Below are 72,089 nucleotides of genomic sequence, written 5' to 3' on the forward strand. Positions count from 1 at the left end.
ATTTGTGTTTCCAACTAGCATATAAGTTACAAGACAATGCCACTTTCACAAGGCATCCAAAACCATAAATTTTTTAAGCCTATCGGGGAGTTGAGGTCAGTAGACTATCAGAAATAGTAATTTCCAAATGTTTACAGCTTATCTTAGGGGAGGGAGGGCATACAAATGGTTTCACCTTTGGTAGAACAGTGAAGGAAGAGGAGGACCCAATAAAAGTAATTAAAAAAAGAAAAACTTAAAATTTTAGCAAATTTCTAAAGTAAATGTATAGGCTGCATGGGAAGTTAGAATTCCTGGAAGGCCCAGGCATAAGTGAAATCCACATTCATTAACTAGGCTTATAATATGCTAAAAATAAAAATAAATTAAAAACCACACACAATATCAGTGACTGGATTCCGAATAGAAGCAATAAATGATTTAAAGCTAACTTAGAAACTATTCTAAATGAAATACAGAGAGAATAAAGAATATGAAGAAAATCAGAACTCCCATGAGGTGGGGGATAATATCAAATGAGCTAACATACATGTAATTGAGGTAACAGAAAGAAACAAAGGGAGAGAATTGGACAAAATTTTAAAAGATAATGGCCAATTTCCCCCCTAAAATTAATGAAAGAAAACAACCAAGAAACTCAGTGATCCTCAGAAAAAATATTAAAAAGCCTACAACTAAGCCCATCCTAGAAAATCGGTTATAGCTGACTTCCTACAGACACTATGCAATTCAAAAGAAAATAATAGAACACTAACTTTAAAAACTGAAAGAAGAAAAGCTGTTATCTCAAAATTCTATCATGAGAAAAAATAATCAAAAATAAAGGTAAATTGAACACTGTTTAGATAAAACATTGAAAAGAAAGTTAAAGGAAGTTTTTATGCAAAAAGTAAATAGTACTACACGGAAACGTATATCTAAGCACACACACAAAGAACACGATCAGTGATGGTAAGTGTAGGTAACTATACATTTAAAAATTATATTAAAAATAACTGTAAATCAAAACTAGAAAAAAATTTATGGGGTTTATAACAGGTAAAATTTAAATACCTGACAATAATAATCTAAATATAAAAAACTGAGTGGAATAAAATAAAAATAAATTGTTGAGACATTGTTACATTATATGTGAAGTGGGAAAATATGATTTAAAAGAAGATTAGCAATATAACAATGCATATTGTAAACCTGTAGCAAGACCTTAAAAATCCTATCTAATAAAAGGATAATATGCAAATTAACCATCACAAAGATGGTGGTGCCCAGTCCTCTCAGCCCCGCTGGAGTCCCCCAGTCCCGGGGGTGGGGAGCGGGCAGCTGCTGAGAGCGGGCAGCGTGAGCGGCCTGGCAGAATGCTTGCTTCGTTGCCACAGTGACAAGCCAAGCGTTCCGTGCCCTGGCTGCACATGGACCTCTGGGCTGCGGAGAGCCTCTGGGCAGCAGGTGTGGAGTTTCCAGGCCCCGCAGAGAGCTACTGGTGCATGGATTCATGCACAGGGCTACTAGTAAATAATAACCCAAACTAAGGCAGAATGAGAGGAAATAGAACAGAGAACACATGGAACAAAAAGAAACTTTTTAAGAGGGTAGTTTCAAATATATCAATAATTGCATGAAATACAAATGGTCAAAATACACCAATTTAAATTTAAGGTTAACAGATTAGGGGGAAGAAGCAAAAACCAATACTATGATCTCTATAGGAGTACATCCTATATAATAAAAGGCAAATATGCAAATCAACTGAACTGCAGAACGATCAGTCGCTATGACACACACTGACCACTAGGGGGCAGACGCTCAATGCAAGAGCTGCCCCACAGGGGGAGCACCACTCAGCCAGAAGCTGGGCTCAAGGCAGGCCAGCGCATTGGCAGTGGCAGGAGCCTATCTCGCCTCTGTGGCAGTGCTAAGGACCCCTTGGGGGATGTCCACCTGCTGGTTTAGGCCCACTCCCATGGGCCTAAGCCAGCAGGTGGACATCCCCCAAGGGGTCCCAGACTGCGAAAGGGTGCAGGCCAGACTGAGGGACGCCCACCCCCAATGCACAAATGTCATGCACCGGGCCCTCTAGTTTTAAATATAATGGCATATATTAATTATAACTAAAACAATGTGTGCGGGGGTGTGGAATATACCGTGCCAATAACAATAATCAAAAGGAAGCTATAATAAACATATTAATATCAGAAAAGGTGAACTTCAAAACAAGGAATTGTATTAGGGATAAAAAGATAAATTGTATAATGATGAAGGGCTATATAAGAGCTTAAACATTAATAAAGCAAATGCTAATAGAATTGAAAGCAGAAATAAAGTAATTAACAGTTGTTCTTAAAGACATCTGCAGTTATCCCTCAGTAATTGGGAGAACAAGTAGACAAAAACCATTAAAATATAGATTTGAGCATTATCAGCCAATTTAACTTCATTAAGATGTATAGAACACTCTACTTAATAAAAAATAGAATGCATCCCTAACCAGTTTGGCTCAGTAGATAGAGCATCGGCCTACAGACTGAAGAGTCCCAGGTTTGATTCTGGTCAAGGGCATGTACCTTGGTTGCAGGCATATCCCCAGTAGGGGGTGTGTGCAGGAGGCAGCTGATGGATGTTTCTCTCTCATTGATGTTTCTAACTCTCTATCCCTCTCCCTTCCTTTCTGTAAAAAATCAATAAAATACATTTTAAAAAATAGAATGCACATTATTTTTAAAGTCCAAATGAACAAAGTAGGCAACTATTTTGTTGATTATAAAATAAATCTTGACAGATTTAAAATAGCTGAAAAAATACAAAATATGTTTCCTAACTATAAATCAATTAAATTAGAAATCAATAAAAGCAAAATACATAGAAAATTACCCAAAATTTGAAAATTCAATGACATTTCCAAATAATCTTTAGTCAAAAGTTTTTAAGAAAATTATAAAATATTCTAAAGAATATACACTGAGTGGCCAGATTATTATGATCGCTGAACGCATAATAATCTGGCCACTCAGTGTATATCCTATATAATAAAAGCTAATATGCAAATTGTGCCCTCAACCAGGAGTTCAACCAGCAGGCAGGTCGGCCAACCGCCCATGTTCCCTCCCCCTGGCCTGGCTGGCCGGACCACCCATGCACAAATTCATGCACCGGGCCTCATATATATATATATATATATATATATATATATATATATATATATACATACATACATACACACACACACACACACACTGACTGAGTGGCCAGATTATTATGCGTTCAGAGATTATAATAATCTGGCCACTCAGTGTAAAACATAAAAACAGAGCATATAAAAATGCATAATATATAGCTAGAGCAGTACTTAGAGGAAAATATATAGCATTAAATGCCTATATTAGAAGAAAATAAATGTCTATAATTAATAATCTAAACATATATGTTAAAATAACATTGCAAAAGCTTAGCAAATTAATTCCAAATCAGAAAAAATAAGGAAACAATAGAAAGAAGAAATCAGTAAAATAAAATGATGAAAACAGTAGAGAAAAATCAATGAAACCAAATGCTAATTATTTGAATAGATAATTAAAACTGATAAAAATCCTGGAATGACTGATCAAAGAAAAAAGTTTAAAGAAAATTATACCAAAATTGGTAATGAAATAGGTAATGTCACTAAGGATCATACAAATATTAAAAGGAAAAGAGAGTAGTATAACTTTAATTCAACCCTATCTAATAATAGACAAATATGCAAATTGACCATACCTCCAACACACCCACAAACCATGCCCACAAGCCATGCCCACCACCCAATCAGAGCGAGTATGCAAATTAACCCAAACCAAGATGGCTATAGCCACAGAGAGCAAGGTTTCCCAGGTAACAGAGGAAGCCAAGCTTTCCACCTGCCCTTGCCAGGCCTAAGCCTCCACTCAAGCTACAAAGTTTCAATTATAGAAAGTAAATAAATTCAAACAAATGGCGGCAGAATGGAGCTTGAGAGAGCAGGCCAGGGTTGCCGCTGGCAACAGGAGAAGCAAAGCTTTCCGCACACCCTGGCCGGGCCCACCCGCTTAAGGCAACAAAGTTTCAATTATAACCCCAACACAAATGGCTGCCGGCCTCAGAAGGAGCCCCAGGCTTGGCTCCGCTCCAGGCTACAAAGTTTCAATTGTAGAAAGAAAATAAATTCCAGATACCAGGGCCTCTGCTTGTGTTGCCAGGGGGCGTGGCCGGCCTGCAAACCACCATAGGCCCCTCGCTCAGGCCGCCCCACGCCTCAGGGAACCCCCACCTGATCCGGGACACCCTTCAGGGCAAACCAGCTGGCCCCCACCCCTGTACCAGGCCTCTATCCTATCTAATAAAAGAGTACTATGCAGATTGATCATCACTGCAACACACAATATAGCTGCCCCCATGTGGTCAAAGATGGCTGCCCCCATGTGGACACAAGATGGCCACTACAAGATGGCCAGCAGGAGAGGGCAGTTGGGAGGCACCCGGCCTGCAAGGGAGGGCAGTTGGAGGTGATCAACCCTGCAGGAGAGGGCAGTTAGGGGTGACCAGGCCGGCAGAGGAGGGAAGTTGGGGGCAAACAGGCTGGCAGCAGAGTGGTTAGGGGGTGATCAGGCTGGCAGGCAGAAATGATTAGGGGCAATCAGGAAGGCAGGCAGGCAAGCAGTTGGGAGCCAGCAGTCCTGGATTGTGAGAGGGATGTCCGACAAGGGGTCCCATATTGGAGAGGGTACAGGCTGGGCTGAGGGACAACCCCCCTTCGTGCACGAATTTCGTGCACTGGGCCTCTAGTAGTTTAATAAAATTGAACTATTATTTGAAAGATGCAAGCTATGAGAATTCACTTGAAAAAATAGCTAAAATGATTAACCTTATATCTATAAAAGAATTTGAAGTTTTAGTTAAAAAATCTTCCCATTAAGGCAATTCATTGCATAGGTGTCTTCATTAGTAAATTCTACCAACTATTCCAGGAGAAAATAATATAAATTCCACACAAATTCTTTGAAAAAAAAAAAAAAGATAGGATGTTTGTGCTCCCCCAAATTAATATGTTGAAATCCGACACCCCAGTGTGATAGTGCTAGGAGGTGGGGGTCTTGAGAGTTGATTAAGTCACAAAGGTGGAGTTCTCGTGAATTGGATTCCTGCCCTTATGCAATAGGCCCCAAAGAGCTCTCTCACTTTCCCTGTCTGTGAGAACACAATGAGAAAACCACCATCTCTGAACGAGTAAGTTGACCCCATCAGTCACCAAATCTGTAGGCACCTTGATCTTGGACTGCCCAGCCTCCAGAATATGAGAACTACTATACTATGTTTGTTGTTTAAGCCACTTAGTCTATGGTATTTTTGTTATAGCAGCCTAAATGGACTAAGACAAGGGTCTAATTCTTCCCCATCATTATATGAGACCAGAATAACCCTGATACCAAAATATGAAAAATATATTTTAAACAAAGAAAAAGGCCTATATTCCACTTAAATGAAGATCCTTAAAAGTATTAGTTCTTCATAACAATATATAAAAGGAAATATATCATGATCAAGTAGATTTTGTCTTAGAAGAGAAAATTATAATTTACCATGTCAATAGACTAAAAATAAAATCATCTCACTAAATGCAGAAATAATATTTTTCAAATTTACAAATTTAGTGTTTATTTATGATTTTTTAAAAGTATTAATGAACTTCCTCTACCTGATAAAAGACATCTATAAAAACCTACATTGTTGGGCCAATGTTGCTTAGTGGTTGAGCGTCAACCCATGAACCAGGAAATCACAGGTTTGATTCCCTGGCAGGGGCCATGCAGTAGGCAGCTAATTGATGTTGCTCTCTCATCAATGTTTCTATCTCTCTATCCCTCTTATACTCTCTCTCTCTAAAATCAATAAAAAAAAATATAAAAAACAAAAAACATAAAAAACCAAAAAACTACATTATTGTATTTAATGGTGATAAAATGAATGCCCTCCCCACACCAAGATCAAGAACAAGGCAAGGATACTCACTTTCCGCTTGTATTCAGTATTGTAGTAGAGAACCTGTTGATGGAACTAAGCAATTACAAACAAATAAGAGCTATGCAAATTGAAACAAAATATACAAAACAGTTTTGATTCCAAATAAGAGGATTTTATATATGTAGAAAATACTGTGTAATCTACAAAAACTGACTAGAACTAATGAATGAGTTTACCAAGATCACAGAATACAAGATCAATATACAATGATAAATTTATTTTTATCGACTCAGAATGTTTGTTCAGAAATTTAAATTTTAAAACAACCATCTATAACAGTATAAAAATAATTAAAGATAATTTTAACAAAATATGTGCAAGATTTGTATGCTTTTGAAAATAAAAATACTGTTAATAGAAATCAAAGATCTACTAGTAAATAAGAGAAATAAATATTTTATATTTTCAGATCAGAAGACTCAGTACTGTCAAGATGTCAATGTTTCCTGACTAGGTCTATAGAAATTTCAATAAAATCTCAGCAAGCTCTTTTGTGTACAGTGATAAGATGATCCTAAAATGTATATGGAAATGTAAAGGACCTAAAATAGCCCAAAGAATTTTTAAAAACTTCTAGAAAGAAAACATAGGGGAACATTTTACAAACTTTGTGAGGAAACTATTTTTTTACTTTTTACTTATGACACAAAAAGCATAATCTATTTTTTATTAAATGGCTAATTGTACTTCATCAAAATTAAAAATGCTTATTCTGTGAAATAAACTATTATGAAAATGAAAAGACACCACAGAGTGGAAAAAATTTGTAAAACACAAGTCTCAAAAATCTTCTATCTAGACTATATAAAGAACTCTCAGAACTGAATATTAGCAAAATATCTGAGCAAACACTTCACCAAAAGATATAGGAAATGGGAAATAAGTACACAAAAAGTTTCTCAACATCATTAATCATTAAGAAAATATAAATTAAAACACAGTGAAATGCCGGTATACATCTATTAGTATGGCTAAATTTTTGAAAATGACAATGAATGTCAAATGCTAGCAAGGATGTTGAACTCCCACACATTTCAGGTGGGAATGCAAAATGGGAGAGCGATTTTGGAAATCAATTTTTTCTATTTCCTATTAAGTCAACATAAGCTTAGCACATGATCAAGAGATCCCAAATCTATGTATTTTTCCCAGATGTAATGAAAACATATATCAAATCAAAGACCTCTACATTGTTGTTTATGTCAGCTTTAATCATAATGACCAAAAAACTGGAAAAAAAAAATGTTCACCAACTGGTGAATGAGTAAGCAAGTTGTTGCACATCCATCCAATAGAACACTCTCATTAAAAAGAAACAAAGTGTTGATATATTTAGCCGCATGCATTGACCTCAGATACATTATTCTAAGTAAAAGAATCCAGATACTAAAGACTGCATACCATATGATCTCCAGCCTTCTAGAAAAGGCAAAATTATAGGGACAGAAATCAGATCAGTGGTTACCAGGACCTGGGGGTAGGGCAGGGGTTTGATTGTAAATGGGCATGAAGGAAATTTGGGTGGAGAGGGTTATTATAGACATGTTCTATATCTTGATTGTAGTGGAGGCTACATACTTTCTACATTTGTCAAAACTTATCAAACTGTACACCTTAAGAGGGTAAATTTTGTAGACAATAATTACATTGCAACAAACACGACTTGAAAAAAAAATGGTAGGAAGTATGAGAGAATAATGCAGGTAATGGCACTTGCAGTCATATTGGTCTTAGCACAGTTTTGAGGTTAAACAATGTGCTGGGTCTTTTACCTCCCCCTCTCAATCCCTTTGTCAGTTGGGTTTTACCAAAGGTAACTCCACGGGAGATTGTATCCAGGAAGCAGAGTGAAATCTCGGTTGTTTACTTCAAAGGTTTCTTCCCCTATAGATGGCTCTTGATGAAAAGATCAGGCTTCTTGCCAGCCAACTTTCTCCATACAGACTCCTCTGTCTCTGGGTCCCTGTAATCACCTTTAACCCTTTCTGGTTCCCCTACATGCTGTCCACATTAAATTCTCCCTGAATTACTGAATTTGAATGCACCATTTCTTTCCTACCAGAATCCTGACTGATAGAAAGAGCAACAACTCCTGGTCCTATCGTTTTAAAGCTGTGAGCACTTAGGCTAGTCATTTCACATATTTGAGCTTTTATTTTCTCATCTGTTGCATATGAATAATGATACCTTCTTGGCAAGGCTGTTAGGGGAATGAAATAATGCTATACTAACTGAAAAACTTTTCATTAATATTTTTCCCCTTTCTCATTTCAGTCTCTCCCATCCATCTCTGTTGTTTCTATTTTTTTCACATGGTTCCATTTCTACCCTCTTTTTTAAGATAACAGAATTTTTCTATTATGTACAAATGCATAAGTAATTTACATAGGGGTGTATAATGTGCCGAACTCTGTATAAATGGCTTAAATGTACCATGGTTTTGTTCCTGGAATAAACTGTTACTATTTCTGCTGCTGCAGAACAGTTAAGTCAAACTTTTGAATTAGGTCAACAAAATCCACAAATAGGGTGGAATCTTTGGACTGTCTAAGCAGGGACAGCTCTGGAATAAATCAGCCACAGATATCACTTGTCAGCATGCTGAGGGAGGCGTTTCAAATAAGGGTGGAAGGTACGTCAAGAATATTGGCTTCTGGTAGCATTATGATGCATCCGTTAAATCTATATTGAGAGTTTTCCATCATGTGGATTCAAGCTAACATAATCATTTTATGGCAGTAATGTCTAAACAAGAGTCCACAATTAGGCTATATTTTTATCTTGACTTGTGAACTACCGCTGCCAACTACTCAGATTTCAAGCTTGTTGAGACATATGTTATCCCTGGAAACCCTTCATAAAAATGAAGCATTTTACTGTCCCACCAATTCAAGTGTGCTCCGGTCAGTTCCCCATCGAGATCCAAATTAACCATGTAATAGTTCCTATACTGGTGAGTAGAATTTTAAATGGCTTTTTAAGCAAAACCAAAAAGAACAAATTTATTTCTATTTGTGCAAAGACATAATATGGTTTGGATTCTCTCTTCTAGCTTTTTAAATAGTGAGACAGAATGAAGTTGTGGGAAAAGAACTGGATACGGAATTAAGATCTGTATTTGAAATCTGGCTCTGCTACTACTTCTAGCTGTGTGATCTCATAAAGTCACTTAGTTTATCGAGCCTCAGTTTCTTTATCTGTCAAATGGGGACCTGCTGGTGAGACAAATGAGCTATAATGATCTAACACATTAGTATACTACCTTTAGGACTTAGTCACACTGTTTTGCAATGTGTGTATGTGAAGTTGCATAAAGGGTTAGTAGGAAACGGGAATGAAGAAAAGTTTCAGACAGAGGCAGGGAATGTTTTGGTTAAAAGGAAATTAAAATACTAGACAACAAGAGCAAGATAAGAATGATCACAGCGTCTGCATTTATAGCCCACATGTCGCAGTTCAGTATTTTTAGGTTTGTTAGTGACAGCTTCCCAGTATAGCCATGTTAATTACGAAGTAGCTGTCAGTCCCACTGACACAGCGCTGTTCACCTGACGGAGCTGAAACTGCTCACCATTTCCATAGATGATCCTTTAATTTAAGGGTCCAAAACATACAACAATAAATCAGTTTGGGTTTCTGATTATAATCTCCCAAAATCTTAGTTTGAAATACCCTAGCGATTTTTTAAAAACAAATCTTAGTGCAAGGTATTTCCAAAATATGATTTGTAATTATCTGAGCTGGATGAAAACTTCAGGAAGAGGTGATGGGTCTAAGGCTGAATACACAATATTAAATTTTCCAGAGCCCCAACTCCCTTTTTTTTTTTTACTAAAATACCATGATCAAAGCAATAGATATAATAAATATGAAGAGAAAGAATAGGAGGAGGAAAGAGAGAGAGAGAGAGATTGAAAAGAGGCTTGGGGAAATGTTCAGTGGAAAATCTGTAGAAATGATGTAAGAGAAAGCAAAGGCAGGGATTGGAGTAAGGGGTGTATAACTGAGACTATAAAAACTCAGAGAGAAAACTCACCATCAGGGCTGAGTTTGGGAGAAACTGCACAGGCAGGACTCTAAAGTTAGAATCTCCTGACTTTTCACAAGGTAAGTTAGTCATAAAAGCTGATAAAATTTTAAGGTTTTTCTCCTTTTAGCTACTTTAAAATTTTACATCCTTTTAAATGTTTTGGTTATATTTTGATTTTGTTAAAATTAAAAATGTTTTGGGGGGGGTAATATTTTCATCTCTAAAATGAGTAGAAAATCGAAGATAATTTTGTAATGCAAACTTTGGGTGGAGTTAATTGTTTGCTCAGACATTTCACATTTATTACATGACTTTTTGGCGTTTATATTCCATTTCAAGACAAAGAGAAAGGAAACTCAAAATGTTGTTTCTATACGTATGTTAATAGTACTAGTTTGCTTCCATAAAATATGTCCAGTGTTAGGAAATGTTTTAATGTATAAAAGAGAACTGTTCTTATCTTTATTTCTATCAAAATTGGAGTCAAAGAAACATCTCTAAATTAATTAAATTCTACATTCTTTAAACCTAAATTATACTATGTTTTTCTTCTTATGAAACACAAATACACAAGTATGGTATTAATAACAGTTTAGAGTAGACAGATCATGTTTATTCTTCAGTATTTGCTGAAGTGCTTTGGCTATTAAATGATTGAATTGAAAGTTAATCTGAAACATATATTTGAGTTCTGCTTAAGAACAAAGTTAAAATTTTGTTTCAGGGTTTGTTCTGTGGAAACATTGTACATTCTATAAATGCAGTTTAGCAATGCAAACTACTGTTCACTCAAATTACATTAATAGATTCTATAGATTTATAAATGTGATTATTTGTTTCTGAGTTATTTTTCTAGAAATTTCAACAATGATTTATAATGATTTTAATGTCCCTATAGGCTGTAGATTTGATAGGATTATACTTAATTGTCTCCACAAAAACATCAGGCATTTTTTGTGTCTCCTCTTAACTTTGGCACTTACCCTGCAGCAATCATAGAACTTTTGTTAAGGTGAGATTCCAGTAGTTATGAATTCAAGTCTCCTTTTTGTAAATTAATTGCACCATGGTTTCATTCAGTAAATTATTTAGGGTATTTAAGGTTGACATTTGTGTTCTCTTCCTCATTTTTCAGGGTTTTGAACTGATTCTTCTGTAACAAATCACAGAAATAAGAGAAGTAGATATGTTTAGTGGAGTTTGTTTGGGACATCAGGGGCTATAATTTCAACTTCTTGTTCAAATTCTTTCCATGCTTTTAACATTTGTATAATAAAATTAGATTAATTGAGCTTGTCTTAAAGGAATAGAACTCGAAGTAAGCAGTCCCAAAATATTACCCCAGCGCTGTCACTGTGCGGTTTTGCAACTTCAGGCAAGCCTTAAGCATAGAGTGAGGCTGAATAATGTTCTGGGGAAGCTCCCATATCAGCAATTTTCCCTACATTAGAGAATGAGCACCCAGGAGAGCAGGATCTTGGGGCTAATCTTTAGACATCATCTAATTTAACCTCCTTGCCAATAGTTCATCTTCTTTGATCCCTACCCACCAGACAACTATTGTTTAGATTCAATGGTGCCATGGTAGGAGCACAAGCTTTGGTTAGGAAACGTTACTTCTAATCTCAGTTCTGACTTCCCCAGCTTTCGCCCAACCTCCTAGGGATCCCTTTTCCCTCAGTAAAAGTTCTCTCCTAGCCCTGGACACACCTCTACCCAGGCCAGCTCCCAGGTGCTTGAAGATCTCTCTGAATAAAGGCATTTTATTTTTTGGCTGAGCCCTTCTCTCTTTTCTCCAAATAATTCCCAGGGTACCTCTGCAGCAGTGGTTAGCATCACCTGCCAATAATTGCCAGTTTCTTGGTTGGCTTGAACTAGCTGTTGCCCAGCCTTACACTTTCTTCCTATGGATGTCCCATCAGCTCCGTCCTCAGCACCAAGCACCTGCTCCCTCCTATTCTTCACCCTCATATCTCTTTTATATCTCCCCTCATATCCTCTCCCTTGGGCAAGTTCATTGTCTTTGAACCTCACTCTTTCCATCTATTGAGGGTTTAAACTTGACAATTTCTAATGAGTGCGCCCGTCCTTTCTAAATTTCTGTATTTCTATGACATGTAAGTCTCTGAACATGTGAAAAAAAACGCACTTTTAAAATATCATCCAGCCCACCACCGGCACCCTGGCTGCTGACCCACGAGTCATAGCTGTGGCTTCCTGTGGACCTCTCCCGGGGCTTCTTGGGGCCCCGTATTGGTGGTCGCATTTCCCTGCAAGCTCTGACCTTCCATCCATGCCAGGTCTCTAAGAAGATTGGAAAGTGACGTGCTCTCTTCCTTGACTTCCTTCACAGCCCATCCCTTCCTAGCTGCTCCCTTTCTTTGTAAAGTGTAGTTTCTGTTGCAAGGTCCTTATTTCCCATAAGACTCAGGGCGGCTCTGCTTTCCTGGCGTAATCCTGACTATGCTATATGCTCAGGATTACAGAAACTATGTAAAAATCATGAATCTCACAACATAATGAGTGACTTTTAAAAAGTGAGATCAATAAAGACATATTGTGCATTATCGAATAAAAATAAATTTCATATAAATGATATTAAAATTCAACTAAATATTCACTTTTGTTAATTAGAGCTTGAAGCATAATTATGTTTTGGGTGTAACTGAGATTTCTTCCCTTTTTTTCTTCCCATTATGATATTCTCTATAGTTGTATGCTAATATTTTAATAGAACAATTATGGCTGCAATTAATGACAATGTGTAATATACTGCAATGTGAAATAGAATAATCGCCACTTGTAAGTCTCTTTAGTGAAATTTCCTTCCCCTACTCAATATTATTTTCTATATTAAATCTAATTTTCTATCACTTTACTATAATTCTAGATTCCAAAGACTAACTTTGTTCCTTAAAATGAACATGGATAACAAAGGTTTTCTTTTTTTTTCCATAAAAATATGTATTTTTTGAAAAGTTGTTATATTCACAAAGCAGTATCAGGATGGCAGCTATTATTTATTGAAAAACTACTTTGTGCCCATCACTTTGCCTATATTATTTCTAATCCTTACAATAAACCTACAAAGTAAGTCTTTGCCCCATTTTCCCAATAAAGATATTAAACCAGAGAAGCTAAGAAACGCAGTCAGGAATCAGACCCAGGTCTTTGTACCTTAAGGACCACCCAACGTCTTTCTACCTATTCACTGTATTGTACTGGAAAGTATCCACATATTACCTGAAATTAGAAAGCTAGAGTTTTAAAGTAACCCAAGTTGTGTCAGTTCATTTATTAAAACAATGTAATTAGAATATTTTCCATACAGATCGAACATGACTATTATGAGGACAAAAGGAGAGAGATGAATACTTGCAAATGCTTTTTTTTAAGTTACATACAAAAATTGTGCTTGAAGGAAATGGAACATTCCAGGAAGAGTGTGCTGTTGGAGGAGGAAATCCCTGCAGGGCAATGACCGGGGGCTTCTATCCCCACCAGGCTGTGAGCAACAGGAGAGTGTCTTACTCACTTTTACGCCCCTGGTATCTGATATACAGTGTATACCTAATAAATGCATCCTGTTATTATTATAAAATTTATATTTTGTCCCTTCATTTACATTTTAAAGAGTATTTTTCATTGATTATATTGGTTAGTTTAGTGTAATTAAAATATCCGTCAATATTTAATTAAATATTATATCTAAGTACAAAGTGGGCAGAAGGGTGAAGGAGGTGGTGACATTCCACATTATCCTGAGGCTTACGATGCCTTATTTATCTGCATTCATCCAACTTGTCCCTTTGAAAGTCTTTTACTACCACATAAAAATTGCCTGCATATCAAATGGCCAAGCAGCATGTCATGTGCAGCTCTACCAGCTTTTTCTGTCCATAGTTTTAAAGATTCATGTTTTTTCCCCCTTTATTTAATATTAGAATTAAACAACAAATGCCCTTACCAGGGTTGTATATAATCATACAAATTCCTTTCTGTTTCTAGGTGACAATAATAATTCAGGGATCTCAACATAAATGGATGTTTGATAAGGAGAAATCATAAACTGTACTGGGATAATTATTGTGGAATATTGATGCAAGTCCCTTTCATTAGAATGAGAATCTGCCATGTGAAACATTGATTGACATACTGGGATTTTGTCATGAACTTTCTCACATATTGCTGTAGGTATAAAACTTGGGCAAATCTCCTCTAAGCTTTAGTTTCCATATCAATAAAACAGGAATGTTAATATCTGCCCTGCATTCCTGTTTGCCACCATATAGGGCTGCTCTATGCATTTATTCAAAATAAGGTTGACTCTATACCAGGCATGCTATTGGGTGCTAAGACACACTGGTGAACATGACATCATTCTTACCCTGAAAGAGTTGACATTGACAGCTAAACACTTTGCTAAACATGCATACCTGGGCTTTTAAATAATGAGATCTTCCTTTAAAGTGTCATTGTAGGTTTCTGCCTTCTTAAATTATTGAAAATTCCAAATGGGAAAAAAACCTCAAAATTTTACAATTTTGGAAGGCAATAGTGTCTATAAAAGAATGAAAATTGTGCCAAAGAGAATAAAAGTAGTTAACACATGTATCATAATAAATTATCATTTTCCTGATTTGTATCATTCAGGGAAAGTCATTTTAAAACACAGGTGTCTTCCACATTAGGAACACCTCCTCCATAGACATCTTACTCTATAAGCAATTTGTTTTGGGGATGGAAAAATGCTTTATACTTCGGTGTTTGAAAACGTAAATTGTTATTCTGGCTCTTCTCCTAAATGACTTTGTGGCTTTGGAAAATTTCCTACTGACAATTGAAGAGCAATGAGAAATGGGAAAGAACTCATTCCTGACATTTTAATTAAAAAATAAAAGTGGGAAATGTTAAATTTGTCAGTGTCAATCAGCACCTTCCTTTCAGGATCATCCTCATCACATAAAGCAAGATGACCATCACACAATGTACAGAAAATAACAAATTTCACAAAGAGACTTTTAAATAAAGGGCTAAGCCCGTGAGTATTTCTCAGATGTATTTTTGTGAGGCTGATACAGGTGATGCATATGACCGTGACAGAGGCTACAAGTTGTAATTCAATTGCTCTTGGATGAAATCCTCAGTGATTTTGAACTTCTTATTTGAGTTCATAAGGATCTAAAACTCATCCCCCACTTCTAAAGTTCTAAGTGCCATAGCCACACTCAGTTCCCTTGTTGGTGGAGCCAGTTTCACTAAAGCTATGGAATAGCAGCGCCAATAAAGAAGAGTCCGCAAAATCCTTGTCTCTGCTTTCCAGCTAGTGTCTCAAGCACCTGGTTGCTTCACTCATCAAAGGGAACTAGAAACAACTCTCTTTCACACCCTGTTTAAACATCATTCATTGAAATACCAAGATTGTCTGGATAATGTCCAATTGTACTGAATCCTCTTGGTTGTTTAACATACATTTTGCAGATTGTCTCAATAAACGGCCCCCAATTCCCTGGATGGTTGTTGAGTATACATTTTATGTTCCCTGGAAGGAATTGGCTTCAAAGACCTGCCTTCAGCTCAGTAATAAGGACTTTTATACCATGTCATTAATCTTTCCACATTACCTTAAAGTTTACAGAATGTTTTCATGCGCAATTCAGAGTTCCCACTGAAAAGTTTTTACCTGTGATACAATACGAAGAAAAATGATGAAGTGCTTTTATACAGATGATGTATATCTTTATATATTGTAGTAAATATATTAAATATAAATTATATATTTGTATTGCTCTTATTTGGAAAACCTAAGGCAAAACCATAATTTAAACTATTTGTAAATTGATTATGTAATTTTAAATGAACTATAATTAATTTAAATTTTGGGAATTCATAAAGTGAGTTTTATTAGACAATTTTGACAGTTTATGCATCTTGTTCAAGGTTACCAGGCCAATAAATAACACAACAAGGACACATCTCTATCCTTCAACTCAATTCAGAGATTTTTCCTAACCATCACAGAAGTAATTTTCTTATGTTGAATACCTAGTCATTGACTGACTTTCATTTGTAAGTACTTATTAGTGCATCTAAAAAAGAATTCTGGAGTAACATTGTGTAAAATATGGGTGTATATACAATTTTGTTGGTGGTTTTAGATAGCTGAAAATTCCTTTTATCAAAAACTCCTATTTTGTATCAACTAATTTTTATATCCATTAATACTATTATTTGTGATCACTGTGAAAAAATTTAAATGATCATTTTACCTTAATAGACTGTTAACTCTAAATGCAGTAGAATAAGAATTCAATAAAATATTTAAAATTTTTAATATCAATTATGTGATTTTAAAACTTTTATCTGATAATACATTAAATGTTATACTATCCTTTCTTTCTCTGAGGAATATAACAGCACACTATGAAGTCTGGTACCTCAGCTCTAACAAATTTTGTTTTGAAAGTGTGGGGGAATTGACTTAAGCATGATGACAAAAAATGTGAAAAAAAAGAGAAACATTTGAAAATAAGTAGATATACCCTATTTCATTCATTCTGGTGTATGTTTAACATTTCTGAAATTAGGATGCCTTATACTTGATAGCATGTCATAATTTAATTGGTAGCATTTCTTCTTTCTTAAAATGCATTTATAAAATGGGATCGCTTACCATAAATGATATCTTACAATGAAAATTTGGAGGTCCTCTTGTTGGGTAGAATATTCAAGAGGAACATATTTATGTCAAGACCTACATGCAATATTATACACAGACATGGCTGACTTGAGGGACAATACAAAGGTTATTCTAGCTAAACATTCACCTACTCTTATCATTACCTACAGTGTCCACACTTAGAACAGAAAGGAGCCAGATTACCAACAGACTTTAAAAAAGCTAGAAGCAACTTTATAGGTCAGTTATTTTACTTAGTCTACGGAAGAAATTTAAACTTAAAATCATACAGTGATAAAGCCCCCAAGCCAAGGCAGTACCTGAGTCTCAGAAATCTTAAGTCAGGTCTCTTTCTATTACCACAAGCCATACAGACTTTGTGTTAAGCATAGTCCCTTTTAAGCCCTCTTTTAAAATAAAAAAATTAGAGTCTGTTATCTACTATTCCTACTGCTTTTCTCTATATCAAAAAGGCCTGGGTGACAGGGTAAAGGATGTACTGAAGAGCATACTCTGTTTTACAGATTTACTTAGGGTCCAAGCCGATTTGCCCCTTATCTAGAAGAGCATTTTTTTAAAATGTTTTTATTGATTTCAGAGAGGAAGGGAGAGGGAGAGGGAGAGGGAGAGAGAGATAGAAACATCAATGATGAGAATCATCGTTCAGCTGCCTCCTGCATGCACTCTACTGACGTAATTTTCTTACATTGAATACCTATTCATTGAATGAAAGCCTTCATTTCTGAAGTATTTAAAAGGGGGATTGAGCCCAAAACTGGGGCATGCGCCCTGACCTGGAATCAAACCAGTGACCTCTTGGTGTATGGGTCAATGCTCAACCACTTAGCCACACCAGCTGGGCAAGACCACCATCATTTTCAGAGTAAGAAGATTGTGGGCAATGCTGTGGACAGGCCTAGATGGTCATTGCCTAGTGTCTGAACTTGGGACCATTTATAGCATGTCCTGTTATATCTCACTTAAATGCCTATGCTCTGTCAAAGTGGGAAGAGAAGTTAAAAAGTAATTTAAATTACCTTTAAGTACTTTATCATTAAGCCCTTTATTTTTAGGTTTGTTGAAAATAGGGGCAAATAGAGTATGTTTTGAATATTTCCAATAAAAATATAGGGAAAATAATTCCAAAAGTTATCAAGATTAACTCCAAAACTTAGTCTTCTTGTGAGTGTCTGTGTTAAATCTGCTATCTATAAGTCAGATACTATTGAAGATAAATTTCCTTAATCACCTGAGTAATTTTGTTTTCTTCAACATTAGCCTTCAAAGGTAGATAGTTTAAAAGGTTTTAGTTAAGCCCTGGCCAGTGTGGCTCAGTTGGTTGAAGTATCATCCCGTACACTGAAAGTTCGCTGGTTCGATTCCCAGTCAGGGCACATACCCAGATTGAGGGCATAGGAGGCAGCTTATTGATGTTTCCACTCTGACATCGATGTTTCTCTCTCTCTCTCTTCCTCTCTAAAATCAATAAAAAGCATGTCTTCAGGTGAGGATTTAAAAAAAGTTTTTAGTTAAAAAGTTCATTAGATCAGATTTGTCTAATGTTGCTTCTCTTTTTTAGCTCAATCCTCTCTTACTCTAATACCTCCTTTCATCCCAGTTCTTTTGTTTTTAGATCAGTGATTCTCAATCTTTTCTTTAGCTACTACAACTCACTGAATAGATTTTTTTACAGTAACAATGACTCACTGCAGAACTGATTCTCAATAATAAAAATCTTCCTTCATTTTAACAGAATTCTCATGTAATGCTGTTTTAAATACAATGAAATCAATTCCTTTACTGCTAAACTTTCAAAGACTTTATATGTCCATGCACTATCAATGTTCTAAAGGAATATTCAGTATATGCTGTTTCCCAAACTTAAATGATCAAATTTCACACCTCACCCCCTTGCTCCCTCCAATACCACTCCAGTTACACATTAGACAACCCCTTCAGAATATAATAAGTTGTTAAATGTGCAGAGTCTTTGACACAAAGGTTAAGTTGTTACACAGTGTGAGATGTTTGTTTATTCAGCAGTATTATCTAAAAAGTGAAAATGCATGCACATTAGAGACCAATTAGCTAAAAATTAATGAAGTACACAACAAATCTTAAGGCAGATCTCATGCCCACTATTTCTTAAAGCTCCTCATACCCAAAGAAATATTCAAATATTACTCAAAAATTATTGGTATACTGAAAAAATTGCAAACACGTCCACTTAGCTGTAGTCACACAATGAACATCCTATGAGTGTTTTTTCTGTGATCTGGAGTATACATGGGGCAGAGCACATTTTTAAATCATGGGCTATATTTATCCACTATCAACAAAATAGGGAAATGGAGCTGAACCTAGTCTTTTCCTTCCCTCCCTATAATTTCCTCTGTTTCTAATTTTGTAGCAATCAAGTTTCAACTAGTTAATCAAATGTCTTTTGTGTGGCAGGTGCCAGGGTGTTTGTTTTCATTAGTGTACCAAATGCCATATTTAGGAACTTGGCCTTTTGGGTAACTGGCTACAAGCATGGCTTTAAACCATTAAATGTGTGTATTTAAACTCTGCATTTATTTTTACATCTCCCTATCCAAATAATCAGGATGTGGTTATCTGTAAGATGATACATTGGGACTTTTTTCCTATATATACCCAAGCACAAAAATATATGCCTCAGACATAATCATCAATATGGTAAACACCAGTCATCCTGTGCCATTTATAAGATCGCAGAAATGGAGAAACCAGGTTAGGAAAATGTGCATAAAAATAGTTAAAGGAAATCCACATGGAAAGGCTTATAAAATTGGGCAATTTTATACTTTGTAACCTGTTTTTAACATGATAAAAAATGAGGAAGGAAAACATCACAATTGTGGTTTATCTTTGATTGAATGAGAGAACTATTTTAAAGAGAGAAAAAGAGATGCCAGAAATATGAACTAATTTTTAAAATAGTCATGTTTTTAATATATCTTCCTTTTTATTTAGGAAAATCAAAGAGATAACAAAATCAGAAGGGGAAAAAATGATTCAGTGCTTAATTTTTTTTAAAGGAATAGATAATGCATTTTTTGGTTGGTATTTTTACCAGATCTGTTGCATTCTTTCTTGTTATTTTTCTAGTGTTTAAATATAGGGACATAATCATGATTTATTATCTTTATACTTACCATAAAACTCAGTTCAAATATCAACTTTTTAGGAAGAGAACACAGAATTTACTGTCCGTTCCCATAATGGGCAGAATACAGAGAAGCAGTTGTGACTAACATTGTGTGACAAGATTCAAAAATAGATCAATTGGAGATATAATGAAAAACTAGTTTAGACTGCATTACATGAAAATTAAGATTATCTTTGACAAGTGTTAAGGACAAAGCTAAAGTATTTTATCTTCGCTTTAAGTTTATATATATACACATGCATGGTTAATACAGATGCTACTCTGTCTGTATAAAACACTTACTTGCCTATTTTCTCCAACATAGCATTTATTACTAAAATCTACAGAGGTTTCATAGTAACAATATTTTAAGGAAGTGTCATAAAGAAAATCTTGGGTCATACCAAAGAGAATGTAGTTAGTAAAGACATATTTAGTAATATCTCATACATGTTCTTTCATTTACAAACTATAAATACTATATGAAGTAAAGAGGTTATACATGAATGAATCCAACTCTCTCAAAGCTCTTTTGAAGTGAGAATTACCCCTCACTTCACAAGTATGTAAAATAAAGCTCAAGTAGGTTAAATGGTACACACTCAAGGTCACACTAACACTGAAGCAAAAATGAGACACAAATCCAATTGTTCAGATCCATCCTAGAACACCTTTCTTTTTGCTCTAAATGATTTTTTAAGGGAAATAGGAGTTCACTGAGATCCATTCATAAAGGTGGACTAGGAGACTTCGCAGTGCCATGCTAGGTGGCAAGGCAAACCTATTCTGTTGTAACTCGCAGCCCGTGATCTTCCCTCTCCCATTGCCAGTGGCCAAACTGACAGCCAGTGGGTCGGATATAGACCATAGATACGCTTTAATTGGATGTTGTAGTGGTTTTCTGATGTAAAAAAGTCATAAATGTATAAATGACTCATCTTGGTGCTTACCATGCAGAATTAACAAATGTAATATTTTCACACATACACACATATGTATGCTAAGTTCCTTATGTTTCCTCCATAAGCTTATTTGCTCCTCACTCTCCCCAGAGGCAATCATAGTCATGAATCAAATTCCGTTGGTTTATACTTTAACTAGTAGCCCTGTGCATGAATCCATGCACCAGTAGCTCTCTGCGGGGCCTGGAAACTCCACACCTGCTGCCCAGAGGCTCTCCGCAGCCCAGAGGTCCATGTGCAGCCAGGGCACGGAACGCTTGGCTTGTCACTGTGGCGATGAAGCAAGCATTCTGCCAGGCCGCTCACGCTGCCCGCTCTCAGCAGCTGCCCACTCCCCACTCCTGGGACTGGGGGATTCCTGCGGGGCTGAGCAGACTGGGCACCACCATATTTGTGATGGAGTGAGGGTTAATTTGCATATTACCCTTTTATTAGATAGGATTATATATATAGATGTCTAAACATGTGGAATTACTTTGTGTATGTCCAGTTTAGGTAAATGGTAGTATGCTATATGTAATGTTCTATAAAATCTAATTTTCCCCAAAACTGTATTTTCAAAATCCATGTAATATTTAGGTCATTTAACAGCAGATACATACATGTTTAAGTCATTTGCTTTAAGTCCATCCTAGGAATATACCTCAATTGATGAATCCATTTCCTCTTCAGTAAGTTAGTGTGGTCGATTCTAATTTTTTTAAATATGTTTTTATTGATTTTTAGAGAGAGAAGAAAGGAGAGGAAGAGAAAGATAGAAACATCTATGAGAGAGAAATATCAACATCAATTGGCTGCCTCCTGCACGCCCCCTACTGGGGATCAAGCCCTCAACCTGGGCATGTGCCCTGACCAGGAATAGAACACTGACCTTCTGGTTCATAGGTCAACACTCAACCACTAAGCCACATAGTTCTTGCTAGTTTGATTCTAATTTATTACTATTCTAAACAATGAGGCTATGAACTTTCAGATACATGTCTCTGTATAAACTTGGGCCCATTGTTACATAATTTTGTGTCTAGTTGTAGAATTTAATGAGTCAGAGTTATTTAAATTTTCCAAGAACTGATTTTTATATGCTTTGAAAATATATTCCACTTCTAATTTGTTTTTATTTTGTTTATTGTATCTTATCATACAGATTTTTCAATTTTGATATAAATGTTGCTTAAGAAATCCTTATATATATCAAGGACATAAAGATATTTTCATATTGGGTCTGTGACATTTTTAATTTAAATGATTTTACACAAAGCATATCCTCTTTGGTTCACCACAAACCTCACCAGATCATTCTCTCAGACCTGACCAATTTTCCACATTTCCCCTTAGGTACATGAGGTTGTAATCCCAGGATTAGACAGTCAAGAATAAAATTATACAAATTAGATTTCTCAGACTGGGTTTACTTTGAATTAAATTAATATTATAGCTGTACAACTCCAATCTACATTTCCATGGAAATGAAGTCATGATAGAATTCATTCTGAGAGATTGACAGCTTCTATTAACTGTTATTTAAGTTTTGCAAAGTAGAAGCTGAATAATTTAATTTATCACATGTATGTAATATGCTTTATAGGAGTTTTGTTTCCTATCTTTACATGCCAAACTAGTAATGTTAACCCTGATTCATGTGACCCTTAGATGCTGGACTGGAGGTTGGCAAGTGCACATTTTATCCTGGCTGTGACATTGATGCTGTGGAGCTCAGGAAAAGTGCTCTCAGTGGATGTAGCAACAGAGGTAATGGGAACTAGCTTAAGGGACCAAATATATTTTCTATTAATATAAGCCATTTCTATTAATGTCATACTTTTATGACTTGGATGAACTACAAAAGGGCAATATATGCAATAGACAAATAAACAAACAGGAAATTTTACATGGGGCAACAAAGTCATTGGGAAAACTCTGAGTCATTGTAAACACTCATTAATATCCTACCTAATAAAATGGTAATATGTAAATTACCATCACTCCGCTACGCCCACGATTGGGCCAGCAGGAGGCACAGGGGGCAGGACTCGGGGTGGCCGGGGTAGCCGATTGGGCCAGCGGGATGCTGAGCTCGCGTCGCCAGCAGCAGCATGAGCTCAGTGTCTGTGCCATGGCTGTGCCATGGAACAGAAGGGGCCTCTGGGGCATCGAGCTCACGTCCCGCCGCAGACCATCAAAAGCGGGGGAGCTGGGTGCCTGTCTGCTCCGGCACCAGGCCTTTCAAAAGCCTCCGCCACGCCAGAGGCTTCTGAAAGGCCTGGTGCACCAGCGGACAGGCACCCAGCTCCCCCGCGATCGAAAGCGAAAGCGTGTAGGGGACCCTACACGTGCATGATTCAATCATGCACTGGGCCTCTAGTTTGTTAATAAAGCACATGGATGGAAGTGTAGGTCCCCTGAGTGCAGAGACTACTAGATTTTGTTCATTTTTGTATCCCTTAGGTCTAATGCAGTACATAGTGAATGCTTAGGGCTTGAATCAATAAGAGGTGACTGAGTGGTGGGGAAAAAACCATGAAGTTTAGAGTTTTACAAATTAATTCCATAAAAATTTATCAGTACTAACTATGAGCAAAATTTATTGAGTACTAACTATGAGAAAAATAGTGGGGTAGGCATTGAATAGAGCCAATAAAAGACTAATTAGACATAGTCTTTACCCTCAAATATGCATTACAAATATATTGTAATAAATCCAATACAAAGGAAAATGTAATGACTGTAAGAATCAAAGTATAGCTAAAATGCTATGGGAATGATAATAAAGGATACAGTTGTTACAGGGAAAGAATCCAAAAGAATTATCTGATAATATACTAAATTTGAGAGGCGGGCATGGTACTTTGTTTAGGGGTGTGTGTGTGTGTGTGTGTGTGTGTGTGTGTGTGTGTGTGTGTGTTGTTTTTCTTTAATTTCTGTTGGGTATACCTCACCTCTATATGTTTATGCCCTCAAAAGTCTCTCTGGATCATAACTCCATGAGAAATCAAGTTTCATGACAGGCATGTCAGGTAAATATAGCAAAAGTCAAATGCATATGATTACACATATTTGAGGTGAATAGAATCACCTTTCTTGCTTGATAGGCTTTTGATGTTGGAATCAGAGATGTGCAGTCACCATCCACAGCCAGGGAAGAGAAATCAGCAGCTGATCTGGCAGGAAAACTCATGCTTCTTGATGAACTTGTGTCTCTGGAAAATGATGTGATTGAAACAAAGAAGAAAAGGAGCTTCTCTGGTTTTGGGTCTCCCCTGGACAGACTCTCAGCTGGCTCTGTGGATCACAAAGGCAAACAGAGGTAAGTGAACACTTGCACCTACTAAATATTTTGAAAGTCAGTACATAAATGTTATGTGTAAATATTTATATATGGATTTATAATAGCATACATGCATATATACAAAATATGTATTGCATAAAGATTATAGTTATTATCCGTGCACTGGGCCTCCAGTATGCACATACATACATACATACATACATACATACTGGAGGCCCATTGCACGGATTCATGCACCAGTGGGGTCCCTCAGCATAGCCTGTGAGGATCAGCATGAAACTGGCAGTCCAATATCACCAGCCGCTCTTGCCTGCCATTTCTGCTTATCCTGGCCCTGCTGCACCTGCCGCCTCCACTGCTCAATAGGCTCACTGCTGCTCTGCTGTGGTCTCCAGGCTGTGGCAGCCAGCCATGAGCCCTGTGTCTGGCACCTATTGGTCAGCTGAGCGGCGCTCCCACCTTGGGAGTGCACTGACCACCAGGGGGCAGCTCCTGCACTGAGCGTCTGCCCCCTGGTGGTCAATACACATCATTACCTGCCAGTCAACTGGTCATTTGGTCATTCAGTTGTCCAGTCACATAGGCTTTTATATATATAGATAATCTACAATGAGGTTTCAGCATAATCATTTCTTTAAGAAGTGTCATATACAGAGACTATATTAGAGATATACTCTATCTACTTAACATAGCTCAGCATGGAAAATATAAAGGAAAATTAGCAAGAATTTAATATCCATTTGAACAAATTTTTACATATAAAGACTAAAAATAAACTATTATAAAAATTAGGGAATATTTTTCTCATGAAGATGTCTTGTGGAAGCTACTAGATGAGTTTCTTCAGGCAACCAAAATAACTGGAGAAATGTTATTATAATAACTGGTGCGAGCATAACTTTAGAATTAAAACAAAATGATGGTTGCAAGAAAAAGAGTGTCATGTGTTATGTGCAATTTGACAACATAGATACAAAAAAGTATCAAATAATTCAGGGACAATAGTGAAAGCATATAACATTTAAAATGAGTTTGGGATTGCTTCATGGCTATTAACTGGAAATAAAAGGATATTACAACAAATATTTGCTTAGGGACATGGAGAAGAAGCAAAAGAAAGATTAGCCATTAAATTTAATGGATCTTTTACCAAAGAATAAAAGACAAAAATTGAAAAAAGAGACAACCAAGGTCTTTATATAAATATTAGAGGCCTGGTGCACGAAATTCATGCACGGGGGGTGTGTCCCTCAGCCCAGACTGTACCCTCTTCAATCTGGGACACCTTGAGGATTGTCTGACTGCCCTTTCATAATCCAAGACTACTGGCTCGCAACCGCTCGCCTGCCTGCCTGCCTGATTGCCCCTAACCACTTCTGCCTGCCAGCCTGGTCACCCCCTAACCACTCCCCTGCCAGCCTGATTGATGCCTACCTGCTCCCCTGCCAGCCCAATTGCCCCTAACTGTCCTCCCCTGCCAGCCTGATCACCCCTAACTTCCCTCCCCTGCCGGCCTGGTTGCCCTCAACTACCCTCCCCTGCTGGCCCGGTCATTCCTAACTGCCCTCTCTTACCAGCCTGGTCGCCCCTAACTGTCCTCCCCTTCAGGCCTGGTCACCCCCAAATGCCTTCCCCTGCTGGCGCGGTCACCCCTAACTTCCCTCCCCTGCAGGCCTGCTTGCTCCCAACTGCCCTCCCCTGCAGGCCTGATCACCCAAAACTAACCTTCCCTGCTGACCATCTTGTGGTGGCCATCTTGTGTCACATGGGGGCGGCCATCTTTGACCACATGGGGGAAGCCATCTTGTGTGTTGGAGTGATGGTCAATGTGCATATTACCTCTTCATTATATTGGATTATTACATAGGATTAGAGGCCCAGTGCACGAAATCCGTGCACTTGGGTGGGGGGTCCCTCAGACTGGCCTGCCCCCTCTCGCAGTCCCGGAGCCCTGCAGGGGATGTCCAACTGACTGCTTAGAGCCACTAAGCCATCAGTCGGACATCCTTAGCATTGCCACAGAGGCGGGAGAGGCTCCCGCCACTGCTGCTGCGCTCCCCCTGTAGGATCACACTGACCACCATGGGACAGCTCCTTTGTTGAATGTCTGCCCCCTGGTGGTCAGTGCGCATCATAGTGACTGGTCATTCCACCATTCGGTCATTTGCATATTAGCCTTTTATTATATAGGCTACGCTGTAGATGAGGCCCCCTAGAACCATAAGAAATGCAAAAAATTCAGTTAACTCATTCTCAAATTGCCCCCACTTAATATCAAATTGCCCCCCTGTGGGGCTTGTGCTGCACCTGGGGAACCACTGGGCTTGACACTTTTCCTCTCTTAGCTTCATTTCTGAATACATATGCATATACCATGGGAATTGTAATCTCTTCCTTGCCTACCTCACTGGGTTGTCATGAGGAGGTTCTGAGCTAATAAACCTAGAAATGTTTCATTAAGTAAGTGATGTCTAAATAGGAAGGGACTGTTATTTTTAAGCCCATGGGTACCCTTGCAGGTAGCAGGTGCTGATTAGGGGAGGAGGGCATGATTGTTTCCTGGGACTGTAGCTATCAAAGCTTTGCAGAGTGTTCCACAGGCCTCGGTGGGGCAGGCTCTGGCCAGCAGCCCTGTTGCAGTGGTTGTCCCTGAGAGCACTGGCCAGGGGGTTACTAGAGGGATGCTAGGGGGGCACTAGGGGGGCAGTGAGGCCAAAGGGGGAATAACTGTCAAACCTCCCCGCTTGGCACCATTCTTTAAATTGTACGTGTCTGTTTCACAGCTCTGTGTGCTCAGGGCAGGGCTCCAATCTCCTGGAGTGGGGCCGGGGCCAGGCCAGGGCAGGGCCAGGCAGGCTAGGAGGGCGGGTTTAGCCACAGCCCCTGGCGAGGTTCAGTGTGCTTCCACTGCAGAGATGGTGCCACTGCTGTGGGGGGGGGGGGTGGTGGTGGTGTTGGGTCTGATCCTAGGGGGCCTGCCTCCACCTGGGTGTCTGGAGTTGTAGGGAGGAGAGGCATGCCTGGCCTCAGTGGAAGGGGCCCGGCAGCAGCGGGCCATGGGCCCCGGGTGCCTCAGGGGTGCTGATGGGTGTCGCCAGCATGCTATTGTTGTGGGTGCCCCTGGCGGGGGTGAGGGGGAAGAGATCAGGAGTCAGAGGTGTGAGCTGCAGCTATCCCCAAGGCTGGGTCTTCTCCCCGTCTGGTCAGCCTCCCCGTCCCCCCAGGGGTGTGGGGCTGGGGTAGGGTGTCTGTGCAGGGGGATTGGAAGAGCTCTCCATGGCTGCTTCCTCTTCCTTCTTTGCAGTCCGGGCTCCTGTCAGGCGCTCTCCTCAGACCCCTGGGAACTTGGCTCCGGCCGCCCCGCCCCTCCGTGGCTCCCTGCCGCCCCCGCCCCACTCTGCTCTCCCAGGCTGCCTGCCTGTCAGGAGACTGCCGGGGTGCCCTGCTTCGGGCAGCGCAGTCCTGAGGCAGGGAGTGGGGGTGTGGGGAGCAGCTCCAGTAAAGTTTAGTAAACCCTAGGTCCGCGTTGGGATTTGGCTGTGGAGCCACAGGGGAGTCTGCCTGGGCGGGACGAAATCGCACCAGACCCGGAGTCCCACCCCACCGCCCCACAGCCCCACCACCCTGCTGAACGGTGATGATGTGACGGTGTCTCAGATAATTTGCACATTCCTCTATTATTAGTATAGATATTACTATAAAAATAACCATAAGAATAAAAGTTAAAACTCCTCTATAAGAATGAGAACACAATAAAATCGGACACAGTGAAAAACTTTATACAAAATATTCACCTATATAAATATTACTTTTCAAATATAAGTCCAAAAATATTGATCATATCAATAAATGTAAATGGATGTAACATACTGTTAAAATACAGGTATTTTCAAATTGGCTGACAAAAGAAAATTAACACTTTTTTGTATATAAAAGACAACTAAAAATAAAGAGATTTAGAGAAGTTGACAATAAAAGAGTGTACAAATTATACAAAAAAAAGAATTAAAAATAAAAAATGTGTAAAATATATTTCAAAGAGAATGCTAGGAAATTGAAAGAAACATATTAATAATAGGTTTCTTTGGTTCATTTTTAAAAATTCAAGACAGATTACCTATTGAAAATTTATAGAAGATATACAGAGCATAATTCATAAAACAGAGCTTATAAATCTTTCTGGAACTCTGAAATTCAATAACAGAAAATATATTTTTTTCTTAAGGGCATATGGGATATTCACAAAATATATCACATCTGATGTGATAAACACCCTGAAGGAATTCTAAAGAGCAGATGTATCACAAAGGCATTCACTAACTGAAATGCAATGAAAGAAGAAATCAGCCTTGCCTGTATGGTTCAGTGGTTGAGCATTGACCCATGGACCAAGAGGTCAAGGTTTGATTCCTCGTCAGGATACATGCCTGAGTTATGGGCTCTATCCCCAGTAAGGGGTGTGCAAGAAGCAGCTGATCCATGATTGTCATCATTGATGTTTCTATCTCTCCCTCTCCCTTCCTCTCTCTGAAATCAATAAAAAAAATATTTTTAAAAGAAATCAGATAGAAGATAGAATACCTCATTTACAATAGCATAAAGATAGGAAAATACCTACATACAAATAATAACAAAGAATGTCCAATGAACATGTAAAAAAGCTATAAAAATAATTCTAAAATTCAAAAAATAGACTTGAACAAATGAAAACACATCTTTGTTCAGACTCAATAGCAGAAACACTTCAGCTCTTCCTAAGTTAAATTAGAAACAACATGATTCCAATAAACATACCCTTATTTAAGAAGTTATCATAAAAAATCATCTGGAAGAATTGAAAAATAGCATACCCAGGAAAATCCTAAAAAAAGAAGAAAGAAGAGCCCTACCAAATACTTTAAAATAAATTATTTTCTTTTCTTTACAATAGCATATTACCAGCTCATGGATAAACCAAAACAAAACAGAAGAGAAATTCAATAAATAAACCCAATTATATATCTAACTATAAGATATTTAAAAAGGAGCATATCATATTAGTGAGTAAAAGGATATGTTTTGAATAAGCAATTTGGAGATATGGGAAAAAAAAGGATAAAAATGATCAAGTCTCAAAAATGGATCAGAAACCCAAGTGAAAGGAAAAAAAGATGAACCCTTATAGGTACTATAAGAAAACATTGGTGAAATTCTGTATATAGAGGGGATAGGTAAAGTCTTCCAAATTCTGGTGCAAACTTCAGAATAATTCAGAAAAAAAAAGGAAAATTAAATTTAACTGAAAATTTTAAGAAGTTTCCATGGCAAATGATATCATAAAGGAATTTGTTTTAAAAGAATAAATTGGGAAAATATTTGCAACTCATATAAAAGACAGAGTGTTGATATCTTGAATATACAAAGAACTTTTAAAAATAGAGGAGAAAAAGAACAAAGCTATTAAAAATGAAGTAAAAAATAGTTCATGGAAAAAAGAAATACAAATGACTCAGCCATATGAAAAGATGCCAACCATTCTCATAATGAGGAAATTATATTAAAATATACTGATATGCTGATTTTTATGTGTTAAAATGGCAAAACTCCATAAAAAAATAGTGAAGCTATGAAGAAAAGGCACTTCCATCTGTGGCTGATTAGAATGCAAAGTGGAACCAATGTGGAGGTGAATATGGCAATATTCAGCAATATTACATATGCACATATCTTTTAGCCCAGCATTCCTGCTTCTAAAAATATCACTATCAAATATGTGTGTAAAATAGTGTATATATAAGGCTATTCGTTTTGGAAGTATTTGTAACAACAAAATACATACATCAAAAGAAGATTGGTTGAATAAACTATGACATACAATGGACTATTACTATCAGCTATTAAAAATGAAGACTATCTCTATAAACTACTATAAAGTGAGATTCATGACATTGTTAATAACAGAAAAATGTATAAATGTCAGTTTAGTACATCACTATTTTAAAATGGCAATACAAATACGAGAATACTTAGATTAGAAAAATAAAAGGATAAATATAAAATATTTTTAAATGGTTCTCTATAATGAGAGAACAAGAGTAAAGGGATCAAAAGTTAAAGTTAGACTTATTTGACTATACCTTGTATTGTCTTTGGAACCATTTAAATATTTTACCTATGATATCACAACAAATATTAACATGTTATACCTAAGTATTAAAAAGTAACTGAACCATACTGTTCAGGCTTCTGTGGAAAATAGTATGGAGTTTCCTCAAAAAATTAAAAATGGAACTGCCATTTGACCCAGTGACCCCACTTCTAGGAATATATACTAAGAAATCAGAAAGGATATATCATATGCACCCCTATGTTCACAGCAGCACAATTTATAATAGCTAAGATTTGGAAACAGCCTAAGTGCCCATCAGCAGATGAGTGGATTTAAAAAACAGTGGTACATCTACACAATGGAATATTATGCTACTGTAAATAAGAAAGAACTCTTACCATTTGCAACAGCATGGATAGACTTGGAGAGCATTATGCTAAGCAAAATAAGCCAGTCGGAGAAAGATAAATATTACATGATCTCACTCATATGTGGAATCTAATGAACATAAACTGATAAACAAAAATAGATTCAGAGAAAAAGAAGCATCAAACAGACTGTCAAACCTTAGAGGGGAGGCAGGGGAGGGTGGGTAGGTGGAAAGAGATCAACCAATGAACTTGTATGCATATATGCATAACCCATGGACACAGACAATAGGGTGGTGAAGGCCTGAGGTGGGGTGCAGGAGTGGGCTGGGAAAGGTCAATGGGGGAGAGGAGGAGATATGTAATACTTTTAACAATAAAGATTTAAAAAAATAAAATAATAGAAACAAAATATCTTAGATATATTTTCCAGTTAACAGTATTACTTCACAATGAAGATTTTTAGCAAGTGGTGAAATAAAATAATTTCAGTGTATATCCCTAGTGAGAAATATGAGAGAAAAAGGGACTGAAAGAAACAAACCTTAAAATTATTTTTGAGAAATTATATTGCTAGTGGTACTATGGGTCTTGCTATTCTGATTTTTTATTGTGTTCTGTGAGGAAAGCAAATAAGTATCTATTGGATGTTCCAATTTTGTCATTCCTGGTACTAATGGAAACTAGGATTTATAACATGGAATAAAAATGAGATAAGGTTGTGAATTAGACATGTTAAAATAAAAACTCTTGGTACTTAAATGTCCCATTTTTCAAATTGCCCATAAAACATTCATATTAGTGTAAACTCATGTTTCTGAAATTCTATCACATTGAAAGTTCTGCTAAACAAGCACCAGTTCAGGGGCAATGAACAAACTTAGTGTCCAGATTGGCATCTCTCAGTATCATCTCTCACTTACTCCTCCAAGAAATATTTGGGACAGAAAATGTACAGATTGAGCTTGAATATATTTTCATACCTGAGCTTGCTATAATTAAGGATGGGTCAAAGGGATTAAAAAAACCAATTAGAAGAGGTCCCCACTGGCTAAATAAAAAAAAAAAAACTGAGCAGCAATAAACACATTAACAATAATTATCAAATTTGTTTAAATCTCTGAATTTTAAATATTTTATATGTTTTTATTTATTTTATTGAGAGAAGAAGAGAGAGGGAGAGGGAGATAGAAACATCTATGAGAGAGATGTTTAGCTGCCTCCTGCATGCCCCCTACTGGGGATAGAGCCTGCAACCTGAGCATGTGCCCTGAAGAGAATCGGGAATCGAAACAGGTTCCTCTTGGCTCATGGGTTCACACTCAACCACTAAGCTACACTGGCCAAGCTTGAATTTAATTACTATAAACATTTCACAACTGTTATTACTTTAATTCTCTCATTAGTATTTTGAGATCAGCAAAGCAGGTAATGTCATTGTGTCAGTCAGGGTTCTGCAGGAAACAGGCAGTGTGTTTGAAATGGAGACATTTGAGAGGGTTTATTCACAGCAAGACTAGTTGCAAAAAAAACCAACAAACAAACAAAACACACACACACACACACACACAAAAAAAAAAAAACCATGGTTACAGGCAAATCATAATGAATGGCGCTTGTCTGAAGAGTCAGATGCTGTGAGCAGAGTGGTGACCTTTAGTCAGAGGGAAGTAACCTTGCAAAGAGGAAACCAGGTGAATTAGATTTTGACCTCACTTCCTCTCTCCTTTTAGTCTTTCCTGCCAAGGTCATCATTTGCCTGCCCCAAACCAAGTCAGAAAGCACAGGATCTTTTCTGTGACCTAGAGAGGTTAGCTTCCCAGACTGAAAATAGGCTGAGAAAAAGCTGAGAGGGGCTCTGAAGAGCTGATAGAAGATACCCAGCACAAATAGACACATTCTATAGATTCAGGTCAATAAACACTTTGATCTATAGTTATTATAACCACCAAATTGAGAGAGAAGGAGGACTTCATAGGATATAATCAGAAAATAATTTTATCCCCAACCACATGAATTCAACCCCTTTCAATAGAAGTTGTTGTTTTCTATTTCTTGAATCCAAACAAAGGCGAGTACTATATAGCTCTACTGGTCACACTGAAATAATAAATAACCCTTTGGTCACTTTTATTAGAAAAGCAATCATATTTAAGTAATTAAAATAATTATTCTTATGGCTTAGCCCAAACCACAAATATGAAAGTTTCTCCTTTTCAAGCTAGAGAGTTGCTGTGGGAAGAGGTTGCACTCAGTTTATCCTCATCTCTTACCCTAGCACAGTGAGCTAGCTACTTCTCTCCCCTCCAATGTTGGGGATTGGCAGCAGAGAGGTAAAGAAAAGTCTTAGTTAACTGATACTACCATGACCTGGCTTTCGTGCTCTCTGGCTTCAGTAAATGCTCGATGTTGACTCCTTATCAAGGGATGTTTTTGTAGGACCATTGCATAACTTTATTGGAAACATTGATATAAATTAAATATACTTGCCCCCAGCCATGCTTCTCTTTTAGCTGCTCAGTTTTGCTTCTCACCCTCATCCTACATCTAACTTCTTCATTTGTCACCACCACCAGCATCCTGCTGAGGTTGCTTCACATAACCCCTGGCAGAAAGCCCTTTGGGCAAGGTTCATTTTATAATTAACCTAAACCAACTCTACCCACATGCTCGCCTTGCATCTGTTCCACAGAAAACCCACACCCTTGACTCTGGTCACTGAAAGTGAAGCTGTTTTTTATGTAACCATCTCTTCACTCTGGCAGACAGTCAATTCTCACAGCTTCTTGCCTTTTCCATGTCATAGACTCTGTTCTATCAGGTCTACATTGCTTCAACAGCTATATGTCAAGCTCTTTGAATGGTTTCCTTGAAACCATTCCTCTATATGAAAGAGGAGGGAAAATGCTGCTGTTCTTCAATAACTTGGTCCAGAGAAATTTTCTTTCTTCACCCATTTAACATCAATTCTTTTATCGGATTAAAGTTGGAAAAACCAGTTTGTAGCAACCTCCTGTTCAAATACTGCATAAGTCTAGAACTTTACTTTGGAATGCAAGAGGCAATGGCAATACCATTCTTTTTTTTTTTTTTCTCCTCAGCTTTTTTGGGCTACAGCCAAAATTGAGTTACCAAAACTGAGGTAGAAAGAATCTGACATTAACATTCTGGTACAGTTTTTATTTAATTCATTCAGTACCCTAAGAAGATCTTATCTCATTTTATTGGCATATTTTCAGGGAGATAATATTATTTCCCTCCCTAGAATATCAGGCTGCTTAACTCTTAAGTCCAATGACTTACACTTAAATAAGCTGCTCTGATAAAGAAAGTAAAGTTCTATGTGAAGAAGACCCTTGTCCAAACCCAGGAACAGTGAGGTTCATTGCAATGTATGCATTGAATAAAAAGCTTTGCGAAAATATATGGGTTTCAATTCTAAGCCAGACATGAAGTTCAGACTAAAGTTGAGAATAGCAGTTCTAACGTCACTTTGTCAATTTATGATTGCCTTTCTTGATGACAGCCCCAAAGATTAAAGTTAAAAGTCCTAACATATCATTTTTCTTTCTGACTCATTGTAAAGCAATGCTGCAGGCCAAGGCCAGCGTAGGTATCTCATGATTTTTGATATTTCTTTCCAAGTCTTATTTGATAATCCCCAAAGAGATTAGTTCAAAATGGGCCCCATTTCAGAGTGATGAACACAGCAAAAGAATTTAGAGTGTGGTGCCCTATTTCCATGCTTCCTTCCTCCTAGCTGAAAAGCCTGGCAGTACCACAGGAAATTCACTTGGGGAAAATGAGCTTCGGCCATTTTTTTTCACAATAGCAGCTCTTGCTTGCCTCTCTGCATCTCAGTGCAACATCAGAATGAGAAAGTCCCATTTTCTTTTCTCCCTACCCTGACTCATATATAAAGGTTTAAAACTTTCCCCCAAAAGGATAATCATTATTTCCATATATAGACTATTGAAGTGTGCACTACCCTCTTTCTTCCTCAAAAAAAAAAAAAAAAAAAAAAATTCCAGAAGGCATTTTTGTGTAAATCCATTTGCTAGATGGAAGTTTCATTAGGCCCTCAAAGAGGTTTATGAGACAGACAAATGAAGATTTCCTCTCCTCTCTACTACAGCCCTACAGCAGTTTTCAAATTAACCATGCCTGTGTTATTTTACACGAAACCATTTAAATCTCATTATTTGATTCCAGTGCTTATGGTTTGTTCCTGAATGCCTGTTCATATGGCCCACTCCTTGGAGTAATACTTTAGAAGCTGATGTCATGCCTAATCTTCACTATCATCATACATTTAATAGAATCTTTTTAAAATTGAATTACCACTTTTGAGATAGAATTCCCAAAGTCATAAGTCAACTTTCTCCTTATGAAGTAGCACTTTCTTTCATTATTCTAAATGTATCCCACTTATTAAATCTTATATTTCCTAGCCTTATATTTTCCATGTAGAGGAACTCCAGGTAGGGAAAGACTGAAGTTCCTCTTATTCACACCTTCCCAGAGGAGAATTATTCATTTATATGATAGGTCAGTGTAGGAGGAGGAGTTGAGCATGTCCAGCTCATCCGCTTTCTTCCTGTTTCTATTGGATAACTTTGAATACTTGTGTAAATCTGTCTAATCCGGGGAGGAAATGTAAGGAAGTCTTTGTAAATGCAGATTAAAGCTATATTCTACATTCAGCTTGATCAAAATGACAATCTTATTTCTATGCATTGATCATTCATATCTTATTTCTCTGTTGTTTCTCAATGTGGACTTGGGATCAAAAGACAATATATATTGGCCCCTAAAAAAAAAATCATCACTCAGATGTAATGTGGTCCCTTAGTCCAGCATTCTGGAATTAGAATTTAAGCATGACTCTGTGGACTTTGTCATTCTTTCCATGGTCTCGCTGAGTCCTTCTTTTCAGTCCGGCCTCATCCATCAGTCCTCCTAAGCTCATATATTCTGTCTTCGTATAGTCATTTATTTTATTTTGTTAATTTTTATTGATTTCAGAGAGGAAGGGAGAGGGAGAGAGATGTAGAGACATCAATGATGAGTGAGAATCACAGATTGGCTACCTCCTGCATGCCTTCTACTGGGGTTGGAGCCAGAAACCTGGACATGTGCCCTTGACTGGAATCGAACCAGGGACTCTTCAATACACAAGCTGACGTTCTATGCACTAAGCCAAACTGGCTAGGGCCTATAGTCATTTCTTAATTCCATAATTTAATTTTTAAATTATGATAATCAAGATTGCAGGATTCAGGGGTCACTATTTGTTTTATTGTTTCCACATGCTCTGTAAGATTTGCCTGGAACCCCCAAATTGAGTGCAATCTCTTCTGTGGAATCGCAGAGCATTTCAAATCTCAATGTATTCAATATCTATTGCTATGCAAACAAGTTGCCCAGAACTTAGCGGGGTAAGACAATGATAAACATTTATGTCCTCACACAGTTTGTGTGCATGAGGAATCCATAAAAAATCTTGCCGGGTGCTTCTCACTCAGGGTCTCCCCCAAGGTTGCAGTGAAAAAGTTAGCCAAGGCTAGAGTCATCTGCAGGCTGTCCTGGGCTGAGGACATCCATTTGAAAAATGGCTCACTTGCAAGGCTGACAGCAGGAAGTCTCAGTTCCTCACTAGCTATTGGCAGGAGGCCTTAGTTCACTGCCCCATAAACCACTCTGTAGGACTGTGAAAGTGTTTTTAGGAAATGGCAGCTGATTTCCCCTAGAGTAAGTGATCCCACAAAGCAAGGTAGAAGCTGCAGTATTTTTTATTGCTTAGGCTGGGAAGTCACACATCGTCATTTCCACAATTTACCGTGGGTTACAGAGATCAGCCCTGGTTAATGTGAAAGGAGACTGCATTATGGTAGAATTTGTGGAGCTTGACCACTATATTCATCTAAGCTTTATAGAATAATAATTTAATTTCATATTTTACTAATCTAAATCACTAAACTATTTAAATGAACATATTTCATTATTATTACCATATCCTCCCCTTTTGCATATTACTCAGTGTTGGTGAAACTGCATGCCTTTCTTGAAAGGAGCTAAGCATTTTATTGCCCCTTTAAGATGCAGCAACAAAACAATTTTTTTTAGGGAATACTCTCCACACCCTAATTTCTACCTTTCTTTCTTGGAACTCAAAAGCAAGATCAATAAAAGTTGTGATGTTTCTATTAATAAGGGAGAAAAAGTATTTAAGTTCAAATGAAACACCTATTAAAATTAATAAAGTGCCTAACCACAAATAAGCCTTAACATATTTAAAGGCTTGGCTATTATATAGAACATGTTCTCAGACTATAATGTACTTAAATAATTAAAAGGATAATCAAAAAAGAAGGTACAATCTCAACTAATTTTTTGAGGATAGCATTATCTGGACAACAATTCAGTAATGTATCAAAAAGATGATACACTATTATCATTTTGGGTTTATCACAAAAATATAGTGTAAGAGTGACTTCCTTTAGAAAGTAAATTAATAGAGGTAACAAATTAAAGAAATAGAGCCATATCATCTGAATAAATGCAAGAAAAAACAGTAAGATTAAACATCTACTAATGATAGAAATCACCAGTAAACTAATAATAGAAGGGAACTCTTTTTAACTTAGTAAGGGGCCCTTAATTTAAGAAACTTAAAATATATTATTAATTGATATCACAACACATCCAAAAACTATGGAAGGTCTTTATGGAGAAAATTATAAAAATAAATAAGAAGGCAAAGGTAACCTAAGTAAATGATCTTGGATAGTAAAGTTTAATCTCATAAAGGTTTCAGTTCTCTCCAAATTGACTTATACCTTAGATTCAATACAATTGCAGGTAAAACTGCAAAAAGGATTTCCCATAAAATTTGACGAATTAAACCTAAAATTTATAAATAACTAGGTATAAATATAGGAAAAAAGGAACATGACCCCTATTTTATCCTATTAATAAAATATAATTTCAAAAAGGATTAAGAAGGCAAATGTGAAAGGCAAACCTAAAAAAGATTTTAGAGTAACATAGAAGAACATTTTCACAACATTGAAGTAGAGATGATTTAATAAACAAAATGTAAAAATATTGATAGAGTTGGGAGGCTGGGAAGGGGGAAGTGAAGGGATTAAACAAAACAAACAAACAAAAAGTATCTCATAGACACAAAAGTATGGTGATTACCAGAGGGAAAGGGGAATGGTGGGGGGTAGGAAAGGGCATGGGGGGATATATGGGTGCTAGAAGGAGACTTGACTTGGAGTGGTGAGCACACAATACAATATCTAGATGATGTATTACAGAATTGTACAGCTGAAACATATAATTGTATTAACAAATGTCAATCCAATAAATTCAATACAATTTTTAAAAATATAAAATAAAATAACAACATTAAACATTTTCATAAAAGATACAATTAAGACTAACCACAAATGGGAAAGGATATTTGCACAGTATATGAAACCCTCCTACAAATCAATATTTAAAAGAAAAACAAACCAATAGAGAAGCAGGCAACAGACAAAAAGGCACTTCCAAAAGAGGGGATTCAAATGGGGAATACACAAATGAAGAGGTAAGCAACTTCATTAGTATTCAGGGAAGGCAAACTAAAACCACAAGGAGGTACACTTACAAAAGCATGAGACTGGCAAAATTAAAAGAATTGGCATAAATTTGAAATAATAGGAATGTTTGTGTACTACTCTTGGACATGTAAATTGGCACAGCTTTGGAAAAAAGTTCTGGCACTATATAATAAAATTACATATAGACATAGCTAGCAATTCTACTAAAAAATTATACTATAAAGAAATCCTTAAGTCTGCACTATAGGTTGTATAGCAACATTTTCAGGTGAACAGTACATAATAATAAAAACAAAAAATACCTCAAAATTTCATCCACTGTAGAATGTATAAATATGCTGTTATATATTCATACAATAAAATATTACACAATTAAAATAAAGCAACAGCAACTATGCATGTTAACATAGACAAATCTCAAAACCTATATTATTTGCTGAAAAAAGTAGACTTCTAAATACATACCTTTTATTTTTTAAATATATTTTTATTGACTTCAAAGGGAGAAGAGGGAGAGATAGAAACATCAATGATGAGAGAGAATCATTGAGCAGCTGCCTCCTGTCTATCCCTTACAGGGGATCCCCTGGCATGTGCCCTGACTGGGCATTTAACCATGACCTCCTGGTCAATGCTCAACCACTGAGCAATGCTGGCAGGGCTAAATACATAACTTTTAAATCAAATTCTAGAACCATCTCAGCTAGAGAGTTTTGAAGAATATGTATGGATTACAAGGAAAATCAAGGGAATTACTAGACCAAAATTCAGTCTACAGATTACCTCTGGGTCTGAGCCATGAGAGGAAGGGAGCATTGGAGACTTCTAAAGTACTGGATGCCTTCTGCTCCTTAATTTGGTGCTACCAATAGGGATGTTCATTTTATTTTTCTTTAAACTGAATATTGATACATTTATAAACTCTTTTGTATGTGTGAAGTGATTCTCAATAAAAGGTTTAAGTACAATTTTTCTAACTTGCTTTAGGATGTAAAACATTTTCAGAAATTGAATTATCAAAAAATATAAATGTTAAGAAAATCCTATTAGGAATAGAAAGTCTATATTTTAGTGTGAAGTTTATAGTTATATTTAAAATAAACAGTCCATTCTCTTTATACTAGTTTGATGTTATTTATCCTTAAACTACTTTCAGAATAGCTTAGAATGGAAAGGGTGGATTGGGTTAAATGTGTATATGTATATGCAGTGTCATACCATTATTTTGTCACAAGAGGGACTATATAGTCAGAAAGTACAGTTTCCTCATTTGGTCTTAAGAATATTTCTCTATCTTAATGTTTATGTTCTAAACACTGTGTATTCTTGTCAGTGTATATGTAATAGACTGTAGTAATGCTTTATATGCTATATATATTTCATATCAGCAAAAATGTTAAGATAAAATACTAGTTTACCATTTCAATTCTGAATGAATAGGAGGCTGCAGATAAATTATTTATCTTACTGAACTATGATCATTTTATTTTTTGTGTATCTGCTTTATGGCAATAATTGCTTTCATTTTTCTATTAGTGCTGAACACTTTAAATACTGAATGGATTTTTCATATCTGTTTTATTTGCCTTTCTTATTTAAGTTGAAGATAACTGTGGGCATTTGCAACCAATCCAAATTTGATAAAATGAATCAAAGTAATTATAGATCTATTGCTAAAACAAAAGCATTCATGACCTGGGTCTCTGTCCACTTGACCAGTGGTTTTCAAACTCTGCCCTCAGGATCCTTCAGTGTGCCTGGAAGTTTTTTCAGGGGCCACATATTTGGGGAATGTGGGTACTACTTCACTGAGACAATTCTTCACTTAACTTTTTAGATATTGCTGTTTTTTATAAAGCTTTTATTCATAGAAATAGTAAGCTACCAATAGTTCGAAAACCACTAGACTAGATTGACAGGAAAAAATAGTAAAATCAGTTAAAATGTTTCCAGATGTGTTACTTCTTTAGCATCTCTCAAGTAAAATGTTGAGCTCTCATAGCTAATATATGTCTTCTTCACCACAGTATCTGCAGTGCAGAAGACAAATTACACGTGGTTATGCTTAAAACAATTAAAATAACAAACAAACGTGCTAAATGAATAAACAGCTCCAGAAGACAGGTAGAGCAAGTATTATCTGAATTTAACAAAAAGAAAAGAGAAGCTCAGAATGATAAAAGACTTATAAACATGTACTCTGTCAGTAAGTAGAAGAGTCATATAGAATCCAAGTCTACCATCTCCTGTCTCCTAATACTTTTTGGACCAAATATGGGAAAAGACGGAAAGGGAAGAATGGAACAAAGAGAGAAGGAAGGGAAAAAAGAGTTTATTTTGCTTTCCACCATACCACAACTACCTCTCATTTACTTGAGTAGGAAAAGATCAACTGTAGTAAAGAAAGAAAAATGCTATTTTCATTTATTATACCTTCATGTTTGAAAACAACAACAACAACACACTGGCAGTGTGGACGAATACATGTTGTTTGAATTTACAATGGTGCATGAGTCCATGACATTTCTCTTAAAGTAAAAGATTGTTTTTCATGGCACCACTCATGTTACAGGAACCCAACTCCCAAGGTTCCTGTAACAGGAGTGAAGCACTACCCTTTTTTCCAGGTGTCATTGCCTTCCTCTCTTGCCCATCCCTTAACCATCTGGAAGGGGTTGGTTTCCCACTTCCTCTTTCTGCTTGTCTGGGACTTCCCCTGAGCACTCTCCTCCAGCCTGGGGTGGCTTCCATCTTTTCTCTCCAGAAGTTATAATGGTGGTAGTTAGTGCAGAAATTTAAAGGTTAAAAGCATCAAATCATGTCAGTTTATTTTTATTTTTTTACATATTAACCACATTGCACTTAGCCATCAACCCTAAATCATACGGACATATGTATTCATTTTTTATTGCTATGGCAATAAATTACCACAGAACTCTGGATTTAAAACAGCAGAAATGTATTATCTCCCAAATGTGTAGGTTGGAAGTCCAGTGTATCCTCACCAGTCACTGTGTATGATTCTAAAAAAACTTTTTTTCAGTCTTCTTTTCAATTAGGTGCAGCCACGTGATTGATTGCCTGCCAATGGGTGGCCCCTAAAATTCCTCCTTCATGCAGTTCTGTGCTCTCTCTTTAGCCTGGTCTGCCAGCAGGGTACAGAAGAAGTCCAGAGGTCCTGTGCTCCTTCTTGGAGGCCCAGGGGGGCTTAATTCCCTGCTCACTCAGTCATTGGCAGAATTCAAGTTCTTCTGGTTATGGGACTGAGGTCCCTGTTTTCTTTTAAGAACTTTTAGAGGCCATAGTAATCCTTGATTCCTGATTCTTTCCTCCTTCTTCCAGAGCAGCAATGGTGAATTCAGTCCTCAGATTGCACTCTCTGACCCACCCACTTCAGTCATTTTCCACTTCTAAGGACTCCTGTGATTAGATTGAGCCCACCTAGATCATCCAGGATAATCTTTTTATCTCAAGATCTTTATTAATTCTACCTGCCATGTCCCTTTAGCTATGTAAAGAGATTATTTAAAGATTCTGTGGATTACGATGTGGACATCCCTTGGGGGAGGGCATTATTCTGACTACCACAAGGAAATGATTAAGTTAAGAGTCCGTAAATTTACTTATGTGAGTAAAAATAAGGAAAAAGTCGGGGTGGGGCAAAAGTAGGTTTACAGTTGTTTATATGAAAAGTAATACAATAAAAATAAATAATAATACAAGAATAAACTCTGTTTCAAGTCATTATTTATAATGACATCAGAAGACCTAAAGCACACTGGTATGCACAACTTCTTATAACTCTTGACCACTAATTTTATGCTAAGTTACAGATCATGTTTTCCATTAAATTATCAAGTTGAAAAATACATAGTTAATTTAATGTCAAGAAATCAAGAAGTGCAATAAATAGGCACCACTTAAGAGGGTGTGTCTTTTGGAACTCTGAAGAATGAAGGCAGAGGTATGGATAGGTTAAGGATAAGCACTATTCCCCCCGCCCCCCCTGGATTTATCGTCCACTGATCAAACTAGTCTCTAAAAGACCATCGTGTAAGTTCATACTTACAATGTTATCTGCATTAACTAGCAAAACTAAAAGCCAACCTAAAAAGGAAGATGAATGTGAATCAGCAGAAAAGGCTGAATTAAGTAAAATAATAATAATAATACATGAATGAATAACAAACAAATTGGTTTGCTGATAAGACCTAGCTTTTCATCTGCTGTTTGACTTTGGGTAACTTACTTAGTTTCACTAAGCCTCAGTTTCTTCAGATGTAGAAAGGAGGTAATAACACCTACTTCCACAGATGTCGAAAGGATAAGAGATGGTGTCTGGCACAGAATGAGTGCTGACAATTGATAACTATCATAGTTATTCCAACTCTCAAAGAAAGCCCCACGATCTGCAGGAACTAAGAGAACAAAAGTAATAATTGACCACTTGGACTTTAGCTTAAAAATGTTCTCCTTGGTTGGTTTCAGGAAAGTAGTAGATCATCCAAAAAGGCGATTCGGCATCCCCATGGATCGGATTGGTGGAAATCGGCTTTCAAATTCCAGAGGCTAACTGATTCCAATTGTGAGTACAATTTAAATATGTAACAATACATGCAAACTTTTGATTTATATTTCACAATAGGCTAATTGATCTATCTAGTTTATAAATTCCTCTTTTGATTTCCTAGTTTGTAAATTCATTTTCAAACATTTCTGTACTCAGTTAGCATATTGATGCTAAATAAATTTAAGTGACATTAAAGAATCCAAAGAATATCCTACTTCACCCTAAAAATGATTTAGGTATTATCACAGACTCCTATATATTTATTGAATATTAATATACAAGCAAAGGTTAAAATTCTAATTAGAATAATAAATTATCTTCAAAAATAGACATAATGTAGCCGTCCCTCTATTATGAAAAAGATACTTTCCAGTGACATACACCATTTTATTGCAAATAACAATACCAGAATTATGATCACATGGAACATAGGAGAGAGAATGGTATAGCAGAAAGAGTATTAGCCATGGAATCAGAACATGTAATCCAAATTCTGCTTCTGTCACTCATTATCTTGTTTCCATCAAGATACTTTATTTCTCTATTAGAGGCCTGGTGCACAAAAGTCATGCATGAGTAGGGTCCCTAGGCCTGGCCGGCAATTAGGACTGATCGGGGCCTTCAGGACACTGGCCAGGGCCTTCCTTCATCCCACGCCGCCCCCTGGTGGTCAATGCATGTCGTAGTGAGTGATTGGTCTCCCGATCGAACTCCTGCAGGGACAATTTGCATATTAGGCTTTTATATAGAGAGAGATAGCTTACATATTTAGATAATAACACAGTGGTATTGTGAAGATTAAATTAGATGCTAGAAGGTATTGGACCAACAATACATGTACATGATAATACCTTTTAATACAGTTCTGAACATTTACTCTGTGCTAGGCCCTATACTTAGTGTAAAATATGCATGGCTTCATTTAATCATCCTGTTCCATAAAGTAGGTACTATTACTACCTCCACTATTTATAAATACAGGAGGACTTACTGAATGCTGCCAAGAACACTGCTTTCGGAAAGCACCATCATTACATCTCACATGAACTTTGTATCTAGCAATATACCAAGTATGGTCACTCTTCAGGGTTATTGAAAATCACCACATTACATTTGAGTAGGAGCTAATTGCTATTAAAAATCAAGTAACTCCTTGAAATCAGAATCACAATCCTTCAATTTCTTGATGTATTGAGAATGTTATTACACTGTAATTAAAATAATTACATTTAATTGGTTTAAATATGTATTCTATTACCTTAGCCAACCTTGATTATCATCCATTTTAGTATTTCTAAATTCAACCAAAACAGGTTATGATAATAAAAAATTATAAGACTCTGATTTTTAATATAAATTTTCATATGAAGTTTTAGACCATAAGAACTTCAGATAGCTACTAAATTATGAGAAGGGACTTGAATTAATATGTTTTTTACAGAATCACTGTGAGATAAACTTCAAATTAGTATATTACGTCCTTCACTTAACAGACTTTGTTGAATGTTATGACAACCACATTATTATTAAAATCTTGAGATGGTAATATCATAAAAATTAAGTTTAGTAAAGAATTGAATATCATACATTCTATCTTTCCCTTTTATCAACCATTGTGGGTTTACCTGCTCAACAATTATGTTTCTACTAGAAGCCCGGTGCACGAATTCGTGCACAGATGGGATGCCTCAGCCTGGTCAGCCGGGGGATGGACCAGGGGAGGTTGGCTGTGGGAGCTCACTGACCACTAGGGGGCAGCTCCTGCATTGAATGTCTGCCCCCTGGTGGTCAGTGCGTGTAATAGCAACTGGTCAGTCACCCAATTGGCCGGTCATCCAGTCGTAATGGTCTCTTAGACTTTTATATATATAGATTCTTTATTTCCTACCATTATCACCAAGATTTCTCAGATATATTGTGACTTCCTCATGTGAAGTTTCATCTTTTATAGTGCATGAAAATGAAAGACATAAAATATATATTTCTAATTTCCATTCAACTTTCAAGATTATTTTTTGGTATATTATTTTCTTTTGTCACAGTGTTCTTTTGGATTATATAGAAAATGTAATGCATGTATCTTTTAATAGATAACGAGTCATTACAATAATCTGTAATGACTTAGTCATGAATTTAAGTCGATAGAAATTCAAGAACATAAAGTCTGGTTTAGTCCTTTTTTTTTTTTTTTTTTTTTAACAAATAAGAACACAGAGACTATGAGAGGAAATTGATTTGCCCCAAATTTTACAGACCCTCAGATAGAGCAAGATCCAGAACTAGGTCACTGGCCTTCTAGGCCAATATTCTCTTTATGATCTATATGGTCTTGTGGATGCTAAATTACCATTGCTATGCTAACACCACTGATTATACAATTCTAAAACAAACACAGTATCTCAGACTTTGTAAAAATCTTGGCTTCACTTTTGTGGGAGAAGATGTATACCCTTTTACAGCAGGTTTATTTTGTGGGTTTTTACCTTCTGCGTTTCACTATAAGTCTTCACACTAAAAGTGAAACTAGTGCTAATCATGAAAGTTTGCTTGGTTTAAGGTCAAGTCTAGAAACATCTCATGTGTGTTATCTAGTTTTCAGGAAAAAATGGCTAATCTCTTCCCTGATATGTGTTAGGAAAAGAAAATAACCTGATATTTACTCAATATTCTCCTCAAATCACTAATGTATTGGCCCAAAGGTTTGAAATTTTAATAGATCCCAGCTCTAAGCAACTCAAATTCAGAGAAGTATTTTGTCTAGGTTTCATAAATTCTGTAGATGCAAGTAGCAAGTTCTGAGTCTCTGCCATTGAAATCAGGACTCCTACTTGATGAAATCTGGTAGAAATATGACCATTAGTTGTGCTCCCCTGTGCTGTCACATACTTTAAGACTTTAAATAATGTGAGGCAAATGTTGCTGTATTATACTGGAAATTTTTCTTTTAGAACAATATTAACATGCCATCATTCAAATTAATATAACTCAAATAACAAAAATATCATGTTTAAATGCCATTATATGGTTGGTTCCTTTAAATAGAGCAAAATGTACAACAAATATTAATGTGTTATCATAACAATAAACAGAAGATAGTAGTCATATTTTCTTATCTTTCTTTTGTTTATCACAGCAACATCCTTTGAACCAAGATTGAAATCTCAAAAGAAATAGATTATAGCAGGTACCCAAACAAAGGAAGCATGGCTTGAGCACAAGTACCTCATTTATACATTAAAAATGCTCTTTGTAATGCATTTAATCAGAAATTACCATTTTGCATGTTGTTTTTGCAATAAAAATATGCCGTATAAATAAAAGCCATAATGAAACACCAAGTAATTAGAGTTTTGGCTCTTCTCAGCTGCAGTTGGTGGATTTCCCCTTATCTTCAGAGTTCTCCATTGCTTTAACCATTTCAACTTTCATTTTTGCAGATGTGACTTCCTTGGGTGAAATGTCACAGAAACATGGAAGATGCTTCAGATGTTCTTCACACTCCTTAATGATTAAACTTTGAAGGAACTGACCTTCTGCAAATTATTTCCAAAGCTTGAACTTAGGTCCATCACATCCCAGTGTTGTTACAGCCTCAAGTAAATTATGCAGATCATTTCAATGCATGGATATTTTTAAATTTACATTTTAGTTGTTCAGGAATGGTTACTTGGCCCCAAACTTTATTTTTCTAAGAAACAGTCAAACAACACGATATAGTGTAATGCTTTCTATATGCATTTACCTTTTACATTTATGCAGTTGAAGAATAACTGAAGACTAATTTGTTTCTGTAAAATTTAGGTGCAATCTGTCAATATTGGGGAACAAAAAAAAAAGACAATGCTGTGTGTTTTCTCTTTAATGCTTTCACTTTTTCTTATCCTTTGTCTATGGACTTCTTGGGTAATAATTACGAAATTAGACTTCTCATATTATATTCAAATTTAAGTCATTTTCAATCAAATAAAACTCAGTCTCAGTTCTAGAAATAAGCAAAAGAAATTCTCTGAGCAAGGAAAAAACAGCAATAATGAAGCCCATAAATTTTAGTCTTCCAGAGAACTGAGAAAATACCTGCAGGTCAGAGCATATTGATTTGTAGTTAGGAAGTGAAGGATATTATTTATCTGTCAAGCTTGGATATCCTGTGTCCCCTAATAACTTTCCATTTCTCTCAATTACAACTGATAATTAAGAGCATCAGTGGCTGATTATGAGAACTACTCACAGAAGTAATAGATGAAAGTGTGGGAAAGTCAAAGAATATCAAGTAGTAGACCACCAGTATAGTCTGAGGCCTGTTAAATACACATAATTTTAGCACAGTAAATTTTAACAATAGTACAATAGTCGATCTTTTTGATGTTACTGACTCACCTAACCTGTTTCATATACTATGTTTAATATGGCATTAAAGAGTATAAGTATTGGAAAGTGATTTCTTTAAAATGATCCAAATTATTTTTAATTAACCTATCAAAGCATAAAGTTTGATATTCTAGAAAGTTTGATTCTCAGCAATAACTGTGATGTTACTGTAATTTAAGCTTTGTGCATTGGATATGCTTTCAAAACACAAATATAGCCCTAACTGGTTTAGCTCAGTGGCTAGAGCATCAGCCTTCGGACTGAAGGGTCCCAGGTTCAATTCAGGTCAAGGGCATGTACCTTGGTTGTAGGCACATCCCCAGTAGGGGGTGTTCAGGAGGCAGCTGATCGATGTTTCTCTCTCATGGATGTTTCTAACTCTCTATCCCTTCCCCTTCCTCTCTGTAAAAAATCAATAAAAATATAACAAAAAAAAACAAACACAAATATAACTTATTCATGGACCAGAGATTTAGCATATTAGGAGAAATTTATAAATTCTCTGGAAAACACTTCTTTAAACCCTGGTAATCAGTGCCAAACAGACCTGATTAAAAAAAAAAAAAATTGACCAGAAGAGCAAAGTTTTACTTTAGCATACAATGAAGAATGCTATGAAAAGGTATATTTATATTGAAAGAAGAAGAGAGAAATGGGTAGTTGTTAATTCCTTAACTAAAAAGAATAAATGTACAATCCAAAGATTAAAATAAACTCAGAGAAACATAGAAATGAGCATATGTACTTAGAATATGGAATAGTTTTGTATATAACTTCTTAGATTTAGAGAAACATTTTCAACTGCTAAAAGTCAAATTTAAAGTTTAAGAAAAACAGTGAATGAATTATTCTTTTAATTGTGATAGAGGGGCTGTAGCAAAGAAAGATACATTTTGAGAAAGCTCACCAATTCTGTTTTTCATAAAATTGCATGAGAGTTAGCAGTGGTACATGGGCAGATATTCTGCAGGAATTGCTGTTTGAAAGAATTATTTAAGAAGAAGTTATAATTTCTCTTGCCCACCTTTCCCTAACCTTCTGATGAATTATAAAATGTTTCCTGTTCTTTGGAAGCGCTTTCTTTCCTTTTTCTCCCATTTGCGTATTTGTAAGCTTGTAATCCACCTGGGTGCTACAGCTTCATGCTTTGACAAAAGGTATTCAAACCTATTTTAACCTAAACATTTTTCATGGTGAAGATTTAAGTTGAATTAAATACATTGATTTTCTATCTTTTTCATTTTTTTAAATTCAAAATTATGCTTATGGCATCTGATTTAATTAAAGTAAGAGGTCACAATATATTGATTTATATTCTATTCTAATATGTAATGCACTTGTCTCATAATATATTATATGCACATGACTCCCATGAAGAAAAAAATGCTTTCTCCACTTGTAACTATATTATTTCAAATTTTAATTTTTACCACTACTTTATACAGACCAGAAAATAAATCAGCAGCATACTAGTTTAAAGTAGGACATTCTTTTAACATGGCATACAATTAAGACAAAATTTCTGTTAGGAATATGACGAGTCATCTCATTTATTTGTCCAATGTATTGTATATTACTAAATCCAGTTATATTTCACAGAAAAGTAACTAGAAAAGACTTTTCATTTAGTTTCAAAAAGTACATTATCTGTTTTTCTCTTTGTTCCCGTGTGAAGCTTCATAAAGCAAATTGTGAATATAGATTTCTGAGTTCTGGAATCAATTACATGATCAATTTTTTTAATGACAGCATATTGATTCCTGGCCACATTGTCTTAAAATTTACTGACACTATAAAAGTTTAGCAAATTCGACCTTTAATCTCCAGATAGCTTTAGGGAATTAAATTTCTTAAAACTAATTACTAAAAGATAACCTAATGGAAGCTTCTGAAAGGAAGACGTGTCAAATGCTTTTTGAATGACATTACCCCAAAAGGTTCAAAATGCTTGAATATTGTTCAACTGCTCTAAAGTTAATAAACATGAGATGATGAAAACAAGATAACTTGTCTTTCTTTATGATCATATGTGTTCACAACTGGTGTAAATAAATGGGAACATTTCAGGCATTATTGAGAAGGTAATCCTTATGTACATTAGAGTGGCTCCTAACACGTGTATGTATACATAGCACTACAAGCATATTACTCAACTTGGTCTGTTTTATGCTTTTTTTTTTTTTCACTTTAAGCAACTTGCTTATTTTGTCTTATGGGATAGTTTTATCTTTAAGCACCAAATAATTAATATTATATAGATAAACTGCATGTCTTCCATATTATGAAGTAAGGGATATGTATAGGCTCATCTGGCCAGCTATTGTAGTCATTAATATTGTTTAATTATAAAGTTACTTTAATTATAAAGTTTCTGTGCCAGCATGAGTGGCAGACAAAATTAAAGTTGAATTCCCAGTCTTGCATTGATGAAATAAGCAGGAGCAGTTTAATGTATAAATGTGGGGTGAGGGGAAATCAAAGAAAAGCCAATGAGTTTTTGTTGTTTGTTGTTTCTTAGCACACTGAGTCTAGTCTCTTACAGACATGCTGAGAGTCTCAAGTAGTTTCTGATGATATGAAGGAGGCAAATATGAGAATTAAGAAACCAAAAAGTGCATTGTTCTTTAAGGAAGTTTTCTTCATATCTATCCCTCAGACATCTAATACTACTTTCTTCAGAGTCCAATAAACAATACATTTCTGCTCCTTAGTAATGTATTCATTTAGTTGTAGTGATAACTGTCCCAATTCACAGGAAAGAGATGATAGCACAATCATGAAAAAGAGAAAGGACACTAATGCATATTTTTCACATACATTGAGACAATGTAACTTATTTTCATTTCCCAAGATGTTTTTTGTTGTTTTTTTAAAAATATATTTTATTAATTTTTTTACAGAGAGGAAGGGAGAGGGATAGAGAGTTAGAAACATCCATGAGAGAGAAACATCGATCAGCTGCCTCGTGCACATACTGGGGATGTGCCTGCAACCAAGGTACATGCCCTTGACCAGAATCAAACCTGGGACCCTTCAGTCCGTAGGCCGACGCTCTAGCCACTGAGCCAAACCGGTTAGGGCCCCAAGATGTTTTTTTTTTAAATATTTTAATTAATAGTTTAATAATATAGTCATCACCGGACAAAACTATATGTGGACAATGAATTTATGGAAAGCATACAATAGATACAGCTCTCTCAATTTTAGCTCTACAAAGCCATTTTGACAATCCCATGCCATTCAAAGTGCAATTAATTTATCATTGTTCACAACATAAAGCTTAAGGATATAGTACACAAAATAAATGCCACCGTTCCTTTATGCTTGAAATAACTACTGTCTTTAAGCTATAGAGTAAGGAGATATGTCTTGTTCTAGTGTCCTTATGTTTTTGCATCCAGAGAAAAAACTTTAGACACAGTATTTCCAAAAGCTAGCTAAAATATAAAACAACAAATTACCTATTAGGAGGATATTTGGTAAAACATTAGATTTTAATAAAATAATTTTATGTGTTCTTGAGTATGGGAAAGTATATTCAGGATATTCAATCTGGTACTTATTAGCCTCATGTGGATCTTTCAACTAATTAGAATTAAATACAATTTGGAAATTCAACCTCTCCATCCTATTTGCCATATTTCAAGAGCTCAATAGTGATTTGTAGCTAGTGACTGCCAGAATGGGCAGTGCAAATTAGAGAATGGTCTCATCATCACATACAGTTCTATTGGACAGCACTATTATATTAAAACTAGGGGCCCAGTGCACAAATTCATGCACCTTGAAAGGAACTGTGAGCCATGAGGCTGCAGTGGGCAGAGGGGCAGGTCTCGGCCCATCCTCTGCGCCCCCGCCTGGCCCCTCCCACCACAGCCCCTGGTCCCCTGTCTGCTGGCAGCCCAGCTCCTGCCACTGCCACTCCCACATGCTAATGGCGCCACTCACACCCGCTGACAGCGCAGAGCGATTGGGGCCAGTGCCAGCATCACGTGTGAGCGGCGGCTGCTGCCTCAATCACCCCTCAGGAGCAGGGGGAGGTGGAGAAGCCCTCAGGGGCAATCAGGGCCAGCAGCTGCTGCTCGCACCCACTGATGGTGCTGAGTGATTGGGACCGGCACCGGGCACCAGCAGCAGGTGCAAGTGGTGGCTCCAGCTGTGGGTGCAAGTGGGGCTGGTGCTGGCAGTGGGTGCGAGCACCAGGCGGGACCACGGCGTGCAGGAGCAAAGAATTTTCAGTAACCACCAGAGGCTCGCCCTGATGACATCGACCGGTGCCCTGCCTTGGTCTGGCACCCCCGCTCACCTGCTCCAACATCCTGCTGCAGCCAATGCCCGCCATATTCCACACACGCCCCCTGGTGGTCAGCGCACGTCATAGCGACCAGTTGTTTGGTTGTTTGGTTTTTCCGGTTGTTCTGCTGTTCGGTCTATTTTCATATTAGCCTTTTATTATATAGGATAGTGTAATATGTATTATAATGCATATAAAACAGTTCAGAGAATATAGCAGGTTGTCCTATTCTATGCACCCCTCTATTTTATAGTTGGGAGTAACTGAAATCCCAGAAGGAAGTCACATAAGTAAGCAGTGATTTATGTGTTCCTATTTATTAGGGAAAGAAGAAAGAAGACAGTTTAAAGTTCTCTTTGCAAACCACCAAGTGATTTTAAGTAATTTTTTTTAAATGTTGCACTTTTTAAAATTGATTTTTGAGAGAGAGAAATATCAATGACAGAGAGAAATATCAATTGGTTGTCTCAAGCACATGCCCCAACCAAGAATAGAACCTGAAACCTGGGTATGTGCCCTGGTCAGGAATCAGACCTGCAGTCTTTTGGTGCACAGGACGATATTCCAACCAACTGAGCCACACCGGCCAGGGTGATATTTAAGTAATTTTTCACATGGAGACTTCACATTCTGGTCATAAAATGATGTTTCAGAAAAATCAAAGCAATCCTATCAATATTTTAATCTTCAAATATATTAATAAATCACGTTAAATCTTCTGTGGGTTAATTCCAATCAAGCCTGACATACAGTAGCTTCAATTTATATGGTGTGTGAAGTTAAGACCTCAGAGAGTTGGGTCTTTGATTCACTATTAATTAATGGGATGCACAATGAAAGAATTGAAAAAGAAACAACTCATAGTACAGTTAATACACTGAAATAAATGATAAATATCTACCTTTTCAGAGTTCCCTCTCTCCCAAACTCCCTCTGCGGACTGTCACCCTTGTGTTCATAACCATTATACACACAGTGTTATGGCAGCACTCAGAGTCTATTTTCATTTCTATAAGAGGCACTCAACCCATTTTATTTCTTTAAACAAAACCACACTGGAATTCTATGAAAGGGGAAGTTTATTTTTAAACATTAAACTGAAGAGCTTGGCCTCTTTAATACAACCTTCTTTTTATAGTGTGCTTTCCATCCCTTTGGATATCTTTGAATATTTCAGTCTGGCAGAAAAAATGTAGATCTGCTCATCATATCCAAGACTTAAGTGACATGAGCAGTTCAATTAAGTATGCAATGGAATACAGTTTGGGAGAATTTTCAAACCTGGTTGAAGGGACCTGTCCTGAATGGTATCACCATTGGAGCCAGCTCCTTGATGCTTATCTATCATTTACATTTATGTGAAGAAAAGCCTAGCCAGCATTCCAGTGTCGTATCATGTCTGTCTGGTCATTCGTCATCCTGTTTTTAGCATAATACTAGGTGTTAGGTATATTTTTAATGAATGGAAGAATTTAACAAGTGTTTATAAACTATATACTGGTATTAAATAATTAAAGCAAATTACGATATCTCACAGTAAGTGTAAGTTACTATTGCCTTAAGCTTGATTTCATTTAATCCTCATACATTGTTATTTATGGTAGTTTCCAGTTGTGCCAATAGAACCACACTTCAGATATAATGTGGACTGTGTTAGTGACCTAATCTGGGCATCTAGCTCATGTTTATAACCACAAATATTTATTTTGTTCCTACTATACACATATATGTTTTAATATCTCCTTGCTTAAAAACAAACAAAATGCTTCCTTTTCCCCCTCAAACTGCTTTAGCTAATATCCCTTTTTTTAGCCTTTAGAACAAAATTCCTCACAATAGCTGTCTATTGTCAGTAGTTCCTGTTGTTTTACCATGTCTTTTTAACTAAAAGTTCATCAAACGATTCTTTTCAAAGCCATTAATAACCTTTTCATTGATGTTTAGATGGAAAGTCTCAGATCTCCTCTCACTGGATCTATCACAGCTTCAGATATAGTTGAACTATTTATTCCTAGAAACAGGTGTGTGTTTTTTTAAATTTGACTTCTGGGGCATCTCTTTCTTTGTCACCTCCTTTCTTGGTAGCTGTTCCTACTCAGTCTGCTTTGCTGATTCTTATCTTCCTAATCTTTAAACGTGGAGTGAACTGAGACTCATCTTTAGATGTCTTCTTTTTTTTATCTAGAGTCAATCCCTAAGTGGTCTCATCATATTGATATGCTGATAACTGTCAAATTTATATTTCCAATCTTGGATGCTTCCCTAAACTCCAAACTTATGTATTTAAAGGTCTATTCAATTCACTATTGGGAAGATTTTATTACACACTAGGGGCTGGTCTCGGCCCATCCTCCACATCCCCACCCAACTCCTCCCTTCGTGGCCCCCAGTACCTTGTCTGCAGGCAGCCTCGCTCCCACCACTGCCACTCCCACGTGCTGACAATGCCAGCCCTGCTCGCACCCGCTGATGGCACAAAGCGATTGGGGCCAGTGCCAGCAGCGGGTGCAATCGGGGCCAGCGCCATCAGTGGGTGCAGCAGCAGCTGCTGCCCCAATCACCCCTCAGGAGCGGGGCGGGGGGGGGAAGGGGGAGAGTGGAGAAGCCCTCAGGGGCAATAGGGGCCAGCAGCCGCTGACAGCACCAAGTGATCAGGACCGCACCGGGCGCCAGCAGCAGGTGCAAGTGGTGGCTCTGGCGCCCGCTGTGGGTGCGAGTGGGGCCCACGCCAGCAGCAGGTGCAAGAGGCAGCTGCTGGCCCCAATCGCCCCTCAGGGGCAGGGGCAGTTGGAAAAGCCCTGAGGGGCGATCAGGGCCGGCAGCCACCACTTGCTCCGCTATGGTGCGGAGCGAGCGGCAGCTCAGGCCCCGGCAGCAGGTGCAAGCAGGGCCAGCACCAGCCGGTGCAATCACTGGGTGGGACCACCGTGCGCGCAGGAGCCAAGAATTTTCAGTAACCACCAGAGGCTCACCCTAATGACAGCGACCAGCATCCCACCTTGGTCTGGCGCCCCCACTCACCTGCTCCACCATCCCACCATGGCGATGCCTGCCATGTTCCACACTCTGCTGCCTGCTGCCAACACCTGCCATGTTTCATGCGCGCCCCCTGGTGGTTAGCGGATGTCATAGTGACCAGTTGTTCGGTTGTTCAGCTGTTCCGCCGTTCGGTCTATTTGCATATTAGGGTTTTATATATATAGATGGCAAAATAAGCCCAAAATGTCTGCTGTTGTAGGGATAGGATACTCCAACTAATCCTTGTGCTTCTCTACATGTCCCAGGTATTTCCCTAACCCTGTTAAGTTAGTTTGAGATCATATGCCTCATTCTGGCATTTAAAAGTGAGCTTGCCTCCATTTCTCTTATTCTGTTCCAGGGACACATGGTGTAGGCACAAAGAGAAGGAAAATGGCTAACATAAATAAGGCTTCATGTAAAAACAAAATAAATCTTAAAGCAAATAACATTACTAAGATATTAAAGTTATTTTATTAGTGTACTTTGCCTCATTTATGCCAAAATACAAATTGATAACCTGAAGTAAGGTGCTGCTCTAAGAAGAACCTAAATTGTGGCACAGTCTTAGCAATTGGTTAATGGCAGACAAAGAAAAGGATGTCATTGGCTGGAAAAATGAAGAGACATTTTACAAAGTAGCAAAATATGTGGTACAACTGACATCTGTCACAATTCAGGTGCAGATTGTGCTTCTCTTAAACACATGGAAGAAAAGGTTGGAAAATAGAATATTGGCAGTATTTTTATGTTGATGTTGGGTACATGTAGCAAAGAATTGCAAGAAATTAATGAGTGTAGGAAGGAAATGGTATCTTAGCAAACAAATAAAAAGGGAATAGATTTCAAAAATAGAAGGCCTTGAACTGTTGAAAGAGCTAACTGTTTCTAGAACCCAAACACTATAAAATGACTAAGTGACATAGGCTTAGTAAATATCAGTTGGAATAAAGAATACAGGGCACAAAATCAGACTTTGTAGTCTTTAAGGTATTTTCCAGGTAGTGTCAAGGCAACTGCTACTAAGTTGAGGATGAGGATGCAAAATAACTAAAATTGTTTGTGTGTATTTTAATCTTGGAGGATAGCAAACAGTTGGGAAGCTTTCTAAATTTTTGAAATTACATCATTGCCAAAGAAACCTTAGATGAAAAATGTCTATGACACTTTGAGACAAAATAAACCTAAGCTTCAACTTTGCAAGAGTAGGATGCAACCTGAGAAAACCATGCAATCCTCAAGAAGGAACTATTACCCATATAGTACATAAACTGTGTCTGGGAATAATTATGAAAAAGCAAAACCTTCAGAAAGGATGGAGCCAGCAGAAACAATACAATGGGCCAAGGACTCTTCCTAGACATTAGCAGCCCTAATCAAGAAACCTTTTTCCATCATAGGGTAAGGGATCTTTACAATATCTGCTCAGTGAGATTTCAGAACTGCTGAAGGTCAGCATTCTAGATGTTGTGTGTCTCTGGTTCTTTTCATTTATGAATGGGATTATTTATTGTGGTTATCCTGTCCCTGATCCTCTGCCAATTATTGGATTTGTGTAGGATGAATAACTTGTCCTTTAACAGGTGTGTGAATGAAAAGGAGTCACACTGTATCTGATAAAGACTAGTCAGTATCTCTGAAAGAGCTACTGTTCTGTTCCGAGTGAAGTCAGAGAAAGGGATTGAGGGTTGTCTCTAATAAGAATGGGTTAAGTAGAGCCTATATGTTTAAGAGGAGATTAAAGGATTGACTATGGTTGAGGAAGTGCTCCCAAGTATCATATATACTTCCTAACATTTAGACATCCAGCTTGTCTTGCCAATATTTTGGTGGCAGCCCAAGTGACTAATTCTGGCCAATGGACTTCAGTAGAAGTGACGCCTATCATTTGTGAACTGAGGCAGTTGAGAATTGGGATGTGTCCTTTCTCCCTCTCCTCTGTCCTGGCAATATTGGAGCAAGCAAGATATGGCAACATTCCAGATGATATAACCAAAATAGAAGGTTGTATTACATGCATTGGACTTTATGTTTAGACTTTATTATATTAGGCCTCTGATAGTGGCTACACTGACTATGGAAAGGTTCAACAAATCTCTATTCTGACCCCCCTCAAAAGGTCTCTTCCTCCAGCTATACATCGCTCAATAAATAGAAACTGTCCTTTTTTCTAGTTGCTCAGAACAAACACTTTGGAGTCATTTTTGAAACCTGCCCTTTTTTTTAATACTCTATGTAATATTAAAGAACATTTTGTTGACTTTTTGTTCAAAAACATATCCAGAATCTGACCCCTACATATCAATCAATTCACTACTGCCACTCTAATCTAAACTACCACCATTTATCATCTGGTTTATTAAAGTAGCCTCATTAAAGATTTTTCTACATCCATTTTCCCCATCTTTTATAGTACATTATACACAAAGCATCAATAATGATTCTATCAAAATTTATTTCATATTATTCACTTGCTCTAAACTTTCCAGTAAATTCCCTATGATATCTAGTAAAAGCTAAAGTTTTTAAAATCCTGAAGGTTCCCTCTATTCCAACTTCCAGTTCATCTTCTACTACTCTCCTTCAAGCATTAGCTAAGTGACTTAGTAGTTGGGTTATTTTCAGCATATAATTTAACCCCTCTAAGATGTAATTTTCCCACCTATAAAATAAGCCTAGTAATAGCTATCTTATGGTATTTATGGTGAAAATAAAATCATAATTATAGTAATAATGATTAAAATGATAAAAGGTTTAGCTTACATACTACTTACTGTACTAGTATGCTAGATATTAGTTTAAATGCCTTTCATATATTAACTCATCAAATCCTCCCAGTGCTCTCATGAACATTATTATTATCATTTGAATTTGGAGCAAAACAGAAGAAGCATAGGAAGGTATATAATTGCCCAAGGTCACATAGGTAGGACATTGCAAAGTTGTTAAAATTTGAACCCAGATAATCTGGCTCTAGAGCCTATATGCTTAGTCATCACATTTTAAAATATCCTATCTAATAAAAGAGTAATATGCAAATTGACCATCACTCCAACACACAATATAGCTGCTCCCATGTGGTCAAAGATCCTGCCCACATGTGGACAACAAGATGGCCAGCAGGGGAGGGCAGTTGGGAGGCACCAGGCCTGCAAGGAAGGGCAGTTGAAAGGGACCAGGCCTGCAAGGGAGGGCAGTTGGAGGTGATCAACCCTGCAGGAGAGGGCAGTTAGGGGTGACCAGGCCGGCACAGGAGGGAAGTTGGGGGCAAACAGGCTGGCAGAGGAGCAGTTAGGCATCAATCAGGCTGGCAGCGGAGTGGTTAGGGCAGTGATGGCGAACCTATGACACGCCTGTCAGCACTGACACGCGTAGCCATTTCTGATGATACATGGCCGCTGAGGCAGCCGCATGCCGAGGATGAAACATTTGCTGCTCCTGAGGATGAAACATTTGCAAAATAATGTTTTTTTCCTCAAAGTGACACACTACCCGAGTTATGCTCAGTTTTTTGGTGAAGTTTGACACACCAAGCTCAAAAGGTTGCTCATCACTGGGTTAGGGGGTGATCAGGCTGGCAGGCAGAAATGGTTAGGGGCAATCAGGAAGGCAGGCAGGTGAGCAGTTGGGAGCCAGCAGTCCTGGATTGTGAGAGGGGTCCCAGATTGGAGAGGATGCAGGCTGGGCTGAGGAACACCCCCCCTCCATGCACGAATTTCATGCATCGAGCCTCTAGTCCTACCTAATAATAGACAAATATGCAAATTGACCATACCTCCGACACACCCACAAGCCACGCCCACAAGCCACGCCCACAATCCAATCAGAGCGTGTATGCAAATTAACCCAAACCAAGATGGCTACAGCCACAGAGAGCAAGGTTTCCTAGGTAACAGAGGAAGCCAAGCTTTCCGCCTGCCCTTGCCAGGCCTAAGCCTCCACTCAAGCTACAAAGTTTCAGTTATAGAAAGTAAACAAATTCAAACAAATGGCGGCAGAATGGAGCTTGAGAGAGCAGGCCAGGGTTGCCGCTGGCAACAGGGGAAGCAAAGCTTTCCGCACACCCTGGCCGGACCCACCCACTTAAGGCAACAAAGTTTCAATTATAACCCCAACAGAAATGGCTGCCGGCCTTGGAGGGAGCCCCAGGCTTGGCTCTGCTCCAGGCTACAAAGTTTCAATTGTAGAAGGAAAATAAATTCCAGATACCAGGGCCTCCACTTGGGTTTCCAGGGTGTGTGGCCGGCCTGCAAACCACCACAGGCCCCTCGCTCAGGCCGCCCCACGCCCCAAGGGAACCCCCACCTGATCCGGGACACCCTTCAGGGCTAACCAGCTGGCCCCCACCCCTGTACCGGGCCTCTATCCTATTTAATAAAAGTGTAATATGCAGATTGATCATCACTGCAACACACAATATAGCTGCCCCCATGTGGTCAAAGATCCTGCCCCCATGTGGACACAAGATGGCAACCACAAGATGGCCAGCAGGAGAGGGCAGTTGGGAGGCACCCGGCCTGCAAGGGAGGGCAGTTGAGAAGGACCAGGCCTGCAAGGGAGGGAAGTTGGAGGTGATCAACCCTGCAGGAGAAGGCAGTTAGGGGTGACCAGGCCGGCAGAGGAGGGAAGTTGGGGATAAACAGGCTGGCAGCAGAGTGGTTAGGGGGTGATCAGGCTAGCAGGCAGAAGTGGTTAGGGGCAATCAGGAAGGCAGGCAGGCAAGCAGTTGGGAGCCAGCAGTCCTGGATTGGAGAGGGTACAGGCTGGGCTGAGGGACAACCCCCCTCCGTGCATGAATTTCGTGCACCGGGCCTCTAGTTAAAATATAAAATGTCTGGTATGTGCTAAGTGTTTAAATAATATTAGTTCATCCTCTTTCCTTGTAAAACTAAGTTTTTACAGAAGTGAAATCTGGGAAGAGAAGAATGAGTAAAAATAAAATGTGCCTTAGGGAATCTCATTTCATCACATGAAAAGAGGAAACATACATACACCTTTTCAAACATAAGAACTAATTCAGCAAGAAACAAGAATTTCCTAGGAAATGTTATGAAAAGTTATAGGCATTCAACATGAATCAAACCTTGGTCCAAGCATTAAGCAATGAGGGTTGTCCTTATTTATATGAAATGCTCTAAAATTCCAAATTGACTTAAAACTGTATGATTTCTATTTGTAATCTTCCTAGTTTCAGTGTTTAAGCCAAAGTAGCAAGAGTAGACCACACTTTTAAACAATAAGGGTCTATTTCCGCTTTAACCTGGAATGTGTGACCTTGCCACCCACTGTTGTTAACATGACAAAGCTCAGATACATTCATAGGGGAACACTTCATTGGAATCTTTTTTAAAAAAAAATATGAGCCTTGATCTTGATCAGGATTAAGAAATGTCAGCTTAATTTCTTTACTCTTGGAAATAATTGCAAAAGTAATCTTTTAGAAGTCAGTTTTAAATTTTGAAATGAAAACTTACCTTGTTTATTAGGATGGGAAGAAGCTAGACTAGATATAGCATGGGACATCTCAACAACCTTTGCCTCCATGAGTTGTTCCTTTAGCTTTTCCAGCTGTTAAAAATCAAATATTATCATTATTAGTCTTTAATAGAAACCATGCTGTTTCTATTGAAGCAGAGGAAGGAAATAGCAAGACAGGAAAAAGAGAAGAAAATATGAAAGAAAGGAAGGAGAAAAAAATAAACTGAAAAGGCAAGAAAATAAAAACAAGAATTAAATATAAGAGGAAACTTGTATTGAGAGACTGTCTGATAAAGGTACATGACTCAACAGGGTGAGGGTGAAAGAAGTCCACTCTAGGTTTAATTAACAGGGAGCCTGTAAACACAGCTTGTGTAGTTGGACTTGATTTTATGTCACTTATAATGAGCAGTCCTTTTCCAAGGAGCTCCAAAGAGTTATGTGAATACTTGGATTTTTCTCAAATATTTGTCCTTTCTAATAGGAAGAGAATAATATTTTCAGGTCTTAGAGTTTCTACCCAGAATGCAATCCATGTGAATTTTTTGTAAACTCTCTGATTGTCTAAGGCCTGATGACGGAACTACAAAGGAGAGTTCAGCCTGGTCTACTATGTCCTTGCTGAGGTCCATAAATCTTCCTCCCAAACAGCCACACAGTTTATAGATTAATGGATTTGCATTCAGTTGTATTTGAAAGAGTTTGGAACTAATCTAATCCAATGATTTTCAAATTTTCTTCTTAGCATTATCAAGGAGTGGGGGAATAGGGTTGCTAAAGGGATCCCTGTCAGGAGGCCAAATGCAAGTCAAGAAGGCAGAAATTCAGGCTCCTGAACCAGCTGCTACAAGCAAAATAGCTTCCCTTTTATACGTTTCATTTTCTGGGACCATATAAAATTTTGTTTTGGAAATGTATTTCCAATTTTTAAAATAATAACTTTTGAAAACCACCAATCTAATATTAACCTCCTATTCTACAAATGAGGATAGTACTTAGGTCTAGAGAATTTTAATTTGGCCGCAGTCTCATAGTTAGGTAATTGGAGAGGTAGAACTAGAATCCATATTTCTAGACATTTTATCCCATGATGATTTCAACTATAAGTTTTACATTATAGTATTGATAATTTTAAAAACTGTTAAAAGAAATTGCCTTATAGTTATTATTAAAACTGAATACATAAGTATTTCACATCTCACCTGGTCAAGTTCTTTCAATTTGTTAGCCAATTCTCTATCTGCAAGATACATTTGTCATGTGAAAATATAAATTGCAAGTAATAGTTAATTCATTGCAGAACACATAGTCAGGATTTTATGTGGAAGGGAAAGTTCATTTTCATATGATCCATAATATAAAGTCCCCAATAATTTTTCTAAGTCTATAATATTGAAATGTAATCACTTAGGTCATGAGAAAATATCTGATTTCCAACACTAAACATAATTTTTTCTAAAATAAACAACAGGGAAATTCTTGTGAAGGAATTAAGCAAAACCAAACAACAACAACAATAACAAAACCCTCATAGACAATAGTATAGTGACTACCAGAGGGAAAAGGGGATAAATGGTGTTGGAAGGAGACAATGCAATATACTGATGATGTATTACAGAACTGTACCCCTGAAACCTATGTGATTTTATTAACCAACTAGTAGCCCTGCGCATGAATCTGTGTATCAGTAGCTCTCTGCGGGGCCTGGCCACTCCGCGCCCGCTGCCCAGAGGCTCTCCGTGGTCCAGAGGCCCATCTGCAGCCGGGCGCGGAACACTTGCCTTGTCGCCGGGGTTCCACGCCCTGGCCTGGCCAGAGGCCCATTCACAGCCGGGCACGGAACGCTTGCCTCATTGCCATGGTGACGAAGCAAGCTTTCCACCAGGCAGTTCACTCTGCCCGCTCTCAGCAGCCATCCCCTGGGACAGGGGGACTCTGGCAGGGCTGAGAGGACTGGGCGCCTCCATCTTGTGGTTATGGGCACCGCCATATTTGTGATGGAGTGACGGTTAATTAGCATACTACCCTTTTATTAGATAGGCTGTCACCCCAATAAATTAAATTAAAAATAGAAAAATCAGGCCACAAAGTTTATTGATATAATTTAATCAAGAAGGAAATGCCCAAAAATATTAATAGGAACTCCCTCTGCATTGTACAATTTGAGTGTGAATTTTCTTTTTCAGAATTTCATTAATTTCCTTCAATGGGCATATCTTTAAGTTTTAAAACCCTGTATTTTTAAAAAGTATTTATTTAGGTATTATTTTGCCAGTACATTGTCCCATGAATAGACATTTTTTAAAAAATAATTCAGATATTTCCTGAAAAGGTGATATATTGTCATAAGCCACAATATCTGTCATTTCATGAAGAGCAGTCTAATGCATAATTATACATAGGATTTTCCTCTTCCTCAAAGAAAAAAATATCTCAATTGATGTAGCCCTCATTTATCAATGGGCTCTAATCCAACAATTTCCAAAACTGAAAAAAAAAAAAAAAAGCTGATTTAAAAGGGTGATCATTTAGCTGTCACAATACTGCAGTTAATTTGTGACATCTTTAGTGGAAATTTACAAACAGATTTGAAGCATTTAGTAATATTCTTGGAAAATTTAGTAAAAATAAATAAATAAATAAATATTAACTGTACAGTGGTGAGTTTTATATATGAGAAGAAAATATGAGTAGAGATAACTATTTTGTAACTTGATGATTTCTGATCTCATTAGGGCCTTCTAACTGAAAAAATAGGACATTAATATTTTTAATAGTGTATTTTAGCACAAATGAAAAACACATAAGCTTTAAATGAAGTATAAAAGAAGTAGTTATTATTTTATTTAATATAAGTTAACATTTAGAAAAGAGCAGCTCAGAAGCTAGAATAGATCTATTATTTTTTAATTTATAAAAGATGTACTTTATTCTTAACTCACCAATGTTGGACAGTCCTTGAAAATAAAAAATTTTATTCAGTGGAGTCAGCAATAGTTCTTCTTCATGATTGTGTCTTATTTATCTAGAAATAATAATTCATTTCCTGTAATGATTGCTCAACTTCATGTAATGAAACTTCCATTTTCAATCTGTGTCACTGAAATTGTTTCTAATGAAATAGGTTTTACAGGTAACTATCAATCTTCACACTCATAAATAAAAGGAGTGTACAGAGAGATGCATAATGTAAAGAAATGGGCTGTTTTAAAGATCATTGAGTGTATATAAACACTCAAAGAGAGATTGTAAGAGATAAAGAGAGAGAGAGGGAGAGAGAGAGAGAGAGGATGGCTGAAGTTGCATCTTAAAGTTTAGCTGTGATAGTAAAATTGCAGGCAAATTTTACTTTGTTCCTTTTTCATCTGTTTTTGAAATCCTCTACTATTGTATTTAACATAAAAAATATAAATTGCCGAAACCGGTTTGGCTCAGTGGATGGAGCGTCGGCCTGTGGACTGAAGGGTCCCGGGTTTGATTCCGGTCAAGGGCATGTACCTTGGTTGCAGGCACATCTCCAGTAGGGGGTGTGCAAGAGGCAGCTGATCGATGTTTCTCTCTCATCGATGTTTCTAACTCTCTATCCCTCTCTCTTCCTCTCTGTAAAAAATCAATAAAATATATTTAAAAATATATATATATATATAAATTGAAAATTATTTTTAAAAGAAAAAGATAAATAACATAAGACTTTGAGATTTTACTTGATATACACGTCTAAATGAGATGTTTTGTTTTCTGGGGATGGCTCTTAAACCATGCAAAGAAACTTTGTGGAAGAGATGGGATATGTACTTTTGTCAAATTGAGATCTTTCCATCTTGATCTATATACCTCGCAACCCATTAATTGATCAGATACCAAACTCTTTCAGCACTCTAAAAAAGAAATATCACTGAAATTTTTCTAACCATTTTTATTCTGGAGTAGAGATCAGGGCAATAGACTTTATTCAAGCTATAAAACATGAATGTTCAATAAGGTATCTATCCTATATAATAAAAGGCTGATATGCAAATTGACTGAATGGCAGAATGACTGGTCACTATGACATGCACTGACCACCAGGGGGCAGTCACTCAATGCAGGAGCTGCCTCCTGGTGGTCAGTATGCTCCCACAGGGGGAGCACCACTCAGCCAGAAGCCCTGATCTGGGCTCATGGCTGGCGAGTGCAGCGGTGGTGGAGGGAGCCTCTCCTGCCTCCGTGGCAGCTCTAAGGATATCCAACTATTGGCTTAGGCATGTGGGGAGTGGGCCTAAGCTGACAGGTGGACATCCCCCAAGGGCTCCTGGACTGCAAGAGGGCACAAGCCGGGCTGAGGGAACCTTCCGAGTGCATGAATTTTGTGCACCAAGCCTCTAGTTAACAAATAATTCAATTGAAATAATAGTTTATTACAAACAAAATGAACTTTTGTGAGGTGGCCTGAAAAGAACCAAAACTTTTTATTACATAACTAGAGGCCCAGTGCATGAAATTCGTGCATGGGCAGTGGGGGTATCCCTCAGCCCAGCCTGCACCCTCTCCAATCTGGGACCCCTCGAGGGATGTCCGACTGCCCGTTTAGGGCCTACCGGGATCGGGCCTAAACGGGCAGTTGGACATCCATCTCACAATCCAGGATTGCTGGCTCCCAACTGCTCGCCTGCCTGCCTTCCTGATTGCTCCTAACCACTTCTGCCTGCCAGCCTGATCACCCACTAATCACTCCCCTGCCAGCCTGATTGATGCCTAACTACTCCCCTGCCAGCCTGGTCACCCCTAACTGCCCTCCCCTTCAGGCCTGGTCCCCCCAACTGCTCTCTCCTGCAGGCCTGGGTCCCCCCGAACTGCCCTTCCCTGCAGGCCTGGTTGCCCCCAACTTCCCTCCTCTGCCAGCCTGGTCACCCCTAACTGCCCTCCCCTGCAGGCTTGATCACCCCCAACTGCCCTCCCTTGCAGGCCTGGTCCCTCCCAACGGCCCTCCCCTGCTGGCCATCTTGTGGCAGCCATCTTGTGTCCACATGGGGGCAGCCGTCTTTGACCACATGGGGGCAGCCATCTTGTGTGTTGGAGTGATGGTCAATTTGCATATTACTCTTTTATTAGATAGGATTTTATATAATCGTTCTTCCCTCTCCTTTCCTCCTTCCTTATACCAACTGTTAGAGTGTGAGCAGACTCTAGATGAGTGACATTGATGTTTGGGAATGAGAATATTGTGGTTTCAACTAGAGAAGTAGCTCATAACTTTACTAGATTCTCCCTTTAAATCATTTCTTTTTGTCTACAAAATGTCAGTTAATGAACTTAAGTGGCTAATAAAGTAATAAAAATGTTAAAGAATAAAATGTATGACTCAGGGAAGGGGACAGTATTTTTATACATTTACCAAACACACTTAATTATTGCTCAGTTCTTCAATTTCATTTACTTAGTAGAAATAGAAATTATCTGTGAAATTCTGGGATTTGTTTTTTTCTGTTGTGTAATTATAATGTTAATAGAATATTAGTGGAACTTTTGCTTAAAATCAATTATACAAAGATCTTCAGTTTATTTTAAGAGAAAGACATGACTATGCAATAATGTAATTTTATTACAGTTGTATATTAAAATGTTAAATAATAATATAAACTATTTTCATTGAAAAGATAAGGTACATTTTATAGCCAGATGATAATGAGTATTTGTTTTAGAAAAAAAATTTCTATAAGAGAAACAGATATAGTGCCCTGAATTTAATTTATAAGACTAGGAAAAGGATAATTAGGAAAGTGCAGATTTGAAGCTTTTATTTACTTAATTCCAGTTTACTTCTCTGCATATTTAAGTAGAATATTTTTCAAAAACCAAGTTAATATATTTGCCTTTCTTTATAGTTGTGTTTCTAGTGATTACACCTAAATAACTATCCTCACAAATTCTTGTCACTACTTTTTAAGACAACCATCTTTTACAGGAATCTCTGAAGAAAAGTATTTTCAAGAAATTTAAAGAAAAAAAATTTTTATTCTTTTTTTAAGTCCAAAATGTCAGCATTTATTGGTTGCATTCTCTCACCAAGCATGACATTTATTCATTTAAAATGTTTGAACTATTTTAGATAAATAGTATATTTCATTTAAATGAAAACATTCACATTCTATTGGGGATTTTACAGGATCCCACATAGATATGCTGCTTTATTATGATCCAATAAAATATGTTTTATAACATCAGTATATATTTTTAAGGTAAGATATTAGCTAAGAAAAATAATAGAAAATAAATATTTTTATTCTTGTTTTCACTTTTAGGTTTTTTATTACAGATAGTATTACAGATGCCCCCCACTTTTCCCCTCTTTCCCCCCATCTACCCTGTGCCCACCCCACCCCATGCCTTCCAAACACTACTGTATGTATCCATGGATTATGAATATATGCATATATGTTCTTTGACTAATCTCTTTCTGTCACTCCCTCCTCTCTTCCCTCTGAGATAGTTTTCAAACAGATACAGCTTTGAAAAAAATAAAAGACCACATGTACTTTAAATATGTTTCTATCTTTTAAATAAAAGTTAATATTGATAAAGGATATCCTATATAATAAAGAGGTAATATGCAAATTGACCCCCACACCCTCACATAAGATGGCCGCCCCATGTGGTCAAAGATGGCCACCACAAGATGGCTGGCAGGGGAGGGTAGTTGCTATTAGACCAGCAGGGGAGGGCAGTTGGGGGTGACTGGGCCTGCAGGGGAGGGAGGGCAGTTGGCGGGGGAGGCCTTCAGGGGAGGGCAGTTGGGGGTGACCAGGCCAGCAGGGGAGAGCAGTTGGGGGCAATTGGGCTGGCAGGGGAGGGCATTTCGGGGCTATTGGGCCGGCAGGGAAGCAGTTAGGCGTCAATCAGGCTGGCAGGGGGTGGTTAGAGGGTGATCAGGCTGGCAAGCAAAAGCATTTAGTGGCAATCAGGCAGGCAGGCAGGCAATTGGTTGGGAGCCAGCAGACATGGATTGTAAGAGGGATGTCCGATTGCCGTTTTAGGCCTGATCCCTATGGGACATCCGGCAACTGGACATCCCCTGAGGGGTCCCAGGTTGAAGAGGGTGCAGGCTGGGCTGAGGGGCACCCCCCCCCCAGTGCACAAATTTCATGTACCAGGCCTCTAGTCCTACCTAATAATAGAGTAATATGCAAATTGACCGTACCTTTGCTACATCCACCAGCCACGCCCACCAGCCACGCCCACCAGGAAACCGTCGCAGGGACATTGGGGTGCGGCGGAGCCCAAGGCCGGGAAAGCCTCGGGCGGAGGCTTTCCCGGCCTTGGGCACCAGTGGGCAGCCTGCACGGATCGCAGGCAACGACCAGGGGGTCGGCTCCTACGATCCTTAGCAGGGACGCTGGGGTGCAGCAGAGCCCCTGAAAGAAGGCAGAAGGCGGTGGCCACAGCCAAGGCCTGGGTCCCTGGTGCCAGCAGAAAACTGGTGCAGGCAGCCAGGTGAATGAAGGTCTATTGCACGAATCTTCATGAAAACGGGCTGCTAGTCTATATTATAAAAACCCAGTGGCCCTAACACTGTAATGACCAAAGACCGGTCACCAGGAGGCTGCGTGTGTGGCGAGGCACACGCAGGTGGGCGGGGTCTTGACTCTGGGTCTTACGGCACGGTGGGACTTGGGAGAGTCCTGCAGCGCGGCGAGGTCTGGGGTCCCGGGTCTCATGCGATTTCCTGTGGGTCTGGGTCTCACGCGATTTCACACACTAGGTCCCTAGTGTTTGAATAATAAAAAAAAAAAAATACCTGAGTTAGATTCACCTTTAGAACAAGCGATGCAAAGAGTGATTGCTTTTGCAAATACACACAGAAAAAAAAATGATTCATTACTACTTGAGATGTAGCTGTCTCCTTGCCTGTCATTCTAATATGAAGCATTTTACTGGATATAGACAATAAATTTTGCTAGAAAGAAACCCAGAAAGCCCCCAAACAATAATATACCACAAAACAAAAGTCCCACAGTTGTCTTGGTCAAGGTATTTGCTCTTCCACATTTTGTGGTAGGCATTTGCCCATTTTCAAGGTTATTCACTGAAGCATGTATTTCTATGGCCTGGACTAATAAAAGTTGGCAGCCTGTACATTTGTCTTGCATATAGTCTAACATAGAGAAGAACAATGACCCCAACTTTGTAGTCTGTCAATAGACAAATTAGTATTTTAAAAATGCTTTAAACGATTGAAATCAGTCAAACATTTGGTTGCTTTGAAATGAGTGTACATGGAGAGAGGTTCACCCTAGGCTTGACGAATTTAGATCAGAAAATAACCTAATAACTCAATCTTCTCTATGTACGTAGAATGAAACTGAAATCAAGAGGGTGACAGAAAGAAACCTTTCTAGAATGTTGCTAGTGATGTATGCATCTCAATGTGTGGCATTCTATGGTCGGTCAGAGGTGTAATTTAATTGTAATCTACCAATATGTTTTAGAGTTGGATTTTTCTGTATTTCCCATACACATAAAATCAGAATTTAATGTTACCATTAATCAATATCTCAATTTTGCAGAATTCTCTGTGAATGGCCACATTTTTCTTCACACATTTACACTGTGTTAAGACCATTGAAAAGTCTCATTATTTTACTGAAAAAAAAAAAAAAAAAACAACACCCAAAAACAATAGAGGCCTACTAAATGCAATGATTTTGACTGTTCAAAGATAAAATGTGAGTGCCCTAGATAAAATCCAAAATGATTGATTTCAAGACTTGTATTTAGGTGTTTCAGACTATTTTTTTTTCTCAATAGGAAATGTCTACAAATAAATAACCAGGGTTTATACAACTTTACTTCTATTGCCAAAAGAACTGCTCTAATTTTCATTGACTTTTAAAACCACACTTGAGACAACATGGTCTAGTAAAGTTGAATTAGATCCAAAAGCAAGAAACTAGATCCTTTTCCCCAACCCAGTGTCATATAAACAATATTACATTCTATCTTGGTTCTTCCAAATAAGACCAAAGTAAAGGTTAGCTCCCTCTTCCTGACAAGGAAGTCAGTTAAATGATAGATAGCCCTAGAAGTTCAAGCTGGAGTGAATATCAGAGAGTACTATTTTAAGTTACTATTTTTAAAACATAAAGAAATACATAAAATTTAATGAGGTTAAGTTGTTTGCCTAATAAGCCAGCATTAAATCTAGCTCCCTTGATTCTCACATTAAGAGTAATTTTCACTACAGAATGTATTGAAAATTTTAAAGAAAGAAAAATACAAATTATAATATTATAAGAGCAGAAATTTATTTTCTCTAACTCTCTAGGAATATATTGATAGATGTTACAGACTAAATTATTTCATTTTACATAAGTCCCCTAAATATGTTAGAAATCTGGTAAACACAGTCAATGCATAATGTGGATGTTAGTACCATCCTTCTGAATGTACTGGGTAGATTTCCCCATGTATTATTATCCTCAAATTTCTTCAAACATAACTTTCTATCTTGATGTGTTCTTCTCTGAGCCCCTCTTATTTCACAAGTAGTTTACTAATAATTTCATTGAATTAAAATTTCATTTTTCTTTTCCCAGGATGTACTTTTGGGATATGCAGAGACTGTATAATTGACTATATTACTATTTATACAACCCCCATCAGGAATAAGCATGAGAAAGAGTTGCCATTTGATTAGAAAAAATAAAGTGTAGTTGGAAGTAATTAAGTACAATGTTGGTTAAATTTAATTTACTTGAGAAGAACAGCATCACAGATTACTTTTCATTGAAAACAGCAATTACTAAAGGGATGTTTGATGATTGAATTATATTAATGCCTTAAAACATTACCGCAATAATGGCAGAAAAATCAAAGTGATGCAAATATGAAAATCGGGATTAATTTACTCACCTGTAGGATGTTTTTTAAATATGTTTTTATTGATTTCAGAGAGGAAGGTAGAGGGAGAGAGAGATAGAAACATCGATGTGAGAGAGAATCATCGATCAGCTGCCTCCTGCATACCCCACACTAGGGATCCAGCCCACAACCTGGTCATGTGCCCTGACCAAGGAATCAAACCATAACCATTGAGCAATGCCAGCTAGGCACACCTATAAGATTTTTAAATTAATATAGGTATACCTTGGATAAGATATAGCCATCAATGTGCCAATTCCAAATGACTATTACAAGTAATAGTTAGAAGTCTAAACCAAAGAGTGGTTGAAAGGATATTGTTCCTATTAAAAATCTTCTGTGCTAATATGTTGCTGATAAGGGTGGGGTTGCAAATAGTAGGGCACTAGTAATGCTCATAGATATTATTAATCACATCTGTTCTGTCTTGATCAACCTGACCTGGTTGCTGTGTTGTGGCGCTGACTCCCTCTGGGAGTTTGCCCCAGGAATGCAGTCCATTCTCTGATTTTGGGAGTGGGATAAGCTGTTTGCCATTATAAAAAGATTAACCCTACCAGACCTGAGGCCCTGAACCTAACTGTCCCCTATACCTGGGCTCCTGAGCATTAAAGAGAAAAAATCAACATGATATAGAAAAATGTTAGTTACATGCAAACAAGTGGTTAGAATAAGATGGAACTTGGAGACATTGTAGAAAATAGGTACTAGGCAAAGTACAGAAAATTAGGTAAAGCAGTATAGCAGCAGATTTGGAAATTACCGAAAAATCGGTACAGTGGTCTGGTAGCCTTAATTGTCATTGGACTTCAAGATTCTGCGAGCAGATACACTGACCACATACCCCACAGCCCTCATCCTGCTATACCCTTCCCCCTGCATGTAGCTTTTCTTCCCTATCCTATATAATAAAAGGCTAATATGCAAATAGACCAAACAACTGAACAGCTAAACAACCGGTCGCTATGATGTGTGCTGAACACCAGGGGGCATGTGAGGAACATGATGGGCATTGGGCACGGCAGGATGTTGGAGCAGGTGAGCGAGGGTGTCAGACCAAAGCAGGGCGCTGGTTGCTGTGATTAGGGTGAGCCTCTGGTGGTTACTGAAAATTCTTTGCTCCTGCACGTCACAGTCCCACCTGGCGCTTATACCCACTGCCAGCGCCAGCCCCACTCGCACCTGCAGCCAGCGCCAGAGCTGCCGCTCACACCCACTACCGGTGCCCGGTACTGGTCCTGATCACTGGGCGCCATCAGCGGGTGTGAGCAGCGGCTGCGGACCCCAATCGCCCTTAAGGGCTTCTCTACCTCCCCAGCTCCTGAGGGGGATCGGGCCAGCAGCTGTCACTCGTCGCTTGCACCCACTGATGGTGCTGGCCCTGCTCACACCCACTGCTGGTGCTGGCCTGCTCCATGCCGCCAGCAGGTGCAAGCGGCACTGGTGCTGTCAGTGCGTGAGAGCGGCAGCAGCAGGATCAGGGGCTGCAGTGGGAGGGGGCCGAGAGGGCACACAGAGGATGGGCAGAGACCCGCCCCTGTGCCTACCACACCCTCATGGCTCACAGTTCCTTTCAAGGTGCACAAATTCGTGCACTGGGCCCCTAGTTCATATATAATAAGCCAACTGGTGGGAAATGTTAGAACAATTTTTTAAGGTGCCATACCTGATGCTCTCTCCTATTGCCAGCAATTCAAATAAGTGCTTAAAAAAGATTCAACCTTGTCTCTGCTTATTGGCTTAGTGGCAACAGGCAGTAATGGACCTGTTGTGTCCAGTATCATTACTAGTCTAAAGGGATCCGTTTGCCTGTGAGCGCCAAAGCTCAATAAGACACTAACAGGGGTTTGCAGCTAAGAAATAATGGCTTATTTTTGGAAGGGGCCCCCTCCCACCCTGATACAGGTGAGCTCCCCAATGTTTCCAGGTGATGTGTTACATAGGGTAAACATCATTAATTATGGTGACTCAGGGAATTAGCCATGGTCTGTAGGGTAGGAGTTGTTGATCACTGTATCTGGTCCTGATGTCAGCCACGGAGTCAACCACAGTGTCAGTTCATCTGATTTTGCTGCTTTTCTGGGTCTGGAGCTGAAACACAACAGAGGCCTAGATATTATCTCCACTTTGACTAAAACTCTTTCTCTGTGGTCACCAGTCCCAAGGCTTTGTTCCTAAGATTATTTGATGCAGAGTCCCGAGGCCTCAATGATTAAAGGAGTAGACATGCAAAGGAGAAGGA

General features: G+C 37.9%; 1 protein-coding gene across 1 annotated transcript; it reads left to right on the top strand.

Annotated features, from left to right (window-relative positions):
• Positions 1 to 22,520: 22,520 nt before the first annotated feature.
• On the top strand, positions 22,521 to 42,795 carry OSTN (osteocrin; the record flags this gene model as incomplete). The annotated part of the gene is made up of 3 exons (XM_079766211.1): positions 22,521 to 22,619; positions 23,960 to 24,174; positions 42,711 to 42,795. The coding sequence occupies 3 exons, from the start codon at positions 22,521 to 22,523 to the stop codon at positions 42,793 to 42,795; spliced, it is 399 nt and encodes a 132-aa protein (XP_079622337.1).
• Positions 42,796 to 72,089: the final 29,294 nt, after the last annotated feature.

This window comes from Cnephaeus nilssonii (assembly GCF_951640355.1).
Source record: "Cnephaeus nilssonii genome assembly, chromosome: 3".
NCBI lineage: Eukaryota > Metazoa > Chordata > Mammalia > Chiroptera > Vespertilionidae > Cnephaeus > Cnephaeus nilssonii.